The sequence below is a fragment of the Coccinella septempunctata genome, chromosome 9 (assembly GCF_907165205.1).
Source record: "Coccinella septempunctata chromosome 9, icCocSept1.1, whole genome shotgun sequence".
NCBI lineage: Eukaryota > Metazoa > Arthropoda > Insecta > Coleoptera > Coccinellidae > Coccinella > Coccinella septempunctata.
In genome coordinates, this window is record NC_058197.1 from 1156940 (window position 1) to 1229028 (window position 72089).

A 72089-nucleotide genomic window follows, 5' to 3' on the forward strand; every position below is an offset into this window, starting at 1 on the left:
TATGATTCAGTATTCTTTAGAACCCATAAAAAAATTAAAAACTGTCAACTCGTCTTCGCCTTCCAAATGCTGTATCTTGGAAGGGAGGTCGATTTCGAAAAAAATTTATAGGCACTACCCCTGCTTATTTTTATCAAGGAATCATCTCCCTAAGTTAATTTGTCTAAAGTTTTTGATCCGGAATTTCCGTAAACCATCAGGTTCAGGTGTTTAACACTGCAGTACTCGCGCGGGGTACTACAATACCCCAGGCTCCACGTATTGCTTATGTATCTATCGGACGCGCGAGTACTGGAGTGTTAACAGTTGTGTAGTCCTCCGATAGCTGATTTGACTCCTTCAATTGTGATCATATCATGCTGCATCGGTTCACATATAAGAGCTTCCAATTTTTATCTTTTATCCGTCTCATATCATAGAACTGATGTATCATTGAAATTGAACTGTTTTGTTTGTGTTTTTGGTTTCCTTCGGTGGTGACTTTCCATTTTCTCCATCAGACGGTGTGAGTGACCCTTAGAAATTTTCTTCCGGCTTTGCAAATGAATTTTTGTCTCTTATTCAGCTATAATTGCTCTTGTATCTCCACAGGCGTCCCGCATACAGAGTTAACTCCTGCTTCAGAGTGTCGAGGCAGCTGTAGCATTATTCGTCTCTCGTTCTGTATGTGTTCTGTTTCACAACCTTCCTTCCGTGACTTCCCTTCATGTAGTTCTTCAGTCGTCCAATGTCTCTTCTTAACCTTTCTGTTTTGTTTTGTAGACGTTTCTGCCATGGTGGCGTGTGTAATTTATGTAATCTTGGACCATCGTTGTTCGTTTTTGCCCCTATGATTTTCGCTCTTGTAAGCGCAGCACAGTAAAAAACTAGATGCATATATTCCAATGAACTTCTGTAGGTACTCAGGTGTCACGTCCTTATTCAAGATGTCTATTACAAGTGATAGTTTCTTGGATGACCTAAGTCGGGAAGGCGCTATTTGATGAAGGGGATCTGTTCCTTCCAATTAGGTAAAGTTGTAACGTGACTAGTTTTCTCAGAGGAGGCTTGATTACCCCAGCAACAAGATTCCTTATCGGTTTTCGACAATATATTAAACTACATGTACAACAATTTTACAGAATTTCCAATCTCTGAAATTACATCCTATAACTACTTGTCTAAACTAAACAAGTCCAGCTGGTCCGGCTGAGCGGCGGCCGTTTGCGGGTCACTTTAACGAGTCATAATCGGGCACCTGCAACGGGCCAGCGTATACAGGGTGGGCCATCCATAACTTTCCACCCCGAATTTTGAGCTCTGGGATAGAATAACGAAAAAACGCTCAGACAGGTAAAATTTTGTTTTAAGGGGGACAAAGAAGGGTGTTCAAATGAGTTTGAGCTGCAACCCCTAACAGTCCTCATTTTTGAATAGAAAAAAGGGGTCGAGCAGCACCTTGTTGGAAAGGCAATTCGATTTCCTGCATGAGTGGATTTTTCTTCATCGCTTTATTATTATACAGAGTGACTCAGTATTCCATCAATAACTTTCACACGCCAAATTTGGATCTTTGCTAGGACGGGTCAAAAAATGAATTCGATATCACTACCTCTCTAGCCTCTACCACTTAGAGCCCCCTTTCAACAAAATTTGACCTGTCTGAGCGTTTTTTCGTTATTCCATCCCAAAGCTCAAAATTCGGGGTGGAAAGTTATGGATAGCCCAGCCTGTATGTGTCGCACCGGCCGTTGGTCGGCCCCGATGTATTCAACGGTCCGGCAAGCTTCGATGTACCGATGAATTGCCGGTAATCGGCCGATTAGCTTTAGTAGCGTTGTGCCAAAATAAAATGTCTATTCTTGTTATAGTCATTTGAAAAAAAATCGTATTCCGAAAATAAAGATATTTATTACGACCCAACTTACATAAAAAAATCTAACTTTAAAAAATCTACATATAAAAATTTTTTCAATATACACAAATTTCATAACTCAACATCCCAGATTTATCTATATGTATAAAATAAATAGTTATTATCATTAAATTATTGTTTTTTCCGGTTGGCTCTTCCCCTTTCACGGTCCGGCGCATTTCTTAGCCAATTCTTTATGTGTAGTTCTGCTTCCTTTCTGGAACATTCCTTCAGCAGAGGGTTTTTCCTCACGGTAGCCGAAAAAATGGCCAAGATAGGAGCAGCCTTGGTTTCATAGGTGACGGTGGTGAGGTGGTACGTCGCTATCTCATCTTCTGAGTTTCGTCAGAGAATGCATTGGAGATCCCAATCGTCTGTATGCACCTTGATCTGTCTATACATCTTCGTGATGTCTGTGGAAAACACAAATTTAAAGCGACGTACCCAGAACAATACATCAATAACATCTAACTGAAGTTTCGCTCCTGTGTCCATGATGTCGTTCAGTGAGAGGCCTGTTGAGGAGGGACTGGAACCATTGAACACTACTTGCAATTTGGTGAAGGAGCTGTCTGGTTTGAGAATTCCATGATGCGACAAATAGTATCTGGGATGCGAGATGTCTGAGGGAGCCTTCTTCATGTGCTTGAGTTGTTCGTATTCAGTGACGAAGTCTGTGTAGAGCTGGCAATATTCTTGGTTTCCCTCGAACTTGCGAAATTGTCCTTGGAGGCATAGAAAGGCACGTTGTCTGGAAGATCCCAAAAGATTAGAAGATTATTTTAATGGGAGTCTTACCATGTATCGTCCAGAAGGAAGTCGAGAGTGAGTGTTCTTGAAGTGGTCTTCACATTCCTGCTCGTCAGCAGTGAGGTGACTTACGGAGGTGGTCTTGACTTCTTCTTGTTCCCAGAACTTTTCGAGAAGGCTTTGAAGGTCAGATTCTTGAGTGGCATGGTATGGAGGAGACACACTTGAGCAGACTTCTTGATGAGGGCATATTGGACCTAGGACCAACCATCCAAAGATCGAGAGCTGAGCTGTTGGAGTTGACCCATCTGGCCCTTGTCGGAGTTGAGGAAGAATGATGGAACCATAGACATCAGCACCCAATGTATATGATGTCGATTGGCCTTGAGGTGTAGAACTCTGGATCAGCGAGCTTCAAATTGTCGAGGTGTGGCAAACGTGGTCGTGTGCAACAATTGAAAGATGGTAGATTAGTAAATGGAGATGACAAGATATGAGCATTTATATTCACGGTTTTGTGATTGTGGAGAGATTTCAGTGTGATCAATACTGATCCTCTTGATCTTGAGACGGCTCCACCAATTCCAACGATGGTGACTTTGGATTGGCTTCGAGGAAGGCTGAGGTGTCTTGAGAAGTCTTCAGAGATGAACGAGAGTTCCGATCCAGAATCGTTGAGAAGTCTTGCTTGGTGCGAGGTGACTGGGGTGAGAACGTGGGCTAGAGCGGTCGAGAGAAAGGTGAGTTGTCTAGGAGGAGTTTTGACGACTGCCCGAACTTTTCAGGCCTTTTTTGAGGTGACTGACTTAGCTTCACTGGGCTTAGAAGTGGGCCTAGATGAAGAGGCTTGAGGCGTTTTGGCTGACCATGGTGATGTGGTCATAGAGTGAGGAGTGATGCCGGCTCGAGCATAACCGGCATGTTTGATTAGACCTACATGAGCGGACATTGTGACGGCCTAGACAATTGTAGCACAGCTGTCTTCGGTGAACCACTTTTTTTTTTTCCGATGGGTGACGACTATGGTAGCGAGGACATGTGGCAATGAAGTGTTCATCATCACAGTCGTCACAATGATAGGAGGGCAAACCATTGGAGCGAACTGGTCGCTGAGGAGACTTTGCGGCGCTTTTCGCCACAACACGAGGAGGCACAACACTTGAGACTGGCTTTGAGCAGACTTTCGACGAGGAGGCTTTGGATGAGGTGACAGTAGAGGCGGCAGCGTGCGAATACGACGTTTTAGGTCTTGAGGCGGGCGTTTTTGAGGAGTCTTCAGGTTCCTCCAACCACTCCAAAGAGCGGGTATGGACCTGGAGGAAGTCCATGAGTTTCATGAGAAGTGGCGATTCGGTGGAGGATCCCAATTGGGACTCCCACTTTTCGCGAGTTGAGCGGTCGAGATGTTTGGTAATCACATAGACCAGCAGAAAGTCACATGAGTCTAGTGACTGTCCGAGAGCGGTCAAACCTTGCAGAGGTTCTACAAGGTTGGTGAGGATTGTCTTGTTGTAAAGACGAGGATTTTTTTGAGGAGAGCATTGAGGCGTTGAGAAGATCTTGTCGCAAAGAGCTGCCAGGAGAAGACGTTTGTTCTCATATTGAGAGAGGAGGCTGTCCCAAGCTATGGGAAACGAGGCGCCAGTGAGGGCTAAGCCAGAGATGAGCTTAAGAGGCGTGGACTGAAGAGATGATCGTAGATAATGGAGGCGTTCGACATCTGATATTGAGGAGTTCTGGATTACGAGGGACTGGAAGAGGTCCTTGAATCCTGACTAAGAGTAGTCGCCTGAGAAGACCGGAAGAGGAATATCTGGGAGGCGTGGCTGAACGGACGTCGACGAAGCAGTCGGTTGAGATGACGGTTGAGGGGCTCGAGTGCTTCCTTGAGATGACGGATGCGAGATGACGATGAGGCGTACAGAAACTCTTCTTCCACGAACATGTCGTTCGAGAAGTAGGGATGCTCGAGTTGGGATTCAGGCCACGCATTCTCAAAGTGTGTGTGGGTTTTAAAGAAACCTTTGTGTTGCTCGTCGAGGCGTTCTTGGAGGCTGTCGAGTTTCGAGGTGGTCCATTCACTGGGCTCGTCAACGAGTCCAGCCGAGATGTTCTTCATAATTTTGAGGCCTGTTGAGTTGAGTAGACATCTTTATCATCAGGCCCGGCGTTACGAGGCGTGACCTTGAGCGGGTCCTTGGTCCCTCCTTTGGGAGGTCGATTAAGGAGGCCTCATCTTGAGGAAGCATGAGGTGGTCAGACGTCGATTCTTTCCGCTGATCAGAGGCGGTCGATTCTTTAAGGGGTTCTGTGAGCTGGTCTTTGCAAAGAAAATATGTTCGGGTGTTCCAGGAGTCTGAGCATATCCACTTCATGGATGGCTTGCTGATCAAACAGTGTCCTTTTCACAGCCACGGCTGTTTCTCACGTAATATTACGTTGGTAATTGTCCATTACTCAAGGTTGAATGCTTGTTAATTCAGGTTCGTTGATCTATTACACGCAGTATTATATTGCAGTCAGTCATCCAACATAATTTGTTATTTGTAGTGTTCTTATTTCAATCAAAGAGATCGGGAACATGACTGTATATATACCTACACTCAGGATTATTAGTAGTAAATAATATCAACAACAATCAAGTTGCGACGAGGATTATAGACTTAACTGTGTTTCTGAGGATAGTGGAAATTCTTGAATGGACTATATAAAAAATAGTTTGTTTAGGATGAAAAATTTACTTCATTTGGTTTCTCGGCTTTGTCCACAATGCTGCAACTTCGATTTGGCTTGCGTACTTGCTAATTTCTGACGACTTCATATGAGTAAGCAAACGGCTCCGTACCCCGAACGGTTTCCGTCCTCTCAATTCGGGCACCTCCTCCACAGCCGTGCGCCAGAAACTTCTGTTGGTTACGCTACCCACGTTGGCGACGGCATGCTGGACGATGGCGCAGTCCTGGTAGGAGGAATACTGCCATCTCTTCGGCTCCCGCAATTGTTCGTCGGGAGTCGGAGAGGTATGCGAAAGGGCAGGGGATGGTGGGCCCATGCACGAAAGTCTGGTAATGACCAACCTTGGCAGGGAGGTCTACTCCGCAGTCCCGTCGATGTACTCGTCTCCGCTAAGTGCGTCGGCGTCGGTGCGGTGTCTTGTCCTCTTTGTCGGTTGTCGCTGTCGTCGCTGTGGTCGTTGTCAACGTCATCGCCCACGTCTTCGTCTTGGTCGTCATCGTCAGCGTTATCCTGCTCGTCGACGGTCGTTGAGCAGTATTCGTCCGTTAACTTAACCCGGTACCACCCGCACATACCCCTTAGGGATTTACTGACGGGTTACGCGGGAAAGTAATTTACGTTCTCGTATATGTATCGTACCAGTTGGTCCCTTTTGTAGTGTTTGTTGGCAGTCATCAGGAGGGCGAACCCGTTATGGGTTGGCGTCTCTATGGCTGCAACTACTTGTCTGGGGTCTAGCGTCCCGATGATTCGCCATCGGCGTCCGTATTCCCGTCTGCGTCTTCCGTCAAGGTGTCGTACGTGCGTCGATCCAAAGTCTTTGGTGTGCAGTCGCGTCCATGAAGTCAGGTTTGGTCCGTATTTTCTGAAGGACAAGTGGGCTATTGCCTTCATCAGCACAATGTGCGGTCTCGTTATTACGTCGTACCTGCCCGCGGCCGTCAAGTACGTCTGTATGTGTTGGCGGAACCATGGTACGGGTATGTTTGTGTGGTAGAGTTTTTTGGTTTGGAAAGTGAAGGTTCTAGTAAGAACGTGGTCTGGGTCGTAGTCCATCACTGCGTATCTCAGTAAGCCTCGTTGCTGTTCACCTTCCATTTCGTCATCGTCGTCGACGTCAATGAGGCTACTGGAACACACCAGTGATTTAAGTCTGTTGTAGTCTTGTCGTCCCGTCGTTGAAGTATTTCAGTTTTACCTCGGCGTCGTACATTCGACGGGTGGCATCGCGGGTAGGATCCTCCTTCCAGGACTGTCTCGCATCTATCACCTCTCGGAGATAGGCGACGGCCGTTGAATTGAACAGAGGCCTTCGGCTTGTTCCTCGCGCCGCTGTACGGTCTCGTTATTACGTCGCACCTGTCCGCGGCCGTCAAGTACGTCTGTGGGCCTGTTCCGATATTGTTGATTTTACTGGCCGGCAATCTAATAACAATAGAACTCGAACGACTGGGCCAATAGGCATCGTCTCTGAAATACTGACAGTACTGTTCAGGAATATCGGAACAGACGGTGTATGTGTTCGCGGAACCATGGTACCGGTATGTTCGTGTGGTAGAGTTTCATGGTTTGGAAGGTGAAGGTTCTAGTCAGTACGTGATCTGGGTCATAGTCCATCACTGCGTATCTCAGTAAGCCTCGTTGCTGTTCACCTTCCATGTCGTCGTCGTCGTCGTCAATGAGGCTACTGGAACACACAAGTGATTTAAGTCGGTTGTAGTCTAGTAGTCTTGTCGTCCCGTCGTTGAAGTATTTCAGTTTTAGCTCGGCGTCGTACATTCGACGGGTGGCATCGCGGGTAGGATCCTCCTTCCAGGACTGTCTCGCATCTATCACCTCTCGGAGATAGGCGACGGCCGTTGAATTGACGTGTTGTTTCCAGTCGCCATCGAAGGTAGCCAAACAACAGAGGCCTTCGGCTTGTTGCTCGCGCCGCTGTACGGTGAAGGTACAGAATTAGAATAAGAGAAAGGTACGGAGACGTTTGCTCCAAAGCTGATTTAGCCTCTTCGAAGGCGAAATTAGCTACAAACTCAATTCGAAATTGCAGATTGTTCTTGATGTGCTTTAATCTGTGGCGGTGGGAAAATTCGAAATTGTTCATAAACTCCGTCTTTCTCATTACGTAGAGCACGCTCTGCCGATGGCATTCTGCGAGGCCCACAACGATCTGGCGGACCACCCGGAAGAAGGATGAGGGGTTCCTCCTCGGACCCTTGCGGGCGAGGAAGGTCCCCAAATCCTCCTCACACAACGGCCAGACTAGGTACAGGCGCGGGGGCTCCACCCACGTCTCGATTAGCGGTACAATGTTACGGTGTCAAAGAGGCCCATGACTTCTACTTCCCTGGCGGCTACCGGATCCAGGTGGACGCACTGTGCATCATGGTCAGAAAAATCTATTCTCACAATTTTGGGTGCAGAACTTCCCAGTGCCAGATTTCTCACAAAGATGTTATCTAATCAATTATTACCTCTGGTCGGTTCATATATTGTTTGCTCTAATCCATAAGATTGAAAAACCTCTAACAGTAGCTCGGTATTCCTATCCAGTACGTCATTCCCACACATACTAAAACACACATTAAAATCACCTGCAATAGCAAGATCATCATGGACGTTAATCATATTCAGAGCATTTTCAACTATACTCAGAAAGTTCCTGAAATCACCATCTGGTGAGCGATAGATTGACAACAGGGTTAATTTCTGGAATCTCATAGCAGATATTTCACAATCTACTTCCACCGACAAACCCACAATATCGTCCAGAACCTTATAATCATGATGTTTGCACAAGGTCATTGAACCTCCTCGTAATTTATTGGTTCTAGAGAAATTGGACGCAACATGCCAACCACTTGAAGCGTATGAGTTAGCCACCTCCCTCGAGAGCCAGTGCTCTGTCACACAAATGGCATCGAACATCTTATTTTCCATCAGAAATAAGTCCCATTCGTTCACCTTATGAGGAACCATTCCCTGAATATTTAAATGTAAAATTCGTAAAGTGCCTTCACCTTCGTCAGTTTCATTTTTCATCATGAATGGTCCTTTTGTACCACTTTCTTGCGGAAAAACATCGTCACATATGCATCCTTCGGCCAGATATCGCATGATTCCGCTTTCTCCAGATTTTCCTCGTTAATAGTGACTTTATAGGAGCGATAGAACTCAGGATGTTTGGACTTCAACACCGTGCATACGGCTTCCTTAAAATTCTGCCTCACCATGTTCGTGAAATCAGATGGTGTTGTCTGTGCATTGATCCTAGAAATGAAGTGATACAGTCTTAGGTATAGCTTTTATATTGTTATCTATAGCCTTTCCCATAATTTGTTATTGTTTTTCTTCCTCGGTTTGATAGATAATTCATTCGTATATGATAGTGGATATATGTTGTTGACATTCGATGACGTCTGATTGACATACGAACTTCTATCAGTTGTTGACATTGATATATTAGAACTACCAGACTTCTTAATCACTGGATTCTTGCTCGCTTTACCAACTGAAGAGACAGAAACATCACTACTTAGCTTGTTCGTTGTAGATTTTGCAATTCCAACCTTCGATGACATTTTATGTTCTTCATCTACAGAATCTGTGTTTTCTGATGTCGGCAACGAAGATTTCTGCATCGGTTGAGAACAGTCAGTGGAAATTCCCACAGATGGCTTCGGAGACAGTGTGCTGTTCCCAATTTTCTCTAACAAGCAGATGTAATTCTTCAAAATTTTAATTTTATCTTCCAGCTCACCAATCAGCCTGTCTTTACCTCCAATAATCTTGTGCAGGTACTCCAACTCCACATTGTTGGGAAACTGAATTCTCGAAACAGACTTCATTTAGTTTACCAATACGAGTCCGCAACCTTTCAAGTTCCAACTCAGCCTGGCACGTTTTTGAGGTTATGTCGTCACAGCAAATCAATCTTCCCTCCTGGTCTACAAAAAATCCAAAAAACCCTCAGAATACAACTGAAATGATATGTACAATTGCATTTGAAGTACGTTATGTAAGTTTTCACTTCCTTTGCGCATTTTTTACAACAAACATTCGCACCGTTATTAACCCAGATATGCCTGAATTATTTTTTTTCAAAATCAGATTACTTTTTCAATGGAAACTTGTTTCAAATATATCAGTCTGATGATTTAGTTCTACAACTTTTGTCAAAAATAGCAAAATATAGATTAGATAGGGTGTCCTTTTAAGAGGACAATAGGAAAATAGAATATAAATATGATCACATATTGCACAATTTTTATTCAAACCAAAATAAAATAAATTTCGAGAAAAATGCTATGAAATATTTCACATTAAATGAATATTTAATCATTGCTTGTGATATGATATAAAACAATCAATATGAAGTGCTACATCACATTTGACACATTTTGTTTTTACTTTTTTATGGCACACTCGACATCGTGTCTGCTTCTCTTGGGAACTCACGAGATGATCGATCCTATCAAATCGTGAATCGACGTTCTCAAGACTGGAAGGCCTACCCCGTTTTCTGGATTCCGTGTTTGATTCCAGAAGAGCTAGTACAATCCTTCTGCGAAAAGTCAGTTGGTCCAATTTACCATTTTGCAACCTGTGTAGTTGCCATGCATTTTGTACTATGATGTCCAAACAGTAGCAAATAATAGTGAAATACCACTTTTTGCCGCGGATGTTGGTTCTGTATAAACTAATGTTTTGGTCACATCGATCCACACCACCCATGTATTGATTATAATTTTTGATAATTTGTGGCTGTGTCACTGCAACTTTCTTGTTGTGTATTTTGCTGAATCGTGAAATCATTTGCACAGGATGGGTAGAATCGCAATTCGATGCAATACAAATCACATTATTGTCATTCCATTTCGTCACAATTATTTTATTGTCCGAGGACATATATTCAAAATATCCCCGTTCTTTTTTTTTCATGGCTTTCTTCTCTGTGAGTGGACATCCACATAATCGGTTCTCACGTATTGTACCTGTACAACGGAGATTTTTCATGGATAGTGCTTCTAGGAGTGGAATTGTAATGAAAAAATTATCGCAGAATATATGATAGGGATGAGGACCCAGCTTGCGCAAAACATCTGAATATTCTAAAACGACAGAAGGTCCTAGGCCAAACTCTTTATAATGTGATTTTATGACTGATTTTGCTCCCTGATATGGCTCAATCCAATTCACATATCCTTTACTGGAACAACCTAACCACATTTTGAACCCAAATCTGATGGGTTTATTGAGAATACATTGTTTACATCCATGTTTTCCAAAGTACGGAACCATAGACTCATCAACGCTATGATTTTCGGAATGCGGTGCATGTTTTAAAGAATTTTGATTCACAAGATTGAGGAGAGGTCTGATTTTCGCGAAACGATCATCTTTATCCAATAAATCATTATCACAACAGTGTAAGTTACTCATAATGAATTCAAATTTATCTCTGGATAAAGCATTTACTACCAGGTTGTTATGAGAATCTTTTGAATTTTCCCAATACATTCTACGTCTGGGTAGAGGAATATATCCACTCAAGAGAAGAATTCCGAAAAATGATTTCATTTCACTCTGAGAAACGCTGCCAATTCTATTCCTTTTGGCCGAGTAAATGTTAGTGTACCCAACAAACATGTCAACCAATTCTTTATCAAAAAAGTATTCAAATAATTCAAGTGGTGTTGAATTGTTTACTGCTGAAGTCATTTCCGCCCATTCAACAGTTTCAGTTGTAAGATCCACGTTTTGCCATTCTCGATTTTTCTGATATTTCTTGGAACTAATTTGTAAAAATTTCAATGGAATGTTATCTTCCTCATCATCCGAATCTGAATTTATAGCTTTCAATTTCGCTTCAGCCAAAAGCTGACTACCTGGAAGGTTGTCAATTGAAACTAGATTCTCTTCGCCAGAATCTTCATCGGTGAGGTCGTTATTGCAATTCAGAGGGGGAAGTATGTTAATTTGACATTCCTGCGGAATTTCTCCATCGTCAATATCTTCGAGAGCCGATAGAACATCATGAAGTGTTACGCCACTGGAAATCCAAGAAATCGAAATTCAGTATCAATATTCCTATCGTCCTTTCAAAAGGACAGTCATGTTCAAACATGAATTTCTGAATTCTTATAGGTGATAATGTTTGCAAGTTAGTTTGTTCACACTCTTCGAAGCTTTGTTGATGCAAATTAACATGGATCTTATGAATATTATCATGAAATATAAAATAAAACTCACCTTGCCAATTTTAGGCCTTGGGCATACGGCATATCAATGTGAGACATTACAAAAACACTCTGTTATTTGTAAACAAAACAAGTTAAGTGACTGCAACGTCTTGATAACATTAAAGAATACTATAGTCAGGATTCCTACAGTGGCGACATCTATGGACTACTTCTTAGTATTTCATAACCATCTGATATACAGTGAACTATCAAATGTCCTTCTAAAAGGACAATAGGCATATCTGAGTAAATACGTGTCGGCGCCATGTTCACGTGATAGACGAATGAGGTTGCATTGGACTAGAGAAATGAATCTTTGTCTCATGAATGCATACTACATGTCCACTGAGGGAGAGACAAAGATGAGAAAATACGCCGAAAACATGACAGCCAGATGTCTGGAAGCCCACTTTCTTCAGACACTTTTTTAAAAGTTATCGTTTGTTTCCTGCAATTTGTTCACACTAGAATAATTTTCAGATATATCGGGACGTTCAATCACAACAGAATGTTTTCCAAAAACGACGCAAGAAGCACCAAATCAAAGTTTATTATCAAAAATCATCGAAAAAATCTTGACACAAATCGATGTCTTCCTCCTCATCTCGGGTATCGTCTGTTATGCTTGCAAACAAGTCCTCGCATGTGGTCTCACAGTTTGGTTTTGATTTCTTCTCCTCAGGCTCGTCAAAACTCCTATGACCCACAAACCATTGTCGTTTTTCAGCTAATGACTCATTGTCTCCAAATCTATTCCTTCTCTCGCTAGACTGTCGGAACATTGTTTGTACTGAGCTATAGGTGAAACTTGAGTCTTTTATAGCTGTATATCTTATGCCACTAATAAAAATCGAGAATTTCTCTCCATCTCTTATGTGCTTTGAGCTGTCCTCAAGTTTTCTTAGGCTCACTATAGGGTGTAGGTTTGGTCTTCTGATGTGATTCTGTATCCAGAGAGTAATCCATTATAGGTAGAGCCCAGGTCAATTCTTATTGCTGTGTAGAGATGTTTTGTATTATTGATCTGATTTCGGCAATCAACCTGATTACCTGAATACCAATCATTGTTATTGATTTCAAACACCTTGCATTAATAGTTATTATTACAACAATTGCTGTAATCGCAAACTTACTCAATTGATATAAGTTGTTATTGTTGTTATGAATAGGGGAATTCAATTAAGGAAAGCTGAAGATTAAACATCTCATCATTTCCACCGGTTTCCCATTACAGCTGTTTGGCCAATCTCTCTTCCAAATAGGCTGTATTTTCCTTTTTCTTTGTCAAATTGGAATATCCCTGTCTCTGAGCTCAAATCTATGGTGTATCCTTGAGCTGTGGTAAACTTTGACACTTCATCATACACATTAGTTGGATCTGTGTTACAAAACAAGTAGAAAAAGCAGCAGTAAGACTTTTCCCACCCTCCTTCAGCAACTATTCTGCTTAAGACTGTTCTACAACCTTTTGAAAAAGACCTTGCCTTGTTTTGCAAATATGGATCGAAGTACTCATTCTGGTGCTTAAAATCCCCTTTCTCTATCTTTTCTCGCACATCTTTCCATATTCTCAGCATATATGAGAATCTGCTTGTCACCATGTCCTTGAAAGTGAAGTATGGAAGCATTCTCTCATCACTGCACATTATGTCTGATTTGTAGCACTTAAGATCTTCCCTTCTTACTGACACTTCTATCTCTTGTTGTGTGCCCTCCAATATCAAGTTCAAGCTTCTGTTAATGGCCATCTTGACAGACCCAGTGGGACAGTACTCAGTGTTCTCTCTAACTATCAAGCAACCGCAAGCTTTCTCTTCAGTGTTTCTCCAATCAAAAGATTGAAAATCTTCTTTTGACGCTGATATTATTTCCCACGGCTTATTTCGTATTTTCTCTCTTATTTCTCTTCTAACTTTTGAGGATTCTTTTCCGGTTGTGTTTGTGAAATCCCATTTTATGTATATAGCCACTTCTGCCAACGTAGTGATGTCTCTTATGGTGGTGTAATTTATGGCTATGCTTATCAGTGCTTTATTTGAATGAGAGAAGTTGCCCTTGACATCTCCATTTACCTTCTCCATTTTTGCATTGTAGTGACAAATAAATATGAAGTTAAGCGGTGCAAAAAGGAACAAAACTTGGGAATTGTCAACCCAGGTCTCGACCTTACAAGCACATCATTGGCCGAAGAATTGTTTGACATTTCTTAGTTCTAAATGAAACAAGTATTCCATATTCCATATATATAGTTATGAATAACAAAAAAAGCACTTATCGTTCCTAATATCAATAGAATAGGTGAAGGTATCAGTCACAAGGAACTATTTATGTATAATTTATTCAGCAGCAACGTTTCGGGAAATTTATTCCCTTCCTCAGGCTAAAAACAATTTTACCTAAATTAGTAATGGGTAGCATGAGATCTGATATATGAACTTACTACAAAATTACTCTTAACAAACAACACAATATAGAACAAACACACAGGTTCACCCTGTATTACAATCGAAAAAACAAACAATCAACACTCGAAACCGGAACATAAAAAACCGAGAAGAAAATTGCACCAGCTCACCTTGTGAATAAGAAATTACGATGTGAATCATTTGAAAATAAAAATAACAATTTTCTTTCATTTCGGGGATCCAAACAAACTCTCTGACGTATCGGTCGCAGGTTCATCCATTCGAATATAACACAGAACTGCACCAGATGGAAAATGATATGTCATGAAAATTATAATTTTATTTCTTTAATCTGATTCGAATATACGATGTTCAATGAACCTATATCAGACCGCGCATTGATTGAATTCGGGTGTCTCTTAATGAAAAGCATCTCTTTGAAGTTACGTTTGAACCAATTGTTCTCCCTGGTCAGAATTTTCGCGTCATCAAAATCAAACTGATGTCCCTCAGACATGGCATACGTTATGAATAACGTATCCAAAAGTCTATTTTTAAAAAGAACTTATTTCTTTTTAGGGTTGCCAATGATAATTAAAGGACAACTCAATAGAAAGGATATCGTTTCTATTTGTACGAAGAACAAGCAAATGAATCTATTTAACGCTAGACATCAACTAACTACTATTCAAATTATGAAAAACGGAAAGAGTCACGATCGGTGGTCACGCCTTGTGTCGTCTTCCAGGAATCCTGGGTTTCGGGTTCCGATGCGATTCCGTGCTTCTTGTGGGAAACGGTCTCGTAACACTTCCCCCCTTAGACTGGAACGTCCTCGTTATCAGTACTAAGGCCTTGAACGTTGCTCATCTCTAGGTGGATGATTTTCCTGGGACTGAACAGGAGCTCTTGAATTCTCGTTTTGTTTAACAAGATAGCAATTATTCCTAGAACCATGAGACAAAGTAATATTCCACTTAGGGCATAATGTGTCATGTGAATGACCGGATGTAGATACATGGATTCATCTCGGAGTTTCTCAGCTTCTTGAATAATGGAGGTTGGCTCTCTCAAATGTTTCAAATGGAATTCGATTTTGTGGTTGAATTTCAAGGTAATTTTTGAAATTTTTCTGCTTGTGATATTGTTAATTGGTACTGTGTTGTCAAATATAGAATTTTCAATTATGACTCTGCAGTCGGAACTGATCAAATTGGCTCCTTGAATGGATTTCTTCATTATGATTCCATGACAATCTTCTATTACTTCTTGGGTTTTCTTGAAGATGGTCAACAATTGTTTGTTTTTCAGTACGTGGGTAATCTTGAAGTTGTTTATTGACAAAGAAGTCTGGCAAAGTTGAGGCTTTGTCAGGGTACAGGCTTCTTTTGTTGGCGCTTGAAGACAGAGTACTAAGGAGTAGCTTATTGATCGGCAGGCTTCGTCGGTCCAATATTCCTCACTTTTGATCTTAATCAAATACTTCTTTGGTGGTATTATCGCAATATCTTGATGATTGGGTACTGGGTACACTTCGGAGTAATTTGCAATGAATTGCTTAAAAATAGGGAATGTTAAAGATTTATCTGTTCCTATGACAGATATCTTTGAAAATTCTAATAATTTGTAAAGATGAGCATTATTAATTGATGAAAGCTCTTGTGGTTTATAAATTTTCTCAAGATATTGTTCAATAGAATGGAGTTCTTCAACTTTGAAAAGTTCTAGGTTCGGTATTTCAAATATTGCAAAACTTATTGTTCTTTCTATCATAAGTAGATAGTTGAGTAATACTTCCGATTGAAATATGAGATTTTGTGTCCTAATCGTGAATTCTTCATTAGATTTTATTTTGTCAAATAATGACTGAGTCTTCGAAATATTTTTATTTAACAAAGCCACATCTTCTGAATATCTTTTAGACAAGTGATTGGCAAATTATGTTAATTTATCAATTCTTTCAATTTCATTATTTGCAAGTCTTTCCAAATTTTCATTTATGGTATTCAAATCATCATCGTCTAAATTTCCAGTGATAAATTTTATACCTTTTCCAATGAAATTCACCAAACCTCTCTTAACATTGTAGTTGCCACTAAATTTATTCAACATTTGTTCAACTTGATTGAGATTTGTTTGAAATTCAAGACATATTTCATGAGTGGATGTACTTAAAGTATCATGTTTATGTAATTTATAAAGACTGTTTCTTAGCTGTGAGAACCGTGCGATCCCAGTTGAGATTGTGATGATCATTTTTTAATATTATTATTATTATTGATTTCAAATCCATTTTGATGTTGTTGAACGATAGAAATAAAACTTACATTTCTTGATTACACAGGCCAACACACATTTTGGTGCCTGCGATTTTTTAACTGTTCCTGAGTAATTTTTGGATGCAGAATGTGAAAAAGTTCTCAGATTTTGTCTATCAGATCTAGTTTTTGAGATTTTTTAAGAAAATTGTGTATATAATTTACGTTATAACAGTTATAATATATAATGTTACTATTGACAGTTAAAAAAAAAAGAAACATGGATTTAAGTATTTATTGCAAAAACTTAATTTACATAATAACATTAGTCACTAATCACATAAAAATTTTCTTTTATACGATTTTCTAGAATGGAGTTCACTAGGGCAGTCTCGCTGAAGGCTCCAGCAGTAGTCCGCCATCATGTGGCTATCCCATCGTCCTTGATAACGATCTTCCATAGTTTTAATATCCTGATGGAATCTTTCCCTCTGTTCTTCACTACAATCACCTAAGTTTTCTGGAAAACGATCTAGGTGGCTGTGGAGGTAGTGAACTTTTATACTCATATGGATTGAAATTTATTCTGGGAGGATTCTGCATCTCTTCATAAACTTTTTAGGGTTTTCACTCCCAATCTCTGAAACAAAATAAATTAAAAATGAAATCAACGATTTGCTCCTGCGTAAATAGATTTTTCGTCTGATGAAGGAGTCTGATATAGACTCCGAAACGTTACAACTTAGAATTATAATTTCAACGTTATTTAATTTGAGTTCATTGTCAGGCAACAATTTTTTCTAGTTAATTTGCTCCTGACAAATTAGTGCAAGAATTTACGCAGGAGCAAATCATTGATTTCATTTTTAATTGATTTTTTTTTATACTCATGTTACAGCCGAGAATATTAAAATTTGAAAGCATAGTTTCCACTAATTCTACGTTATTCTCTGCTTTATGGTTGCCAAGAAAATTTTGCACTACTTGAACAAATGAACTCCAAGCGTTAGATTCAGTCTCGTTCATTGATGTGGTGAATTGTGGATCTTTAACAAGTTGCCTTATTTGAGGACCATCAAATATACCAGCTTTTAGTTTTTCCGTGCTAATGCCAGGAAATTCACGTGACAAATACCCAAAACAATTTCCATCTCGATTTAAAGCCTTCACAAATTGCTTCATTAGGCCTAGCTTGATATGCAAGGGCGGAAGTAAGATTTTTTCTCTTGGAACCAAACGTTCGTTGATCACGTTTTGTATTCCTTGAATCGTGACATCTCTTGAAGGGCAATTTTTGTTAACCCAGTGTTCATTTTTAGCTCTGCTGTCCCAAAGGCACAAAAAACAAGTATATTTTGTATAACTCTGCTGTCCAAGGAGGAAGTTAAGCATTTTTAAATCAACACAAATTGACCACTGATATTCTTCGTATTTAATTTTTCTCAAAACTAATGCTATTGTTTCATATTCTTCCTTCATGGTAGTAGAATGACCAATAGGAATTGAGCCATATTTGTTACCGTTATGTAAAAGAACACATTTTAAACTACGTTTTGAACTGTCAATAAAAAGGCGCCAATCATATGGAGTGTATTCAGGCAAACCCATTTTTTCTAAGAGCCCTTTTATATTGTTACAGAATACCAAGTCATTTTCATTTCATTTCAAGGGGTTGAAAAAAATTACGACACAGAGTTACGACGGCTCACCCTTAGGCGTGTTCGGCACTGCCTTGGTATCCACACTAGCAGAATGCTTCCCTAACCGTAGGGGTGAACACGGGAGCGAGGTAAAAAGACGGAAAAATGAGGAAAGGGTGCGCCACCCCAAAGTGCCTTCGGTACCCCCAGGGTATCCACACCAGCAGGGTACTTTAACGACAGTAGGGGTGGAACTGAGAGAGATGGGAAATTTCAGGAAAGGTTGAGCCACCCCAAAGTGCTTTCAGTACCCCCCGGGTATCCACACCAGCAGGGTACTTTAACGACAGTAGGGGTGGAACTCAGACTCTGGTATAGAAAGGATGAAGTTCTAATAATATATATTAAAAAAAAACGGAGTGTCGTCTTACTGTCGTCTTCTGTGAGTGAAGACAAGTGACAGAAAAAATAATAAACTACTGTTCCTTTTAAATAAAAATCCCCACAGTAAAAGAAATAAAAAAAACAAAATCGGCTAATTCTCAGTAAAAAAAAAAATTAAAAACCCCGGAAACAAATTAGGCAGTTGACTCGGCAGACTCTCAAACTCGGCAATCAATCGGACGCAAAAGTGAATTAATCGTAAGTGAAGTGAACTGCGGGGGAACATCTGATTTTATACCCACAGGAGGGGGTGCGGAAATCAGATGTGCCCCGACAGTCGAAATTCGGTGAAATATGCGTCGATGAAGACGTCTTAATTTCGACTTATCTGTGCTAGCGAACAAAAAACACGGTTACCTTCCAATTCAGGATGTTTTATATGGTGCGACATCGTTTTTAGGAAATGAAAACGGAATAAAAACGGTGCGGTATGTTTACAATTCCGAACGATGCCGGAATCCTGAATTGGAAATGAAAACTAAAATAATTATTCTAAAATGAGGGGGTAGGTTTGAAAAACCATCCTCTCAGTGGTTTTGACGATTTTTCAATGCTTTCTTGTGTATCTGATACTTTCCCTGTCATTGAATTTTTCTACGAATCAGAACTGAATCTATTTTTTTCTCTGGTGGATAGAGGTGTCATCTGCAATGTTATGAAAATGGTGTGATATACATACCTGTCTGGCTCTCCCTATAGTATATCCAAATCCAAGAGGACAGCCGTCAACATTGCAGCATGCAGTGATCACGCGTCATGAACGTGATAACGCAGAGGTGTACTAATAAATTTTATTCGGAGCGTTATATTTTAAAACTTCTTAAGTGTTCCAATTCCGTTGAAAAATATGTATGCTTATCTACGAGTCTCAGTAATGAACAATTAATCTAAAGTTTCCACTTTAATACATACTATGTATATAAATGTGTAACAATATTTTTTGCAAGAGGGACTAGTCCGTAGTGTCCTCAGAAGATGCAGAACTTTTTTCTAAGTTGACGATGACTGGTGTTATATCATTTATAATATTATCCAATTTCCACATGTCCACCTCAACTTTTTGTTTGACATGTTCCACGCACTTTCTCCATCTTTCGGAAGTAACCCGTGAGAGAGCCACTTAAAAAAGATTTTGGACGTCAGCCATTTTAAATGTGGTGTTTTTATCTGCCACAAAATTCTTGACATCGGCCCAAATCAATTCAATAGGGTTCAGTTCGCAGTAGTAGGACGGTAATCTAAGAATAGTAATATTTTGGCCCTTTGCGGTTTCATCCACGATGTATTTTTCGAAGTTTTCTTTGTTCTGCCTGACTATCTGCAACAATTGCACTTTTATGAATGGGTGAAATCAATAATTTTCTCTCTCAACCATTGTTGGATATCACTCTTTCTGAATTGTGAGTTAGGAATTTTTTCCATTTTCCTTAAATGGTAAGGAGCATTATAACTACTATAGAATTTTCCTCTAATTTAGGAAGTATACCCTCGAACCACTTTTCGAAGGACTGACCATCCATTTCTTCATGGTAGTCACCAGTTTTTTTGGATTGGAAAGTCCAGAGTCCTCCAGTTAAAAAACCAGTGCCACTGCCAATATGACATAAAATAATTCTTTGCCCTTTGCCTGGAAAAATATATTCACTTCATTTGAAAAAGAATGTTGAAATTGTTTTCCACCAAAAAGGTACTTACATCAAGTTCCACAAAACTTTGATTGCTCGATCAACGATTTGGCATTCGATTTCCCGAAGGAAATCATTGAAACTGTCATATTTCCGAATATATTGGAGGAGTAGCAGTTGAGAATCATTAAATGGGCGTGTATAGATAATTATTTGGTGCAAGAATGATATTCAGAATGCTTATGACCAACTTATCGACTGAAAACTAATTGACGTTCATCCGTCAATCGATCGTTGATTCTCTGATCAAGCTTATTTATGAAACCGAGGGTTAAACTCAAAATTCAAGACCTTACCAGACGGATTTTTTAATCCAGTAGATAGTCCAGCAAGTAACGCTTGCCGAGAAGATGTAACTGTTTCATCGGTCCACACTTTGGATTTAGTATGACCGGCATTTACCCAAGTTTCATCCAAGTAGTAAATCTTCCTGTTTTCTTCATGGAAGGCCCTAATTTTCGTGAAATAGTTTTTTCTCCAACATTTAATGTCGTCACGGTCCATTAAAAAACTGTTGCGTTGGCGACGTCCATATTTGAAATCAAGTTTTTTCAATATAATAGAGAAGGTACTCTTCTTAAAATTTGGCATTTCAATTCTTCATTAACTATTTTTAATACTTTTTCTATAGTCGGGTGTTCATTTCTAAAGAAAAACTCGTGAACTTTTCGCCGTATCACATTATTATCGAAATCTGATAAGGACTCCCATTTGGTGGTCCGATTTTGATTTATTGCCGGCTGTGATAGAACACCGGAATTTATGTATTCGGCAATAATTCTCCTAACACTTCGAGCTCCAATGCCAAGTCTCTCAGCAACTCGGAGTTCTACGTCCTTTAAACACATTGCTGCATTTTGAATAATCTCAATTTTATAAGTATTCAAAATCATTTCTCTTATATCGGCACTGAAGTGTCGTTTCAGACGTCTCTTTTTTGGAGGACTTAAGTCAACACGCGATTCCTCAGCAGTATCAGTACTTGACATTATATTAAATGCTTGAAACTTGAATAACTTGCTACAACTATAAACCAATTTACGAAAGAAAAAGCAATGAATGACCTCTGCAGTTCTGCACAACAATTCGCATACAATCAATGAATCAAACGTAATGCGGTCCTGCGGAGGGTGCTTCTTACTCCCGCCTGCACACATGGCGTTCCTAAAACTTTGACCAATAAGAGGAGTACCTCAAATAAGATCACGCGTTAGTCAGTTTGTTTACGCTGGCCTCTCGGATTTGGATAGACTATACTGTTATCGGAAAATTTCAGAATCTCTCTGACCATCTCTGCTTCAGCTTCTGCGTCCGACATTCTTCCGTTCCGTAGGAGGTCCTGCCATCATCTTTCATACACGACGGTATTTCTACTTTGAGGCGATCGCTTCGTTCTTCTCCACAAAAAATCACTAACATCCATTCGTCAGCCTTATACAACTGGTATCCGAAATCGCTCGAATATGTGGGATTCCCATCTTCCATGGCCTTCTTGAGGCGTGCTCCTCGATTTGAGGGGACCCCAAGAAATTCCAGGGCCATGGGATTAATATCTTATCCGTCATGGTAGTATTTTTGTTTGGTGTATATGCTCCTGTCTATGAAATCCAAGTAACCGATGCACTGGCTGCTCAACATTTCCCATTTCTCTTGGCAGTAGGGAGCTGCTTAATATTAGGTTAGTCACGAAACTATTGAATCACTGCCTGATTCAATATAAAAATTGACCTCTTCAAGCATTTTTCTGACGGTAACAGAGGAGTTGAATAGAGTCAGACAGAACGGATGTATCTCATTTATTATCTGTGTCTGGTACAGAATAACGGTACGGTGATTTCTGTCATTGACGGGACTCCTTGTCGCAGGTCTTGACCACATAATGGCACCTTGGGCAGACCTGGGTAAGCTTCCTGGACACTTTCCGGGAGGGTGGTTCTTCCTTCTGGGCTGGAGCGGTTCGAAGTTAATTATTTATTGGATCTGTGGGAGACGGTGCAGGACCTTTGTTCTTCGCATCGCCACATGGACAATTCCGAGAGAAGGTGCCCAGTAGACCGCAACGGCTGCAGAAGAGTATTTGGGTTCTGTTACAGGTGGCTCTGGTATGCTCCCCTTGGCCACACCTCCATCATAAACCCGGGCGGATATTGAAGTACACCTGGTGGCCCATAGTCCAAACGTTTCTGGTGGACGATGATAAGTACTCGTATTGGTTGGTTTGGTGTTCTAGTGTTTGTGCACTCTTCTTTATCCTTGCCTTAGTGGCCGGGTACTTTTTATCGACTCCTGTTTTTCCCCAGGATTCGATGGTTCCGGATGGGATCTTCCCCCTGGATAGTGTTGTCTCTGATAGTCTCACCGGCGTCGGGCGCAGGAAGGCCTTCGCTGCTCCCAACGGCAAGGAAACCGGTCTGGGTGGATCCTCGGCCATGTCTTCCTCCTCGGGGTCCACAAATCCCAATTTTTTATCTAGACGGTCTAGAATTTCTATTTCCAGGCTATCTTCGGCCATGGCTTCGAGATTCGGGGATGCGTCAGCGGTAAGTTCTTGTTGGAAAAAGGGACAGGGTGAGTGCAATGTTACCTTTTAGCATGGGATCATTATTTTTTTTTCTTTGATTACTTTAGTCCCACTGGGACTAGAGACGGACTTACCTCACGGTTCCTCGGTCCTGGCGGAGTCCGGCGGTACCCAAAGTCGTCGTACGATGCCGGACGGGAATCTGAAGCGATGGCGTACTCGGGGGCCATCTTTACCCTCTGGCAGTAGTGCCCGCACCCTCCGCTTCAGACTCCTCGTCCATTCTGAGGGATTCTGGACGGTTCTTAGTCTGGCTGCCAGGTCCGGCGGTAGGCGGGTCACCCACGGACCATCGGACTGTGGGGACGGGGTTTTCTCCAAGTCTACCACGGAGGACAGATAGACGGCCGGCCACTCTCACTGGTCAGCAGGGCGGCGGAGGGACGGCTCGTCCATCAATAGCCCTTCGACCTACCAGGCAACGGATGGCCAACTCCCTCTGGCGTTCTCCGCCTGGGGAGGAGGCCCAGTGCTCCGTAGCCTGGTCTTCGGTGCGGCAGCGCCGGCCAGTGGCCACATCCATGGCCACGTGCCCTAAGGCCCACAGGTCCACCGCGGTATTGTACGGCTCCTGGCGGAGTTGTTTCAGGCTCCAGTACATTGGAGTGCTAGCCAACCCGGTTTCCTTCAAAAATATTTCGGTTATCAGGCATCATTATGCAAATATCGGTGGAAAAATCAATTTTTGTGGCGGAGCAAAATCTGGTACTTCACACCCCCTTCTGCCGTGTGCAAATAAAACTTCGTTTTATTTTTCTTCTAATCCCCCCTGGGTTTATCGGTGTAGGATTATTTGCGGTGACAGCCTGTGAACAAAACAAAGTTGCGGGGTTATTGAACTCGGGACTATTTTCTGGTATCGTGATCTAGTTAACGGTACGTTGACGGTGGAAACATTGAAACTCCGGTTAGCGCATCCACCATTTCGGTTGGTGCAATAAAAGATATTTTACGGAACGGTATTATTTCATTGATCGGTAAATTTTGAGGGTACAATCAGTTGATCGATTTTCACCTTTTTCTTCGGGTTACTTATGGGAGACGGTTCTGGCGGTGACGGTGTTGGCGGTACGGCGGGTCTCAATCAGAGGTTCGGCAGTATGGCCTCTGTCCTGTTCCCTAGCGGTACGGCTGGTCCCTGGTCCCCTATCTCTAACGCAACATTCCCTGGAAAGGACCCCCACACGGCCGCACCTGGAACAGAACTTCATCCTTTCCCCTCGGCAGTCCTTCCTGCGGTGGCCTTCATCGCCACACCGCCAGCAACTGTGGGGACCCAACCACAGGTAGACCTGAAGTCCACAGGTCCCCACGGTCCTGGTGGCTGGCGGTTCGGTGTTGGTTTCGGCTTCCTTTCTCGCATCCCCTTCCTGCACCTCCCAGTCTGCCCACCGACTTAGGGTTGATGAGGTGCTCACTGCCGGTGAGGGAGGGCCGGACAGTGGGGTCGGATCCTGGAACCGCAACAGTCGGCCCAATGAATAACGTTTCATCCTGAAAATGTCAAACAGTAAATAACGGTTTATCAGTACCCTGTTACGTCAATCGGTTTTTTTTTTTGTTAGTAACGGTTCTTTACATTTCAGACGATCCCTCTCAAGGAGAGGACTTCATATACTTGATGTGAATGTGTCGGATAATCTTGCCACTGCCATCCTTGATGTCATACACCACAGGAGATACTACCTTTATAACGGTATACGGTCCGGAATATTTCGGAGCCAACTTGGCGGCAATTCCCTCCACTGCAGAAGACCAGGGATGTTCTCTTCGGTACACTTGGTCTCCTACTCGACATCGCCAGTCCCTTCGACGTAGATTGTAGTAGTGGCTCTGCTGGGAGAAAGCTCGTGCCAATCTAGTTCGGACAAACTCATAAGTTTCGGTAAAACGGTATTTGCATGCAAAGCAACTTGGGGTTCGGTATCTGGTTCGGTGTGCTCCTCTTCATCCCTGGCGTTTGGTGAACGCATCTCCCTACCAAAATTCAGGAATGCTGGGGTGTATCCGGTGGACTCCTGCCTTGCAGAGTTTATTGCGAATGTCAATTCATTCAGATGCTCATCCCAGGTACGCTGATCCTTTTCACAGAACTGAGCTATCATAGTTTTAATGGTACGGTTGACTCTTTCTACGGGGTTACATTGGGGAGAATACCCTGGTGCAAAGCGGTGTCGGATCCCAAGGTCTCGCAGACTTCCCTTGAACACATATTGTGATCCATTATCACTGATGATGGTTTTCGGGCATCCAAACTTCAGGATTACATCCTCATACAGAGCCTGGTACACACCCTTTGCGGTTGCTCTTCTCGGGGGCCTGGCCTCCACCCATTTCGAAAATCTGTCTTGCATCACTACTAAATGACAATTTCCCTTCCTAGAACGAGGAAGAGGTCCACAATATCGGTACTAACGGTATACCAAGGTTCTCTTACGGATGCATTTTTCCAGGGGGCTTCTGTTGCGGAACCTCCATCACGCTCTGCTTCTGAGGCCGAAAAGCAACCTGTTGTGGTTCCTGCTCCCTGGACGGTGATGAGGAACGGTCAGTGGCAGATAAAGAGGTGATCGGTTTAGGTTGAAGTATTGTGAAACCTAGATGATAGTTTTCATCGCTTTGATTTCTAAAAGTTTCATTTGTTCTTTTCATTGAATCAATATCTGGAAAACAAACACGGTCTTCAAGGTATATTCCTTCTTGACAGCACTTAGTGCATGATGAATAGCCACTGTGACTCTTCACCTTCAATAAGTATGATTTGGCTGGGGCATCAAAGAGAAAAAACTTCAACTTAAATGTAACCAACCTGTCTCCTATTTTCAAAGAATTCTTTGATACATTAATTACATCATTTACAAAATCTAGCAAAAATTCATTTGCATCATGGGGTTTCTGAAACCCATGGTATTGTAACCAGTCCGGCCCTTGCGGTCGGACCTTTCGAGAACCAGAGCGGTCGCGAAAGATTCCAGAATAACCGGGAATCTACCTGAATGTTTCCGGCGCCTATATAAGCCCAGCGGAGGAGCAGGTACAAGTACAACTACAGTAACAGTGCAAGCGACTAGTGGAAATAAATACGAGTGGAAATAAATAGTTGTGTCATAGTTAGTTTGTGAATTATAAATGTATTAAGTGTAAATAAATAATTTTAATAAGTTGGACGTTTTAATCAGCGAAGAAAACGTTTCATTGGTGTCAGGTGTGGGGTTCAACATCGCTCGAATTAAATAAATAATTTTGGATATTTGGAGTTCATGCCAGTGACCACAAGACTGCAGAACGCGATGGAGACTCAAGCGGTAATGGATTTTTTGAGAAAATTAAATGAGAAAATGGACGAGAATTCTTGTAAGTTGGAAGAAAATTCTCGAAAACTGAATGAGAAAATGGACGAGAACTCTTGTAAGTTGAATGAGAAAATGGACGAGAACTCATGTAAGTTGAATGAACAAATGGAAGAAAATTCCAAAAGATTAAATGAGAAAATTGATGAGAAGTTAAATGAGAAAATGGACCAGATTAGGGAGAATTGTAATGATGTGGTGAGTCAACTTACAGACAAATTGGATGAGAAACTGGAAACCATAAATGAAAAATTCGATAAAGTGGACGAGAGATTCGATATAGTGAGTGGAAAATTTGACGAAGTTGATGAAAAGTTTGACAAGGTTAACGGAAAGTTTGAAGAAATGGCAGGAATAATTGAACATCATTCCAAGTTCATAGATTCCTTGAAAAGAATGTCAAACAGAACAGATATTCTGGCTTCAACACCCTACAGCACAGCGAAAGCGGAAAATGACGGCGAAGGTAGTAGAATGAAGATCAAGCCTCCAACTTTTGATGGAAAAATACCCTGGTCGACATATCAGAAACAGTTTGAAGCTGCTGCGCTGGCGAACAATTGGAACGAAAACGAAAAAGCCACGGCATTAATTATAGCTCTACGAGGAGAGGCACTCAACATTTTGCAGACGATCCCGGAGAGTCAACAAGCCTGTTACGAAGTTCTTACATCGAAACTTCAGATGAGATATGGTGATGCTCATTTACAACAAGTATACCATGCACAAATAAAGAACCGAGTGCAGAAAACAGGGGAAAATCTCCAGGAGTTTGAAGCTGATGTGGCGAGATTAGTCAGGCTGGCTTATCCATCTGCTCCAGATAGCTTCCTGGAACAGCTATCAATCCAGACATTCGTGGATGGGATAAAGGATAGCGAAATACAACAAGCCCTGAGACTAGCACGCCCTAGAACCATTGATGATGCCTTAGCCCAGGCTTTAGAAATTGAGGCAGCAAAGCAAGCTTCACATAGAGGACACCTTCGTGTAAGACAAGTCCAAGACACAGACCGATCTATTCAGGACATTGTCAGAGAAGAAATCCGCAGAATATCACAAGTTAGGAAAAAGGATGCTGTGTGCTGGAACTGCAACAAAAGTGGGCATTTTAAGCGAAACTGTCCAGAATTGGAAAAAGAGTCTCAGCAGGGAAACTAAAAGGGGTCGGTGATAAGGGGCATAAATCGACCCAAGCCAAAAATGCCCCCGAAGTGATAATCCGAGGAATAATGTCTAAGGATTTATCAAGCATAGTTATCCCAGGAAAGATAAATGATAAAAGTGTGAAAATACTCGTAGACACTGGCTCGACTAAAACCATTGTGCGTCCAGAAATTGCTGAAGGATTCAAGATTCGCCCAGTTAGGATCAAACTTCGAACTGCATCTGGACAGGAAATACCGACTTATGGATCGATCGTCTCCACTATTGAATTGGGAAACACAACAGTTAGCCACGAAGTTCTGGTAGCTGGAATCACGGAAGAAGTTATTCTGGGATTGGACCTTGTTAAGAAGCTTGGATGTCAATTGGATATGAAGAGCGATGTACTTCGGCTAGGAAGTGAAGAGATTCCATTCAATGATGTGGACGACAAGATATATCGGATTCGACTGACCGAGGACATCACGTTGCCGGGCCGAACTGAAGGCATAGTGACTGGTAGATGTGAGGATGTAACGAGGAGTGGCTGCGTGAGAGTAATTGAGCCCTCTGACGATACAACCTTAGCTAAAGGACTATTACTTGGGAAGACCTTGGTAAGGGTAAGAGACAGCATTCCCATCCGATTGCTCAATGTCAACATGTTTCCAGTCACCCTTAAGAAGGATACCTTGATTGGACGTGGTGTACCTGTGTACCATATTTCGGGTGGAATAAGTTCTGCAGATGTCTCAAAATCGCAAAGGAATTCTGAAGAACTGGTGTCCCTCCTCACTTCAAAATGTCAAGAGCTCGACCGATATCAACTACTCGAAGTGAGGAAATTGGTTCAAACGTTCTCCGACGTTTTTGCTACGGATGGAAAAGCAGGGAAAACCGATGTTGTGCAGCATAAGATCAATACTGGTGATGCACAACCTATCCGACAGCATCCTAGACGTCTTCCTCTGGCAAAAAGAGAAGAAGCTGAAAGGATTATTGAAGACATGGCGAGAGAAGGTGTAATCGAACCGTCCGATAGCCCCTGGACATCGCCCGTTGTATTAGTGAAAAAGAAGGATGGAACCACTAGATTCTGCGTAGACTACAGGCAGCTCAATCAGGCCACGAAAAAGGACAGCTACCCCTTACCGAGAATTGACGATACCCTGGACACACTCTCGGGATCACGTTGGTTTTCCACCTTGGATCTGAAGAGTGGATATTGGCAGGTTGGCTTGGATCCAAAGGATAAAGAAAAAACTGCCTTCAGTATTGGAACAGGTCTGTGGCAGTTTAAAGTCATGCCTTTCGGTCTATGTAATGCTCCTGCCACATTTGAACGTCTGATGGAGACAATATTGAGAGGGCTCTCCTGGAAAACTTGTCTGGTGTATCTTGATGATGTAATAGTAGTGGGAAAATCATTCCAAGATCACCTACACAACCTATCCGAGGTTTTCCAGCGACTTCGTGATGCCAACCTAAAGCTAAGTCCTAAAAAGTGTAATCTGTTTCGAACAGAAGTGAAATATTTAGGACACGTAGTTTCACGGGGAGGTGTGAAAGTTGATCCGGATAAGATCAAGGCAGTGCAGGAATGGCCTATACCGAAAGACAAGAGTGAGTTGCGGAGTTTCTTAGGCCTTTGCACTTATTATAGAAGATTTGTATCTGGTTTTGCCAACGTTGCCAAGCCGCTGACGAAATTGACGGAAGATGGACAGGAGTACATATGGTCCGATGATTGCGCTGAAGCCTTCGAACGATTGAAAAAGGCTCTGGTCACAGCTCCAATTCTGAGTTACGCAAGGGCTGAAGGTAAATTTGTGCTCGACACCGACGCCAGTAATACAGCCGTTGGCGGCGTTCTATCGCAAGTCCAGGATGGACAGGAAAGAGTCATCGGGTACTTCAGCAAGGTGTTGTCCAAACCAGAACGGAATTATTGCGTGACCAGGAGAGAACTTTTAGCAGTCATCAAGTCCGTAGAACATTTTTACAAATATTTGTACGGAAGGAAATTCTTACTAAGAACGGACCATGCTGCTTTGAAATGGCTCCTGAGTTTCAAGAACCCGGAAGGACAAGTGGCTAGATGGATTGAGAGGCTGCAAGAGTATGACTTTGACACTGAACACAGAGCGGGGACTAGCCATCGCAATGCAGACGCGTTATCAAGAAGACCTTGTCCCGAGAATTGCAGCCATTGTTCGCGTCTGGAAGAAAAGATCGATTTAAGGCGGACCACCGTAATCGAAGACGACTGGCTACCTGAAGAAATTCAAAGAGCACAAGAGGAAGATAACGACTTGAAAGTAATCCTGAGTTGGAAGAAGAGCGGTAGACGACCTACTTGGGAAGAAGTATCCAGACTGAGCCAGAATGTAAAGTCGTATTGGGCACAATGGGAAACATTGAAGATTGATGGAGGTCTTCTGAAACGTTGTTGGGAAAATGAAGATGGAACTGAGCAGAGACTTCAGTTGATTGTGCCAAAGAGCCGTGTGACAGACATTCTGACCAGACTACATAATGGAACTTCAGGTGGACATTTCGGGATAACCAAGACGTTGGAAAAAGTCAGGCAGCGATTTTATTGGCTGAATTGTAAGAGGGACGTTAAAGATTGGTGTAGAAGATGCAAGGTTTGTGCTGCTGCTAACGGACCTTATGGTAAAGGAAAAGCACCAATGAGGCAATATAACGTCGGATCCCCCATGGAACGAGTAGCTATCGACATCGCTGGCCCCTTTCCCGAAACAGACCATGGAAACAAGTACATTTTGGTAGCGATGGACTATTTCACGAAATGGGTGGAAGCCTACGGTATTCCTAATCAAGAGGCAAGTACGGTAGCTGATAAATTGGTCAGAGAATTCTTCTGCAGATTTGGAATACCTCTGGAGCTGCATTGTGATCAAGGCCGAAATTTCGAATCGAAGTTATTCCAAGAAGTATGCAGCAAATTGGGAATTCACAAAACAAGAACTACACCTCTTCATCCACAATCAGACGGCATGGTCGAACGAATGAATCGGACCATGGGAAAACATCTAGCCAAAGTAGTTTCTGACCACCAGCGGGATTGGGATGAATATTTACATCTATTCACCATGGCATATAGATCTTCGGTTCAAGAATCTACCAAGGAAACTCCATCCAGTATAATGTTCGGCCGAGAAATAAGGCTGCCTTGCGACCTAGAGTTTGGATGTAAGCCTGGAGAAGACGTAGCTGGGGAGGACTACGTTAGTAAGTTAAGGAACAAGCTGGATTACATTCATGACAAGGTACGCAATCATATGCAGCAAGCAAGTGACCGAATGAAAATGCGCTACGACATCAAGGCTATTGAAGGTGGATTCACCACTGGAGATCTGGTGTGGCTACATAATCCACAAAGGAGGAAAGGTTTTTCACCAAAGCTGCAGAGACAGTGGGAGGGACCGTATGAAATAATCAAGAGGATAAATGATGTAGTTTACCGGATAAGGAAGCTCCCCAGAGGAAAACCAAAGGTTGTCCATTTCAACCGATTAGCCCCGTACGCGCAGGACAAAGAAGAAGTACGTCTTGTGGAAGCCCCGATGCAAGGTAGCAGCGATTACCAGAAGTTTATGGATTGTTATGGTGAGACACGCGTTGCACGGTTCGGCGTTACACAGGAAGTACATCAAGATCTCTTTACCGTGTCTGAGGAATACTCTCTCGCTCATTGCGTAGCGGAGGACCTTCGTATGAGCAAAGGAATAGCCAGAGTATTCAGAAATAAATTTGGACGTCAGGAACAACTATTGCGACAGCAGCCAAGAATCGGAAAAGTTTTGAAATTGAAGGCTGAAGGTCGGTTCATTTATTACCTAGTCACCAAGCGACATTCCCATCAGAAGCCAACCTATCAGAATCTATGGACGGCACTGCATAGCTTGAAAGAAGACCTTCAACGCTTTGGGGTTAGGAAATTAGCTGTTCCCAAGCTCGGTTGTGGATTGGACCAGCTAAATTGGCGAGTTGTGCGAAGCATGCTGGAGGTGGTATTTCAGGGGACTGGTATACGGATCCTGGTGTGCAGTTTCAACCCAAAGCAGGCCAGGGAGTCTGGAAAAACTGTGGAGTGCTACTTCCATCAGAATGGCTACTGTAGGAATGGTGATGACTGCAAGTTTCGCCACGGTCCTCGGAGAAATTCACTAAATCTGTTCTGGGACAGAACAGGCTTAAGGAGGGGACAGTGTAACCAGTCCGGCCCTTGCGGTCGGACCTTTCGAGAACCAGAGCGGTCGCGAAAGATTCCAGAATAACCGGGAATCTACCTGAATGTTTCCGGCGCCTATATAAGCCCAGCGGAGGAGCAGGTACAAGTACAACTACAGTAACAGTGCAAGCGACTAGTGGAAATAAATACGAGTGGAAATAAATAGTTGTGTCATAGTTAGTTTGTGAATTATAAATGTATTAAGTGTAAATAAATAATTTTAATAAGTTGGACGTTTTAATCAGCGAAGAAAACGTTTCAGTATAAACCAATCAAAACAACATTTTGAACTGTTATGTTCAAATTCAAGATCACCCCTAAAATAGGATACACTTGACTACCAGAACTCTTACTCAATGGGAGTCCATCAATATTTACAGCAATTTCAAGATTTTCAGGAGGTATCAGTTTATGCATCCTGAAAAAATCACTCAGTACCTTTTCAATGCCCAGATGACAGTATGTACCAGGGCTCACAACTCTAGTTTTTACTTCACGAACTGTTGATAAGAAAGATCGAGCACTTTTTGGAATACCATCTAAGCCTGGTTGTTTCCTGAGAATAGTCAGTAGCTCCTCAACCGCTTTATGAGTTATTTGATTTTTCACTGCCCACAGCTTAATTTCTTCTTGAAAACTCAGGCTATCACTTTGACTTGGTCCTGGGAGAGAAGCATTTTCCAATACGTTACTTGGTATTGATATCCATTCAGAAGCAATGCTACTACGTTCTGATGTAGGCAAAGCCTCAATTGTTTCATTAGAATAACTATCTAATGTTTTTTCAGCGTTCTGGTCATACACTGACAAATCAGTTATATTGTGCTCTTCAGTAACATTGTTTCGGGAAATCAACAATGTTTGGTGGGTCAACCTTTTCACTTTTCTAATAAAACTTTTTTTCATTGTTGCAAAGCAAAATACGAACTTCAGATGAACAGGTATACTCCTGTAAAGACCTAGGTGAATTCACTTCTATAGAAATCAGACGAATTCACTTCTATTTAACTCAGACGAATTCACATCTTTTTAAATAAGACGAATCTTACTCACCAGAAATGTTTGCTCTTGATTAAAATCGTTGGCAGCTTAAGATTGCAAAAACTAAGAAACGAAAACGTGCTCTAACGTTCACAACTTACTCAAGTTACGCAGACGCAGAGCAAATCGAACTAAAAGAGAAAGTTTTAAAGTTTAACAGGTTAGGTTAGATTATCATAGAAAATTATGAATCATAAAGTGATGCATACCTTTTCTTTTTTTTCATAATTATTGTGGTATATTATAAAAATTTATGTATATATATATAGTTATACCAATTTAATTAGAAAATTTTACTTCTTATTTCATTATTATTAACAATAGTTAATAGACTCAGGCCCGTATTCATAGTTCGCCCTTGAGGGTGAGTGAGAGTTGAGGTCACCTTTACGGCCAGTATTCATAAGGGCGATACAAACTCTCATTCACCCTCAAGGGCGAACTTTGAATACGAGGCTTAACACTTAGAGGGGTTTTCTTTTCACTTTACACTAAATGATACATATATTCCCGTATGACTACAATATCCTAGACAATCTGCAATAGCTTGTCGATTGAGAGGTAGGTTCGCAACACAGATGGTTGCGGGTTCGATTCCCGCTCATGGCCATAGTGAGGTATGCTGCTATACGTCCGGAAGTTGATAAAATAATATTGCAAATTAAATTATCAATATTTTGGTTGCCAAAGCTTTAAAACTCTTTTTTTATCTGAATAGAATAAATAAATGATTCCTATCCGTTTTCATAAAATATGAACGAGGAACTTTCCAAGTTGATCCTTTAAAAAACTGATATGCTATAAATATGCCATGAAAAATATTCATGGAATATATTTTCATGAATATTCGTCAGATATTCTCTTCGAATATTCTCGGAATATTCAAATTCTTACATTTCAGCTTGATATGCCGTTTGAATATTCCAGTATTATTCAAGGAGAATATCTGACGAATATTCGTGAAAACATATTCGATGAATATTCTTCATGGGTATAAGATAACACAGCATATTCAAGGAATATTCCAGGGATATTGCAATATCTATTGGAAAATGGGATCTTGTAGGCATATTCCAGCAATATTGGGTGCCGTCTGGGGAGGTCGCAATCTTTCTGAAACACACCCTTTATAGTGTATATCATCCTGATTCAGAAAAAAACTACTTTCGTTTAATCAATTCACGTTTCAGCACTTGCATACATTCTCGAACATTCTTCCATTATTCTCGAAAGAATTTCAATTTGAACCTTTAAACCATAATTTCAAAGAATCTCCCTATTAGTTTTGAATCATGTGCCTACCATAAAAGATAAGCAGAGTGGTCCATACTGGGAAGTAAAAGAAGACACATTAATTGACCACACTATAGAAGTATACCAAAAAGCGTTCTGGATGATGCATAGATGAAACTGCGAATATTTTCCTTTAAAAAGTTCCTTTACTCAAAAGGATATTTTTCGGCCTGCACATTTACCATCAAAATTTCTCTAGAATAAGTCAAGTTCAATTTTGGCCATTATTTTTGTCCTTTAGGCGAAAGGTACAAAACGTTCTGGAATAGGGAGATCCTTTATTAGATCGGGGACATTTCTCAATTTCATTTTTCCATTCAGTGTAAAAGGAAAATCAGTTGAATCACAAGTGTCATTCGTGGGACGAAGCACAAGTGTCATTTATGTGCTAAGCATAAGTTCATCTGTGTGCGAAGCATAAATGTCACCTATGTGACGATCTGTTGTTCCTCGAAAATCCTGAAAAAGATGTAGTCAGTTAAATATTCGCCAAGACCGAACGGTTGCACTGAGGTCGATGAAATTTCCAGATTTATTACTAGAAGAAATCCTTTTTATGATTATGTATCATATTAAAATCTACGATGATTTTTCTGGGAGATACGCGTCTTGAAGTTTGTTCTTCAAAAAATCCTGAAAAATATTTTTTTCAAGATCGAACGCTTGAACTGAGGTCGATGAAATTTCAAGATTTATTACAAGAAGAGTTGCTCTTTATGATTATGTAGGTATCTCATTAATATCTACGACGATTTTTCGTTGGGAGTTATATCTAAATGAGGGAACTCTGATTTTTAACGGAAAAATCAAATTATATTGAAACGATTCAATTATAGAGTATTGTATGAGACAAGCCTCGTCTGATTATTTATCCATTCAAGGAATTTCTGCAGGATAATTGATTTCGTCATATCTTCAAAGATGTCCAGAATTCATGAAGGGAAATATTTTACTATGATGGTTCTAGGAATATTTTTTGATTGGTATTTTTATTGAGCGTTATCGGAGACTTTGCTTCGATTTATTCAAGGCAGGCTTAACTGTAAGCCTCAAATATTTCTCTGAATTCTATAACAGTCACCAGACTTATAAGCCTGGCGTAAATAAGTAGATGCAAACCCCTCAAATATGTATGTATTTCGTATGCAATTAAGTAATAAAAAAAAAAATTTGAAAAGAACTTCTATTATTATTCATAAAATAATTTGTACATTGACAGCACAGCCATGATTGGAACTTAAGATTAACATAAAAAAGTAGATATTTAGAAATTTGTCCATAAGTAAAAATGACAAAATTGTCGATATAAAATTATATTCATTATACAATTTTGTTTTAAAATCAGTTTATTCGAAATACGTTTAGGAACATCTTTATAGTAATCATATGAAACTAATTTAGACATTTTTTTTCAACTGTTTGCTATCAAAAGTTAGGTAATAGATTGAAATGTCCTAATTCAATTTGAAAACAAAGTGTTATTTGTAATATAAACATATATACATAAGTGCGGCCAATTTAAAAGTAACACAACCAATTAAATTAACAATTAGCTAACATACTGAGATCATATAAAATATATACATAAAAATTTTAGTTTTGTATCACATGTTGTGTTGTACCTATATACATAATTCATGATGAGATCGTTGGACAACGTTGGACAAGATCTTGCGAACTGGTCTCTTCTCAAATTGTGAGACGTCTCTGAGCGTAGTGCAGTTTTATTTTAACCATTATCAGCTCCAAGCAACTCAGAGCATCCTCATATGGACTATGTCCATTATCGGATGTCTGAATTGCTTTGTTCCGATGAACTGACATCAACTGCTTTAACGAGTTCCTGAAGGGAAAACCACGCTCGTGAGGGAAAACCAGAGACGTGTCCACAATTTTAGAATGGACCAGTTTCAACACTCGCAAATCATTGTCCAACGCGTGTCCTATCAGAATGGTGTCCTCGTCAATGAAGTCCAATAAATGACTCTGCACCTGTTGGAAAGTTTTCGACTTTGGGCCATACACATCACTTTCGGTCACTCCGGAAAATCTAGTATTGTAGTCCACAACTTCTTCCTCCGGTTGCACAAAATAATCGTACACCGTGGCACCATCAAAACCCAAAACGGTTACCCTGCAAAGTTCCAAGCCTCGCACGGTGTAGCACATTTCGCAGTCTACAGCGAAAACCTTCCGTTTCACTTTTTCGCTGCGTTTTGTGCTCACGAAACTGTAATAACGCACCCCAAAATCTCGATCAGTAGAAGAGCGGCTTTCCACTGATCATGGGGTGATTATTTTTTAGATATTAAATACACAAAAATTGAAGGCCCTCGAAGGGGAAATAAAGTGGATCCGGCCCGTCGCACGAAGGACAGGTCTTGAAGTTGAATATTATTATTTCTGGGGAGATGTTTAAATGAAACTCATGAAAAACTTTAACAATTAAATCTATTGGAAAAATAAAATTGAAAATTGGAACTTCTCTACAAATACGTGCTCGGTCGAAGACGACCAACACAACTTCAATTTCTTAAACACATGCAAATAAGCGCAAAACAATAAAACATACTTTCATAACCAAGATCTTGGGTTAAAATTCAACTTCCCAACTTAGCGCTCAATAATAAATCAATACTTTATCAATGAATTTTAGAGGAGCTTTCAAGACTCTGGACGAATAAAATTGGAACTTTCTACCTTTTCTGCGACTGCTGTTTGTCTGACGCTGCCGATGAAAACTTTTCGACACCAGACTTTACCCGCACTAATCGGCGAATTCTTTACACTCAACCGAACTTCCCGCACCTTTCCGTCGCAAACGTTTTTCGCTTTAAGATTCCCTATCCAAAAATTCCAACACAATTTTATATCTGGTCTTACTACGAATCAAGAAAATTAACGATCACTCCTCGAATGTTACTTTACTGACTTCCGATAAACTGACTTTAACTTCAAATTATTTCCGTTCTCTTTAACTACCTATTTCCCGATATTCCGTTTCTACTTGAACAAAACCAACAAAAACAAAGGACTGGACTTTTCTCTACACTGAACTTTTCCAAATATCTATGAGCCGACCGAGTCTCTGATTCTATTCCGTGATCTACCTAGACTTTTCTCTTACTTCGTGAAAACCTGATTATTCTAAGTCCCTATACTTCTTCCTTACTGACTGACTCTACAAAAGATTTATAACTTCTCTACTTATCCGTACCGACTCGAAGGGGTATATTTCGATATTTTTCAGATCACGTCCCCGGACCGACTGACTAACTTTTTCCGATGTAATTTTTCCCCGGTCTTTCTCTCCCACCCTATGGGTGGTACCAAAACGTCCCAAAATCGAAATCATTGGACGATCATTCTTGCTGAGTTGAAAAAATCAGCGTTCCCAAGCTGGGTGGTTACAAGAAAATTTCGGCTACTTCGAATTCTGAGAACTGTTTTCCTCTCAGGGTCTCCAGACTAATAAATCTTTCTTAATCTACATGACTGACCGTTTTCACCCGTTCTGAAGTCCTTATCACCGGATATTGGAATCAATTACATAGGCCGGCGATCGCCGGTTGCTCTCCGAAAACGTACATTGTATCAATATCTGCAGAAATTCTGACTGAGTGACACTAACTCTTTCAACTCTTATCGAGCTGGTTATTATTTAAATTACCGCGACTTAAATATGTCTGATCTCAAGTGCCTCGAAGTATCGTATGTCCAACTAAAAACGCCTCTGCAGCTCGACTGCAACAATGTATGAATGTTCCAGCGATACCTCGTTTCAATTATCCTAAATTAATTCGAGTTTCTTATTCCGATTTATTACAATACTCCCCCCTTTTAAAAAGTTTTGGCATTGGATGCCACAACTTTTCCTAAATCATCACATATTCGTCCAAAGTCCATCATCTTACTCTTTCCTAAAACTAACATTCACAAACTTAAGTTTCATAAACGAATCTATCTCACAATTCATAGTTCCTTACTCATTATTTAGACTACCATTATTCTTAAACGACTAAGGTGGTATGTTCTTCGCACAAAATATAAGCAAATTTCAAAACTCTTCCGGTACCTCTTAGCTGTGTTAACAAAATTAAAAGAGCCGAGGTACCCCCAAAAATAAAATAAACAAAACATAAAACACTGCGCTACAATTATTTAATCAAGCAGTCTGTTCACCCCATCTAGCATTTTCCCAAAACACCCCACAATCTCCAGCATGGAGTCTTTTCACTTTACGGAATTGCTATTTCACTTTCGCGCACACTTTCCGCTTAGTCCCCTGGTTGCTACGCTTCCTGCCATCCTCTCGTGTCGTTGTTCCCTAAGCCTAACCCTTCGCTTCTGGAATAACCTTTATACTACGTTTACGAACATCATCTTATTATTGTTCCGATGTTCCGCCTAATCGCGAAATGATTCTCGGGATACTCGAGTTTACACCGCACATGTCACGGGTTCACGACCTACGGTACCGCCCGACCCTGTTCCTTCGGTCCAGTGTGGCGCGGTCGCGGTTAAAGTGGGGTATAGCGCGGATGATCTCATCTCCTCCGTGACCTCCTCATCTTCCTTTACTCCTCCATTTCGCCTCAGATTGTTTTGTTTGGTCATGTGTCGATTTACCATCCACATAGTAAGAGTGTTCCATAAGCTAGCCACTAGCGTCAGTCCACATCCAAATACTTCATATAGGTGTAGTCCATTCAATATAACTCCTATACCATATTTTATCATCCGGAAAATAGCGTAAAATCCCATAAGTCCACTCATAAAAAGTCCAATATCCGTAAACCATCCCCATACTTGACGAATCGTATTGTGTGCTAGTTCCTTCATTTCCTCCGGATTGAATATGTTTATTGCGGAAAATCCTTGGTCATTTGTTTCCAAACCCGCCACTCGTCTGGCTATAATATTCTCTACAGCTTTCCTTTCTGTACCAAAATTAAGAATTCTCTGGGCATTACTGATTTCTTCCTAGGTATATATACCAAGAGCACCAATAGGTTGGATGGGGAAAAAGTTAAGTTTCGAATTGGTGTCTGGGGATAATTCTATTGGGGCCTTTTTTATAGTCGGGTAGGGGCTTAATCCCATCCATTGGTCGTCTATTTTGTAAAGGGGGGGCATAAGGCCATTACAATCCACTTCTTCAGCATATGTCTGTATGATCCTAGTGACGGGCGCCATGAATTTTGATTGATTGTTGACCAAAATAGGCAATTCGTTGTAGCACTTCTCAGCTCGCCTCACCATTACTGTGCGAGGGACGCACCGCATAATATACAGGACTTCACCTAACACTCTTCCTACGTATCCTCCATGTTCTTTCACTAGTTGACTCAACGTGTTCGGTACCAAAGGGGCCATAAGTAATCGATTTCTCAGTATTTCTCGTTGTAACAGACACCGCCTGTAGACTGTGTCCGTGTATAATTGGTTCAATTTTCTAGTGTACGCCTGTTCCACGTATAAAAATTTACTATTCACGTATGCCATCAAATCAGCGTTGTGAGGTAGGATATTCATTTTGGGTCGAAGTCGATCTCTTTGGGCCTCTCTCCAAACCAAAATTCTAGGATGTTCCGTTTGCCAAATCTCTATCTGACATATTACCACCTTTTTGATTAATGTTACAGCGAATACTTTAGTACTATCTTCTATGACCAGAATCTGTTCGCTGGTGATCCGATTGGAAACTAAATCAGCTTGACCATGGTAGAGCAAGCTTAGCGCCTCTTCGCAAGTAGACAATGGTTCATTTTCCCAGGTTACTTCACCTAAGGTAGTGTCAAAACAGTACCCCTTCAGATATGGGCATGTAACGCCCCCCAAAAGACTTATTTCGTTCTCATCTATTTTCACCCTAGCTTCATAATCAGAGACCCTTATCTTCACTGACGCAGTTATAACGACATCCTGCCATGTTTGTCCATTTTCTTGATATGTGGTTCCTTTACAAGTCCCGTCGGTCTTCACCATGCCCCCTATTGTGATAGACGCCGATGTAGTCCCATTCATGTTTATTTCCCCTATCTCTTGATGATACAGCTTCAGCGTTCTATACCGATGTACGGCCCGACATTCTTCCGCACCTAGTCTATATATATAGTTCGATACACCCCCAGCCACGATCGAACTATGGCTATGCATTCCGCAATGCGTAATTACCCGCGTTATTTCGACACAGCAAGTCCACACGTGACGTAATTTTACCTCGTCCTTCTGTAACACTTGTACCTTGACCTGTTCATTTTTATATGCCGACTCCACCGTTGGACACTCCGCCACGTCCCGAATTGACACCACCGTTATTTCCGTATTTTTGTCCGTACAGTCATACGCTATCAACGCCCGAGCCACTTGACTTTTCACGCACACTACCCAAAAAAAGGCTATTCCATAAGCTAGGATCAGCTTCATCGTCGCTCAGTTGATTACCCCTGGATTGTGGTTCCTGTATAAAATTACATTAGTTTCCATACTATATCACATTTTCATATCAACAAATTAGTGAACATAAAATAACTAGAAGAACATGCCACCCCAACTTACGCCCTGTGTTCGCCCGTCGTATCGGCGACCACCGGCTTTTCTTTCTTACCCATTTTCTCGCTCAAGCAAAAAAAAACATTTTTGATACATATTTTTTTTTCCACAAACCCATGTCATTACCCTACTATATTTCCGAGCCTATCGACATTAAACTTCATTTTTCTCGTCTCAACCCTAAATCGGTATTCCCCCGTTACTACTTACCGTTATATCTCTATAATTTATCATGTTGACCTTATATATGTCATGCAGCTAACTACTTATCATTTCTTTACACTACTCTACTCTACTCTACCCAAAATACATCTTCCTCCCCTCTTTCCTTCGGACTCATTCTACCATACTAATCACGTTTTCTAACTAATTCTCTCTCTCTCTCCGGGAGTTCCTCACTTCCTAGCATATAGCAACTACTCCCCCTACGTCTACATCATTATCTTCTGCCCCCTCTTACCATCCACAATAGAGGTCTCTCTTCTACCAATTCGCACTTGCCCCGATTATTCGGAACGAAAAATAAAAACTAACAAATATCAACCTAGAAGGCAGAGAATGGAGAGACACCAAAAACACGCACAGTTACGTACGATGGAACAAGGATTCCGTCGTTCGATCAGACAGTACGAGCAGAAGATCATGATGAACGTCGTTCTATGCCTCAAACTCATGCGAAAAGACAACTGCTACGATTTACTTCTCGCCAGCAGCGAGAAGGGTAACAGGACAACAAGACTTACAGGATAGATGACGTCGATAATGAGGAACCCCCCCTTTGGAGAGGTAGCGAAAGAAAAAGGAGAGAAACCGTAAAAAAAATTGAGATGCCAAGCCATAGACCCCTAAGAAACGGACTCTATGGCTTACGACTCGGACCGTGGGGACGTCACTCCCCAGTGGTATCTAAACCACTCCGTGCGGGCGTATTCAAAACATTAACTTTCATCTTAGTCATAAGACAACCGGTTGGGAGGGCGTCTGACTCTAGTGGACCTCCGTAAAACCGGCGCTGGTTCCTCATTTTCAACCTCTTCATCCGTCCCCCCTATTTCCTCCTCCTCAAAAATCATTTCTTCCTCGTCCGAATCCGGCCCCACCACCCTATTCCAACATGGAAGCATTAGGGGGCGAGCCCTTTCTGTTTCCTCTACCTCCTCCACGAGTTCCGTCTCGTCGGAGTCGCTATAAATTTCTCCCTGTTTCTTTAATGTCCGTTCTCTTACCCCCTCCGATACCCTATTAATATAGGGTTTTAACCTATTTACATGAACAATTTGTTCATCTCTTCCCTTACATTTCCGTACTTTACAAGTAACGGGGCCTATTTTTTCGGTTATTCTATATGGACCGATCCAACTCTTTACTAGTTTTTGTGATAACCCCCTCTTTGAACTCATATCCCTCACATATACCATGTCTCCTACTTCGAACTGCGGATCCGACGTTCGTTCGTTGAATTTATTCACTCTTGTCGTCTTAGCTTCTTCCGTATTTTCAAATACCTCCGTATAAACTCTTCTTAACCTTTCCTTTAATTCCGAAGCGTAATTTTCGTCATAATCATACCTGACCCTGTCCGATTTTATAAAACTATCAATCGGCAGTACTTGTTCTCTCCCATGAAGGAGGAAAAATGGACTATAACCCGTGGTGGAATGAACATTTCCCCGATATGCCATTAAAACGAATGGAATCCAACTATCCCAATCCCTTTGATCCCTGCTTATGTAATGTGATAACATATCCTTTAATACCCTATGCATCCTCTCGATTTGTCCATTAGAAGTGGGTGCGTAACTCGAAGTTTGAATTTTTCTTATCCCTAAAATGCCGCATACTTCCTTAAATAAACTTGACATAAAATTTGTCCCCCTATCAGTTAATAATTTCTGAGGGGCGCCATGTCGAACGATGACATTTTCCACAAAAGCTCGAGCTATTGTATCCGCCTTCTGATCCGGTACTGGTATTGCCTCTACATACTTCGTAAAATAATCCTGGAAGGTAAGAATATAACGGTTTCCATTGAAAGATGTTACTAATGGCCCTACAATATCCATCGATGTCAATTCCCAGGGTTCAGTCGTTGAAGTGAACCGTTGCAGTGGCGCTTTCTTCTGGTGAGGCGACGTCTTCCTTCTATTACAAGCATCGCAGCTCGTACAATACTTGATAACGTTCCTCCGCATTTTTGGCCAGTAAAACCTTCGTTTTAAACTGGCGAGAGTCTTCTGTTGGCCAGGATGTCCTGCCATTAGCGAATCGTGAAAATCATGTAGTACCTTTGGTACATACACCCGAGGCACCACTAATTTATCATTTCCGTCTTCACAAAAATATAGTACTCCATCCCTAGATAAATAATAGGGTTCCGTAGATTCCCCACCAGCCTGTATCGTCTCAATAATTGTCTTGCAGTAGGGATCGTTCTTCTGCGCGCCTTTTAAACTTTCTCTATCCCATTCCGGTTCCATTCCGTCTAAACCCTGTTCGTTAATTTCCACTAAAGATACCAGTGCCGAATCCAATTCGTAAATTACAGTTTTAATGTCCAAGTCATGGAATATGAATTTAATCATTTCTAGAACCCTTTCCCAGTCTAACTTATCTAGCCCACACCCTATCCTGGGCATGGCTAATACACTATCCCGATTTTTCTCGCAACATGCTCTCAAACTCCTCAAAGCATTCCACATACCCCTATACACCGGTTTATCAAAATAATTAACTTTCGTTACCAGATAATAGATATTCCTTTCTGGCAAATTTAGTTCCGCCGTTTCCCCCACCATTTTTCCTTGCTGACGTAATTTGTCCACTGATCCATATATATTTTTGAATTGCAATGCTATCCCTGCTCCCATAGCCAAATCCTCTGACACACAATGGGCTAGAGCCCATGACTCCGGTGCTGTAAAAATATTTCCCTTTTTCGAACATAATGTAGGCATTTCCGGTACTTGATGAACCTTCCTATATTCCTGAAACTCCTCGAACTCCATATCAATAAAGTGATCTTCCCTATTGTATTTCCTACTCAGTGCGTCGGCATTCCCGTGAAGCCTCCCTTTTCGATGTATTATGGTGAAATCATAATCGGCTAGGGACATGGCCCATCTAGCCAGTCTAGATCCTGGATCCTTCAGACTAAGCAACCATTTCAACGGGCGGTGATCCGTCACGACAGTAAATTTCTTTCCATAAAGATAGCACCTAAACGTTTTTACTCCGAAAACAACCCCCAACAATTCCTTTTCTGTTGTCGAATAATTTAACTCGGCTTTCTTAAAACTCCTACTCGCATATGCTATAGGTCGCTCATAACCTTCTCGCACTTGGCTCAATACAGCCCCGACCCCTAGTCCTGACGCGTCCGTAGCCACAATAAAAGGTTGGCTAAAATCCGGATAAACTAAAACCTTATCTGAAGTCAAAATCGACTTCAACTTCCTTATTGACTCCAGTACTTCCGCAGTTATTTCAAATTTCACCTCTTTCTTTGTTAAATTTGTTAACGGGGTTGCTAAGTCAGCTGCATTAGGGATGAACCTTCTATACCAGTTAACTATTCCCAGGAAAGAACGAACTCCTCTTACATTTTTGGGTATAGGAAAATTTTGTATCGCCTCGATTTTCTCCGGATCCGGAAGCACCCCCTCTTGTGTAATTATATGCCCCAAATATTTAACTTCCTTCATCATAAATTTGCACTTTTTTGGTTTGAGTTTAACATTGGCTTCACGAAGTCGATCGAAAACACCCCTTAACTTTTCAATATGATCCTCTTCCCCATCCGAATTAAAAATAATTATGTCGTCCAAATATACCATGCAAGATTGTCCGGTCAATCCTGCTAATGTCAAATTCATAAAACGTTGAAATGTCGAGGGCGCGTTCTTCAATCCGAAAGGCATCTTTAGATATTCGAAATGTCCCTGAAAGGTACTGAACCCAGTCAGGGGAATATCCTTCTCCTCCATATCAATCTGGTGATATGCTTCCGCCACATCAATCACCGAAAACAGTGTCTTATTTCCTGCACTGTATCCCTGAATTAAGTCCGAAATGTTAGGTAAGGGGTAATATTCTGTTTTCGTCACGTTGTTGAGTCCCCGGTAATCAATACACATTCGTATTTTATCTTCCCCATTAGGCAGCCGTTTGGTAATAAGTACCACCGGTGCAGACCAGGGACTAAAAGAAGGCCGAATCACCCCCGCCTCCAATAATCTATCAATTTCCTTTCTTAGTACTTCCCGCTGATGATAAGGAATTCTATACGGTGCTTTACAAACAGGTTGCGCTCCAGGTTCCAATGTAATGGAATGTTTCACCTTCGTTGTACTAGTCATTTTTTCATCTTCCTCTAAAAATAAATCCTTATATTCCTGTATCAACTTTTTCAATTTTTCCCGAATATTTCCCTCTAAATGATCTACACTAAAACCAATTTCGTTCCAATCTCCACGTTCCAGATCAATTCTTCCGATTTCGTAATTTTCCTGACCCCTATCTACGACTTCGCCGGAGACCGCTTTAGCGACCTTTTGTCTTTTCACCAGTCTTACTTCACTGCGCGATACATTGACAACCCGAATCCATATTTTCTGCGCGTTCTCCATCAAACAATTTGCCACGAGAATATTTTCGTTTCCCAATGGTATGGGCTCACATACCATAACTGCCCCTTCAATATTTCCCACTAACTTAGCCCTTACTAACGCTTCCGAACGGGCAGGTATTGTTACTCCATTCTCGATTAATACATCCGTTTCCCAGTTCCGCTCCTGACCTACGTCGATCATCTGTTCTACCTTATCAATTGATTCTGTCGCCTGGCATTCCTCCGTCGCGACCGTCCTTGGCACGCGTTCGCTATTCCTTGACCCCTTCTCCCGTAGGTATCCAATGTTATTCCCAGCCATTTCCGTATTTCTCGCTCCGTTACTAACATTCCTAATATTTTTATTTGGAAGTATTTTTTCCAAGTCCTGTTCCGGTCTCCTCCTAACTTTTTCATTACGAATTCCTACATTCTCTTGATTTCCTTCCGCAATTCCTACCACGGAACCAGCTGGCAAGGCCCAACCACCTGTTCCTGTACTGACTGTCCTATCAGTTCCGTCAACGATTCCCTTGTTATTCTGTTCATTTTCCGTTTTACCCTTAGCTCCCACTTGGACACTAGCATCCTTAAATAATTTCACCTTTGGCTTTATACCTTCGAAATTTTCCGTCTGCGTACCGGACTCCTTAAACTGTGCCCTAATTTCCACATTGTCCTTCGGTTCCCTTAACCGTTCTCCATTTATGTCACTTTTGACATTATCTTCTACGTACGACTTATCCTCCAGTACAGTTTTCCCTGCGTTCCTCTCAAATCCAGTTTTCCTACGAACAACTTCCCTGAAGTTTCCGTTGACTTGAATCGTTCCGGTAAATCCCTTACTATCTTCATCTTCCGCACATAATTCGCTTTCTATATCCCTTTTATTCAAAAATTCGAAACTCCTACCCCACATCATGACGGACGGCTCCCCTTCATAACTAATAAGTGCCTCATTTGCACTGAGAAAATCTCTCCCTAAAATAACTTGGACGTTCCCTAACATAGAGTCATCACACAAGATAGCCGTCCAAGTTGTACCTAACCTTCCTCCTACAGGTCCCACCAAAATATTGGCCGTACCCCAGGTACGTAAACTATGACCTGTTACACTCGTCAACCGATAGTCGACCTCCTCTCTATTTATTCCATCTTCTGGAATTATACTCCTATTTACAAGAGTCACCGCGGCTCCTGTATCTACCAAACAACGCCTCGTCCTTCCATTTATGTTTAATTTAATCATGTGAGGTGCATCAAATAACCCTCCGGAATTCACTTCCGGGATCACCATTACCGAACGATTCTTACTTTCCCCCTTATATACATGCCCCCCTGGCATCCCCGAATAAACCTGCCCTTTTAAAAATTTCCGGCCACTATCCCGGCAGTTGGATTTTGGCCCTCCCCGTTTAAATCTTCTTGTCTCCTCGACTGAGACCCCCTCGAAAATGGAGGCGATCGTTTAGGAATAGCTCCCGTACTTCGCCCCCCTTCCTGATCAGCATTTCTTCCTATCTCCTTGCTTTCACGTTGACCCCAGGCCATATTTGCTTCACCCCCTCCCCCAGGGGGTGTAGTTCTCCGTATTCTATTTTTCGAAAAATTCTCTCGTCCCTGACGATTTTGTCTTGGGCAATCCCTAGCCCAATGACCCTTTTGTCCGCAACTATAACAACCTCCCTGCGTCCTTTGCCCTGATCTGTTATTATTCCTACACTCTCTCGCAAAATGACCAGGTCTACCACAAGAATAACATTGCGCTGTATTCTTCTTTGTCTCTGCAAATTTTCTAATATTCCTCCTTTCATCCTTCGAGTCGTGCCCCTTTTTCCCGCAATTTTGACATCCCTCCGTTGCATCTACCGCCGATACCCTCATATTTGATGTCCTTCCTTGTATCATCCTTGTTGCGGTCTCTTGTAATTTGACCAGTCCTTCCGCTTTTTCTAAATCTAAATTTTCCTCTCTTATTAAAGTTACCCCCATATCTTTCATCAAGTCTTTGCGCAACCCGGTTTTAAACTGATTTAATATCAACTCTTTATTTTTCTTTTTGATTCCCGCTTGTTCGTCTAGCGATGCTCCGCCCAAATCTTCCCGGAGTAATTCCGCGCCTAAAATCCGCAGCCTAGTACAAAATGATGAAACATCTTCATCATGTCGCTGGAAACAACGACTTAAATTCCACGGACTCTCCCTTGGCAATTTTGATGGGGTAAATTTTAAAATTAGCCGCTGTTTCAATTCCGAGTATTTCAATTTATCATACGCCTCATCAGACTTAAAATATTCGTGCGCCGCGCCTATCAGTTTTAATTTCAATAGAGTGAGGGTTTCTTCCTCACTCCATCCGTCCAATTTCGATCTCAACTCTAATTTGTCGAAGTACCGCTTCGCGTCTTTTCCCGAAAAACTATCAAGGGTTGTCGCAATCATCCCCAACGAATACATAAACGGAAATCTCATAACATCTTTCTCAGCCACCGCAGGGGTGGTAGCACTAGCACTAGCCGCCGGCAACATTTTTCAAAACCTTATGAATAACCTCAATAACAATTTAATCCGAAAACTATCTTTAAACTCCGCAAATTAAACGAGGAAATCAAAACAATTATATCAGATTCACGATATTTCAAAGTATGAATCAAGTATTCCTATTCAAAAAAAAAATCCCAAAATACGCTGCGCACACACGATAGAATTAATCAACCTATAAACGCCAAATACTCTCCCTAGTAAAAATTATATCAATCTTATATGGAAACGCCCTAAAAGACAAGTTATATCACCAAAAAAAAATATTATCCTGAACGCAACTGTGATCCCAAATAATTAACGCCCTGAAAAAAAATTATATCACCGAAAAAATATTATCCTGAACGCAACTATGATCCCAAAAATAATTAACGCCCTGAAAAAAAAAATTATAACACCAAAAAAAATATTATCCTGAACGCAACTATAATCCCAAAAATAATTAACGCCCTGAAAAAAAATTATATCTCAACAGCAAAAATAAAATTCATTAAACAATGTCCTGGAAAAAAAACCTGCAACCCTATCTTGTCCTAACTTTCCGAATTATTCTGTGAATAACACCGATCAAAATTTTACATCCAACTGACTTAAAATTCCGAAATATTCTGACGTTTATTTGATCAAAACACTCAACTTAAAATTACCAAAATTCCAAAATTTTCACTTAATTGAAGCAATTAAATTCAAATGACCGAAATTCAAAATTATTTTAGCCTCCAAATTGAAAAAACAAAAAAAAATAATTCAAATAATTTCCTTAAATCCGTGTTCAAATTCTAATAAAACAGCATTAAAATACGTCTCAATTTTTCTTATCTGCTTCTTCTAAATTGACTTTAATTTCGCAAAAATACTTGAATGAAATTAACTAATTCTCAAACCCACTTTTTATAACAAAATTACCGATCATTCGACTAGTCACCGATAAACACAAAATGAATTATTAAACACGCCAAAGAAATTATAACTTGATTGACGACTTTTCTTCTAAAATTTTTCGTTAAACTACAAGTCTAAATTCAACAAATCCGCGCACACAACTTTGCGTTCAAAATCCTACGTAATTGATACTCAACAAAAAAATTTCAAAAATTATTCACTTCAAAACCATCAAATTCCTGCAAAATCAAAAATTTCAAAACACACAGTAATATTCACTTCAAAAAAAAATAATTGACCTGAAAACAATAAAAGAAAAAAAAATCTTTCACCATCAGCCAAGAATGCACCCTCAAAACAATAAAATTGTCGCGAAAACTTAAACTCAAATCTTCAATACTGATCAACTACTTTATCGATTTTTTCTTAACGTTTCCATCAATCGATTAATTAAATCTTCCACAAATTATTGAACACCAACGTTCTTCACGAATAAAATTTTTTCCAACTATCCCCCGATTAGAACTTGATAACTTATCCGATTTTAAAATAAAATTCTGATCCACTACAACGAAGAGTAACTAGCGAACTTTTATCCAACTTTACTCAACTTTCTCTAATATCACGGCAGCTAGACTTGAACGAAAACAAAAATTTCTGTTCCCGACTCTACTTATCACTTTTAACAAAATAACTTGATTATCCTCTTGAATTAAACAAAAATCGACGCAACTGAACTTATTCTTGGCAATAGAAATACCTCAGAGTTCCTTCATCCGAAAGTCCTCAAATTCATTGATATAATCGAAACTTAATCCATCAATCAACCCTTAATCAACCACAAACTACTTAAACACAATTCTCTCAATACTTTTACAATGGCTCCGATTGAATTATTGGATTTTATCTCGACTCACTCCAGAACAACTAAAACTTTAAAAATCAAACTTCTCAAATAAAACAATTTAGTATTCTACCCCCGAAAAATCAACTTAAATCCCACCTAGCTGTCACCAGTGTAATAACGCACCCCAAAATCTTTCATCAGTAGAAGAGCGGCTTTTCACTGATCATGGGGTGATTATTTTTTAGATATTAAATACACAAAAATTGAAGGCCCTCGAAGGGGAAATAAAGTGGATCCGGCCCGTCGCACGAAGGACAGGTCTTGAAGTTGAATATTATTATTTCTGGGGAGATGTTTAAATGAAACTCATGAAAAACTTTAACAATTAAATCTATTGGAAAAATAAAATTGAAAATTGGAACTTCTCTACAAATACGTGCTCGGTCGAAGACGACCAACACAACTTCAATTTCTTAAACACATGCAAATAAGCGCAAAACAATAAAACATACTTTCATAACCAAGATCTTGGGTTAAAATTCAACTTCCCAACTTAGCGCTCAATGATAAATCAATACTTTATCAATGAATTTTAGAGGAGCTTTCAAGACTCTGGACGAATAAAATTGGAACTTTCTACCTTTTCTGCGACTGCTGTTTGTCTGACGCTGCCGATGAAAACTTTTCGACACCAGACTTTACCCGCACTAATCGGCGAATTCTTTACACTCAACCGAACTTCCCGCACCTTTCCGTCGCAAACGTTTTTCGCTTTAAGATTCCCTATCCAAAAATTCCAACACAATTTTATATCTGGTCTTACTACGAATCAAGAAAATTAACGATCACTCCTCGAATGTTACTTTACTGACTTCCGATAAACTGACTTTAACTTCAAATTATTTCCGTTCTCTTTAACTACCTATTTCCCGATATTCCGTTTCTACTTGAACAAAACCAACAAAAACAAAGGACTGGACTTTTCTCTACACTGAACTTTTCCAAATATCTATGAGCCGACCGAGTCTCTGATTCTATTCCGTGATCTACCTAGACTTTTCTCTTACTTCGTGAAAACCTGATTATTCTAAGTCCCTATACTTCTTCCTTACTGACTGACTCTACAAAAGATTTATAACTTCTCTACTTATCCGTACCGACTCGAAGGGGTATATTTCGATATTTATCACGTCCCCGGACCGACTGACTAACTTTTTCCGATGTAATTTTTCCCCGGTCTTTCTCTCCCACCCTATGGGTGGTACCAAAACGTCCCAAAATCGAAATCATTGGACGATCATTCTTGCTGAGTTGAAAAAATCAGCGTTCCCAAGCTGGGTGGTTACAAGAAAATTTCGGCTACTTCGAATTCTGAGAACTGTTTTCCTCTCAGGGTCTCCAGACTAATAAATCTTTCTTAATCTACATGACTGACCGTTTTCACCCGTTCTGAAGTCCTTATCACCGGATATTGGAATCAATTACATAGGCCGGCGATCGCCGGTTGCTCTCCGAAAACGTACATTGTATCAATATCTGCAGAAATTCTGACTGAGTGACACTAACTCTTTCAACTCTTATCGAGCTGGTTATTATTTAAATTACCGCGACTTAAATATGTCTGATCTCAAGTGCCTCGAAGTATCGTATGTCCAACTAAAAACGCCTCTGCAGCTCGGCTGCAACAATGTATGAATGTTCCAGCGATACCTCGTTTCAATTATCCTAAATTAATTCGAGTTTCTTATTCCGATTTATTACAAAACCTTGCAGGGGCTCGTTGATCCCGGCCACTGTACCATTCCATACGTGGTGTTTTGATTAAGTGCAACCTTTGGATCCCGGAGTATTTTCGCAACATGTATGGCGGCAGTACGATATTTTCCCCCAGTGGTAGAAGCACTGCTGTTTCGTCAAGTAACCGTGTTCGTTGACGAAGAACTGATCGTTACACCTAACGCAGGTCCTCTCAACTGCTGTCGGTGAATTCCGATCAAAATCCTCCTCAATACCAGCCAATCTCTTCGGGATCCTGAAAGGTTTTCCGAAACAATGTTTTTACAGGCGGACTTGGTTCCACCTGTGGAAAACAATTGGAAAAGAGATCCTCCGGAGCTACGGTGTACTGGATGAGGAGGTTGTACAGTTTTTCTTCGGTCAATCCGAACACTGGCGAAACAGCGGCTTCCACCCTATGGGGGTTATTCCTTTCTTTGGCACCTGTTCTATTTTCGCTACAATCTTGTGATGGTGTTTCGTCCCTTGCCGAACGAATCGGTTTGTAAACCTTGGGGAACGGCTTCCTACATTTATTCTTATTAGGCCTCTGCTGGGGACACCTCGGTGAGCCAATTTCGGATTGTTTTTCTGGAAAATAAAAGTTGATTGATGAATACGCCAATGACGCTGAATCTCAGTGTTAAAAATGGTCAGGGATCTAGTGGATTTTGAAGATTAGATAGCGAAAAGAAAAAAAAGACTTTATGATGTACCTATGCACTTTCAGCGGTGGGTAAAGAGTCTGCAGGTATTCAAAGATGTCAGATTAAGATACTGTCATTTGAGCCACCTCATTTTGAGAAGAAAAGACTGTATATTATGAAAGGTATTTCAACATTGAACCCTGAAACTTTCAAGACTTGAGACCAATTCAAAAAGTCTCGAAACTAGTAATTACAAGCATGAAACTTGTGAACTGAAGAACTTTCCCTCCTTGTTCTAATTATACATAACATCATTATTTTTGTAATTGCAGAGTGGTCGACTTACCGTAAAAACTTGAATGCCGACGTTGACTGTCGTTGTGGTGCCTCCTGATCCTCTTCTCATCCTTGTCACTTTCTTCGGGCAATAAAGGTTTTCTTTGCTGCTTGTTCGCCGAAGCCATATGAATGTTGGCACAGGCACTTGGCTGGCCGTAATAAGTTGTCCCGTTCACCTCATAATGGCTTTGAGGCACATTATTGTAACGAGGACTGGCAACTTGATGAGAAACATTCTGATGTGACGGTTGGAGGACCGGTGGCTGTAAAAACTGGGGTGTGTGCCAAGCTGGTGGCTGTACCAAATTCTGGAAAAAAAATTCAAGATTAGTATGGGACACAGAATAAAATTAACTTTTATTTAATTGATGCAACAATCCGGATGATTGTTGTTGGAAGACCGAATTTTCAAAACGCTGAATTGAATTGAATCATCTCAATTTACTGAAAAAGTAATGAATTTTTCATGGTGTGGTTTACTGGGCTGTTTCAATTATTTTGGAAGAAGTTGGAAAATTATTCTAACAGTAGATTCTTGAGGTCGAAAGAAACAATTTTTTCTTTTACCATTTTTTACGAATCGACTCGGTTTGAAAGATACAGACTGTTGCCATGAAAAAAATTTCTTGTTCAAATAGGCTTTTGCGTCGCTTGGCTATCGTACTATAAAATATCAAGGAATCGAGTTTCTTGAACGAACATCGACATTTCGACGAAAATGAAAGAAGCAAAACACGGAGAAGTTCTCGTACAATGAACATTTCTTTATCACAACTTTACACAGACTGAGTATCTGTTCGGCCCTGTTGGGAATTTTGGCACTTAGTCAAATTGGCAATAAAAAAATTGTCAAAATCAACGTATACAACTTTTATTTGTCGACTCGTAAAAAAAAAGGGAACACAAGTGGCACTATTACAAAATTCTTACAGTGACTCGAAATCAGTGAGATTTACAGGGCAAAACAGACGGAATAACACGGGATCCGATCTCAAACGTTATACGGGGGTTAACGGACTTGTTCGCCAGCCAGAACCTGAGACGTGCACTTGGCGGATAGATATCGGACTTCAGCCAGGTTAGGGGATGAAAGACAGCACAGACCTACGACAGCTCACCCCTAGGTGCGTTCTTCGCCCCCTGAGTATCCACGCCAGCGGGGTTCTTCGATAACAACTGAGTTGAGCTTCGAAACAACGGGGGAGGAAAGAGGGTTAGCCACTCCAAAGTGCCTCCGCACCCCCTGAGTATCCACGCCAGTGGGGTGCTTTAGCAGTAGGGGTGGAACTTAACCCTGTTGTAATGCTGTTTAGCAGTGTGTGTTAAAATGGTAGACAAAAGGAGAAAGTAACAGATACGCACAGCTTCAAGTCTCGACAAGTACTGCTTTATTTCCAGAGAACGACAGAACAATACATAGCATGCGCCGACAGAGAGCGCTGTTGCCAGCAACCGCCAAATTCAAATGTATTGATGTACTTTACAACACCCCCACTACATCAATACAGACATATTCATATCTTTAATACATCTATTATGTTTATCAACAGCTAAACTTTTAGTAAATATGTCAGCTGTCATCTCATCAGTAGATAAATACAATAACTTGATTTGATTATTTGATACCGCATCTCTGACAAAATGATGACGTATATCTATATGCTTGGTGCGCTTATGGTAGACTGGATTATTTGCCAATGCCTGAGCTCCCAAATTATCATTAAACAAATTCACACATTTCATCTGACCAGTAATTTCAAAATTTAAATTCTGTAAATAAATTGCTTCTTTGGTCGCTTCAGCCATCGCCACATACTCAGCCTCTGTACTAGAAAGTGCTACACTTCTTTGCTTCCTGCTTTCCCAGGATATAGGACCATTCGACATTTTGAATACAAAACCTGTATAAGATTTTCGATCTTGTTTATCATTACCCCAGTCTGCATCAACGAAACCCTGTAAACCTTCTTCTGACTTCGTGAACATTAAACAAAAATCTTTAGTCAACTTCAAATATCTAAGAATACGCTTAGCACATTTCCAATGCTCCAAAGTGTGATTACTGTTGAACTGACTCAGAAAACTAACAGAATAGGCTATGTCTGGTCTCGTCAATACAGCCAGATACATCAATGAACCAATTAATTCCTGATATGGCACATCTTTACAACATTCCTTGTTAGGATCAAATTCCAACTTAGTCTCTAAAGGAGTTTTCACTGGTTTACAATCAATCATTTCAAACTTTTCCAAGATCTTCAGAATATAACTTCTTTGATCAATAGTTATGGAGTTCATTTCAAAATTTCTAGATATGTTCATACCCAAACATTGTCTAGCCTCTCCTAAATTCTTTAATGAAAAATTTTTACTTAAACTTTCAATCAAAATAATTTCTTCTGAATTATCATTCGTGAAAACAAAGAAGTCATCAACATACAATGCGATAACCGTTAATTTATCTTGATTAGATTTCATATAAATACATTGTTCAACAATTGAACGTTTGTAGCCAATATCAGTTAAAACTTTGTTAACCTTCAGGTTCCAGGCACGAGATGCTTGTTTCAAGCCATAAATTGCTTTATTTAATTTACATAACTTATTATTTGAAACCTGAAAACCTTCTGGTTATTTCATGAAGATTAACTCCTTCAATTCGCCATTTAAAAAAGCAGTCATCACATCCAAGTGAACAATTTTTAAATGCAATTGCACAGACAATGCAATTAGGAATCTAAAACTAGAATGTCTCACAACCGATGAATACGTTTCATCATAGTCGATACCTCGTTTTTGTACGAACCCGCGAGCCACAAGCCTTGCTCTGTACCGAACTGAACCATCACTGTTAAGCTTTTTCTTAAACACCCACTTTGAGTCCACAACACTGGCACCTTCTGGAACTTCTGCAATTTCCCAGGCGTTGTTGCGAACGAACGAATCATATTCTTCCTTCATCGCTGCCTTCCACTGCTCCTTGTCCCATCTTGATAAAGCCTCCTCAACAGTGACTGGATCCTCACTAAATTTGACATCTTCTTGATCTCCCTCTGAAGCACACATATAGACTATGTGATCTTCAAATGTCTTGACCTTTGGCACTCTCTTGGATCTTCTTACCTCTTGAGTTGAAATCATGTTTGTTTAGTCCAAAAACTTTGACAGAAGAAGTGCTAAAAGCATCAAGTAATTTTTCAAAATCGGAAACATCTTTACCAAAAGAGACAAGACGATCTGCTTCTCTTTTTATGTAGCCTCCAACGCCATCAGGCGCACCTTTACCATGGCCACTTTCACTGTAGTGCCATCTCACAGTGTTTGTATGCAGTTTTTTAGAAAGATAAGCACCCATCAAAAAAAACATTTTCCGGTTTCGATACTGTGTTGTGGGCCCGTCACTTAAGAAATGCGTAGTATTTAAAGTAGGTACAACTTTTTTAATTTCTGTTATCACTAGATCTAAGTGAACACATATGGCAATGGGATCGTGTCTTAGATCATCTGACATTGTACAAAAAGATAATGGCACCACAGCTGATTCACTAGTAGGTCTATAATAAACCACTACCGTATGCAAAGATATTTGATGCTTAGAGCCCCCAAAGTGTACTGATTGTACTTCTTCAGCATATTTGCATAAAAAATTTTCCGAGAAGTCAATATGGAAAAGCACCTCAGTATCGGACAATGATTTCTTTATTTGATCTATACTTTTGTACTGATGGGAGATATTCCTTATATGCAACAAAAACTTGGGTATTGCTAAATTTAATTGCTCACAAAGCTCTCTTTTTCTGCAATGTACCTGTTCTTTAATAGTTTTGGAACAAGTTTTTCCTTGTCCCTTTATTACAACTACTTCTCTTTTAGTCAGCCACTTTTGGTAACTGGTGAAATCTTCTCCATCGTATTATAAAAAGAATATCTTCTTTTCTTTACAATTTTGGCATTTTCTCTCCAAACATTTTTCACTATCGCGATTACAACACAACGATTTTACTACTTCTTGTGGAGAATTTTCATTGATCATTTTTAGATATTTCAGTTTTTGCACCATAAGACTCATATTGGCATGTGTGATACACATACAAGTTTGTCTGTTGTTCACAGTTGGCTGCAATATCCAAAATGGTCGAAATTTGCAAAAGGTAGCATAAGAAATTTTCGAGGTAGGATGGTTCTGCTTGAATTTTGCATACAAATTTTTAAGTGAGTCATTTAAATAACGTTTTTGTTTTTTAATCCTTCCTCTTGTGATAGTATCTCTTTTTCCAGGACACAGGCGACTATGCTCATCTTTAGGCAAAAAATCTTTAACAAGTCTTTTAGTAAGCACAATTTTTTCCAAATAACCTTTGTTTTTCTTGAGTTTTCCATATAAAATTTTGTTTGAGGCAATCTTAGAAAGGTATTTGGTATAACCGTCTCGTCTTAGTAAATTTCCAGATATATATTCTATGAACTTTCTCTTTTCCTTCTTGCCCTTGATTTGCTTAAAGTTATTTTTTACTTGGGAAAAAAGGGCGTCACCAAATCCAAGTCTCTTTTTAATGTTTTCCGTAGCCGAAATCGAGTTTAAAATTAATTTCACTTCCCGCTTTTCTGGGCTTTCTTCTCTAAAATTATTATTCTCTTTTTTTAATCTGTAATACCGCTTTTTGTATTTTCTTGCGCGCATTTCAGATTTTTTTAGTAAAGCTTGTAACTGGTTTATTTTTGCATTTAACTCATTTCGGTTCTTTCTTTTAATTTTTTCTCCTATTACAAATTGTCTGCTCACTCTTTGTCTATTAGGAACTAAAATTTCAGGAGAAACTTCTCTTGGTAAATCATTTTGAATCAAGTTTTCTTCGTCGAATCTTCTATCTGGACTGTTAGGCGGAGTATGTTCATCCAAAAATCTTTCCAATCGTTGGTTTTCTTTCTTTTTTTTATATCTCTGGTTAAATTTCACACGCCATTCTTTTCTGATACGCCTTTGCTCACGAGGAGTCATATCTTTGACTGATTTTATTTTACCCGCTGCTTTGCGAGCATTATATCTTTCCCTCTCCTTTTTCTTAGACTCTTCATATTTTGCTGGATCCGACCTTATTCTTTCTCGTAGTTTACGCATCGCATCTTTGCTTTTTTCTCGTTTTTTTTTTAACTCTTCCTCAGATACGCTTTTCCGATTCTTTTTCTGATTTTTTGCCATATTCAATTCTGAAAATAACACTTTATGTGAGTGAAAACAACTTAAATACAAAATATATCCCCTCCGTTAACAAATTCTCCACTCCGTTACCACGGAATTTAACGGAGCGGAGAGTAACGGGGGAGAGAAATTTTGAATTTACCGCCATTTTCACCTTGATAAAATGGCTTCTGTAAACAACTGAGCCGGCTTTAGAAACAAACCGTTTTGAGAGTGTAGGAAAGCTATTATTCAATTTTATATCAAATAAATTACCTAATCTACTGACGCTAACGGTAAAGAGAGTTTATGCTTGACATATTAGATATTACTTACCTATATTGTCAATTTTTTTCTGCTTTTCTTGCTTTAAAAAAACCAACACACCTTTTCCTTGCGAACAACAACACAGACTGACTAATGAAAGAGTTGCAACAAGCGCCCGTATGTATCAGCTGATTTTACGCGCGAATTTATAGGGACCAACGGAGGAGAGGAAAATGACTGGGGACAATATATTATTCGTATTTTTTTGGTGTTGATATAAAAATTACAACTAAAATGCAGTATAGTGTTAAGAATTAAAAACTATTCAACGACAGCAGGTACAAATTTTACTCTGCTTAGCTTTATTCTGGTTTAAAATAATAAATACAACAACGACATCAGCGAAGAGACACGTAACGGAGGGGAGATTTGACATCTTCATAATAATTTATTTATGGTAAAATGAAATTTTGCAGCTTTATCACATAATATAAATGAAAATATTGGACCTTTTCTTCACTAACAGCAAATTTCAGTTAAATATACATATTTTTTAACGAAAATAAATTGAAGAGACAACAGAAGTCTCCTTTTGGTGAGAATGACCCATTTGCGCCTGGCCTAACGGAGTGGAGAAACTGGAGTGCGAAGGACGAACCGACGAACTCGAAAGTTTTTCTTTGGAACACCTGCCATGCAAGTTTGCCGCGTTGGCGTACACAGCTGCTGCTATTTAGAGCGTAACTAACGCATGCGAATTTTGGAACTTCGAATATTGCTGTAAAGTCATCAATTCTACTGAAACATGTACACCCTGCAGTGTTGCATTTGTTATATTTATTTATGGATTATAATCATATATCTATTATACCAATATTGATAACACGCGTTCTAGACTACGTCAAAAAGTGAAGCCAAATTGTTGGGAGGAATCCACTTGTACGCATGCGCGAATTAGAAGTTCGAAAATGACAATCAAGATATTGGTTAGTTTGTTTTCATATGATGAAATGATTGAATGAATTCAAATGATGATTTATTTTAAATTCTTGTACAAATTTTGAGAAGAATTTTCCATACCAGTTTCAATATTGCCTGTACGTGTAAACATCATAATTATCTCACCTCCTGAATTTCCCCACTTGTAAATCTACTCAATACTCAATAAAAAATATTTTTGGGTCCACATTTAATGTAAAATGTAGTTATATTATATTTAAATGCACAGAGTGCTCATTGAAAGAGCCATGCTTCAATAGAAGCAATACAATAATCCATTTGGCAATAAGAATATTTAGAAGATGAGAAACTGGTAGATATTAGTAACTACAGTTGAGCTTTATAGATATAGATGTCGATTTAGATGTTTCACTATTTGAGTGCTGATAAATTGAACTAGAATTATTACCTCAACTCCCAATTGAATTCCAAGGCAATAACAGACTTATCTAGATACAATGCAGATAATATACGATAGTGAACAACCTAGAAAAATGTATTCACAGTCCTACAATTTTGTTGATTCAACATCACTTTTGTTAATCACTGCGATCCGCAGTATTTCTGTATCTAATATATAAAATTCTCATGTCATAGTTTTCGTTACCATACTCCTCCGAAACGGCTTGACCGATTTTGATGAAATTTTTTGTGCTTATCCGGTATCTATGAGAATCGGCCAACATCTATTTTTCATTCACCTAAATGTTAGGGGTAGTCCACCCCTAATTTTTTTTTTGTATTTTTTAGACAAAATTTTTAATTTCTATTTTTTTATGATACAACATACAAAAATACATACAATCCTCAATTTTCACCCTTCTACGATCAACCCTTATTTTTTAATAGCCATTTTAGTAATTTAATCATTAGGAAATTATTTATATGGCAAAACAACGTTTGCCGGGTCAGCTATCTATGAGAATCGGCCAACATCTATTCTTCATCCCCCTAAATGTTAGGGGTAGTCCACCCCTAAATTTTTTTTTTATTTTTTAGACAAAATTTTTAATTTCTATTTTTTTATGATACAACATGGAAATTATTTATATGGCAAAACAACGTTTGCCGGGTCAGCTAGTAAAACACATAATATTTCACTTTTGTTATGTATTCGAGTGTCTAGTGTTGCAATATGATGAAGTTTCAAGAATTTTGATTTCTAATTATTATAAATGAAACGATAAAATACAGTACTACGTAATGCAAACCCGAGTTTGAAGGTCGAAAATATTCGAATGGTTGTGAAGTAAAATCATTTCATTCTTGTCAGTTCATCAGGTGTCCCATTATCCATATAGAATATGATAGATATATGATTATAATACACCTGGAATTTTTTCGCCGTTGGTGAAATATTGATGTACACAGAAAATTTATGATATAAAGAATACTGTCTTTTACCGGAGGAAAATCCTCAAGCAATGAACGATAGTTCGTGAGTGGTTCACTAGTTGGACTGTATATGTATATGAGAAAGACGACTCTATTTGAGTCTTTTAATGAGGTACTTGCACCAGACTTACTTTTCTGATGCTTTCTTTCCCGACGAGGTGACTGTGGTGGACTGCTGAAGGGGCCCCTTTGAAGATGACAGCTGCTGGCCACGTTGAAGGGATGCTCCGAAGAGTCCAAATCTAACACTAAGCACTTAATGTAAATACCAACTGATGGTTGTTAAAGTACGAGAAAATTCGTCTATAATTTTATGGTGACTGAGACACTGAGTTTGATTTATCTTCCGAATGAGAACGATTAATAATGCGACGGCGGCAATTACTAAATTCGCTCTTTGGCATCCAAAATCATACTGTTTATGGAAATGTCTTTTTAGTCTATTTTTTATAATAAATGTTCCGTGAATATGCGGTTTCACGTAAAGAACGGTGCAAGTACGTGGGTCGTTCGAGAATTAATTGAACCACTTACGTGAATACCGAACAAATACAATTTCGTTGAAACAATTATTCCATTTAGAAATTTATTTGATCTTCTTTTTAACAAAATGAACAATTTATTGATACCAAAATTATTTTATAATATCAATCAAATAAGTTGTTGTATTCAATTGAAATATTTTCAGCAGAAATCAATACAAACAAATAATTTTTTTTGAATTAACTAGTCGTATGTGTGAGTATACGGAATATTTCTTACGTTTAAATGAATTTGCTCAAATAAATTCTTCATGTGAACCAAAAAAATCATGCTGATTGACTGTAAGAACGCTCATTCACCTCGAAGAGATCTTATTTAATGAAATAAAAACATAAATTGAATTCAAAGAAAACCTGTGAAACAAATAATTCAGTTTTTGGAACCATGTCTATTTTCTCAGTGTAGTTTAACCACTTAGAACAAATTGCTGACAAAAAAGTGTATAAAATTCAAAATCAAAAACCTACTGACGTCCAGTTAGTTAGTCTTGTAGCCATTGGCATATGGCATATTCTTATTTTGTATCACATTTGTCATAAATTTTCTAAGGTGGCACAGCAATCACTGTGGAAATTTATCTCAAACAAAATTTACACTTTGAAGGAAGTTTTTGGCGGCATGCAGATAAGAATTGAATTCTGAAAAAAGTACCTCCCAGAGCAGAACTCGAACCTACGACCCCCTGATTGCAGAGTCTTGCTCTGGGAGGTACTTTTTTTAAAATTCAATTCATGTCTGCATGCCTTCAAAAACTTCCTTTATATTTGATTTTCAGACACTAAAAACTATCATCAAAATTCACACTGGTCGCTAGATGATCCTCTTTCTTCTATACATAACAGACCAAACCCATTAACTCTTCAATATTTTCAATCTTCTTTCTGTGTTCAGCTTAAGGAGTATCAGAACATCATTATCTTGAAACCATTCGCACTCACTTGGAATATGCGAATAGAAAATACCGTATTGAGAATTTTCGGAACAATTGATTTCCATCAAAAAGGCCCAAGCAGCTGGTATAATAGTTCAAAAACAACTGCGAGAAAACTTTCAGAATCAGGAAAAAATGTGAATTCTAAGAATGGCAGCGTTAACCGACCAATCGACCAGTGCATGATTCAAGCGACAAATTGTCAACTATTCAACTAGATCGATGGACTCTTTTCCCATAATTCCAAAACTTCGCAACGGAAAGACGATACTGCTTCGAAATGAAATAATTACTTCGAATTCCAACATTATGTAAAAGTAAATATTCAAGTGTTATTTTGATCATCACTCAATTCGAGAGACGATAGATTTATCAATTGTTTCATCAGGAGATAGGCGTGCAAAATTTGGGAACTGCGGATGTTTACGAAAATCTGTCGAAAACACAAAAATGTTGATGAACAACAAAAATCAATGAGCGAAATTTTTTTGAGCTTCGTTATCAACTCGTTCAGTTAGAACCAGGTACTCAAATATCAGTTTAATGGGGAGACTCTCAGAGGCCTAAACCAGGCGATTTTCAATAAAATTATAGTTTGACTTATTCTCTCGAGGGACTCCCCATTAAACTTCATATTTGAATACAGTGAATCAGTGGAAATCGTCTAAAAAGAGAAATTGTGTTGCCCTTGAAACCTGAGAACTTTATTAGAGTAAATGAAATTGCTGAACATGTTGATATAAATGCTAGAACTGTTTGGAATATTTTGAAGAGCTACACTTACCATTGCTCCAAAGTGAAAACTAATCTTGAATTTTTTCCGGAGACAACGTAAGACTGATGGAACTTCCTGAAACGACGATGTAAGGCTAGGAACAAAATATGTAGTTTTTTTCTGAAAAATGCCTTACTAAAGAATCATCGTTTTCCCTCGATAGATAACGCAATCATCAGCAGTCTCATATTGGTCTCGGAAAAACAATTCTAAGCATCCCTGTTTTTACTCGATATACACAATAGATCAATATATCGACAGGGATTTATAGAAATCGATGGAAACCTGACCGCTGACAAATATCTGAGGCTCTTGCAAAATCAAATTATTCCGATAGTTTGGCAATTTCCAATTAATTGTGATGACTTTAGGTTTCAACAGGATGGTTGACCAAGCCATAATGTGAGTGAAGTGGCACAATTCCTCCCAAAAAAAGATTAGCTGATTCATATTCCATGTGTTTTTTGGATATTAAATGCTAATGGACACGAAGATGACCAAGCTACAAATGAATTGGTTGCGAAGATAATCCAAATGTATGCCAATATTATACCCAATCTACTCAAAGATGAAAGATTGGCTATTTTTAGGCAGAGGTTGCACTATTTGAACACTGGTCAAGGCGATAAGTTGTTTCTATTTTCTTATATTCATAGAAATTAATTTATTTTCGACCTAGTTATGACGAAAAGGATGAAAAGTAATTATAATTAGATCGGAAATTATTGGCTTCAATGTTTTTCTGTAAGCTTTATGTTTCTTCCTAATGGATATTCATTAATATTCATTCTGGTTAATTGGATAAAAGTATATTAGTTAGGCCAAAAATAACCTTCTTGAACATGCCCACAATTTTTAACTTATGGTGAATTTCAACATAGAGCATACAGAATAACTATTTATGCCGCTAATGAATTCCGCACGTGCAATGGAAGAAGCAATGTCCTAGATTTCCTTTACTAGTAAGTGCGCTGTCCGCACCACAACCTTCAAATTGGGGCAAGTTGGTCTAGTGGAATACTAATATAATTGCATCATTATATAGTATACGTATTGCACTGATCGATAGGTCTATTAGCGCTCCCTTTCCAATACATTGTATATCGTATTATTCCAAGATTATTTTCCATACCTGTATGTATAGGGAAATGGTTATGTGACCACAATCTAGTAATTAATTTGAAACGAATGTTTGTTTGTATTTCCACAGTGACAAATCGAAGTTGTTTGCACAACCTTTTATTTAACCGTTTGTCTGCATACTGCACATTATATCTCTCATTCCATGAGAGAACAACTATTTTCATGTATGTGAATAATTTTCGCAAACAGCCTCGCATTTCCACAAGGGCTGTGTGCCGAGGGTTTTTATCCATTTGAGATCGGTTGGGATCAAACCTTTAGCTTGAACGGCTTCTCTGAATATTACGTAAGTCACTTGATTTCGTTTGAATGATTTGGCACCAGGTACATCTAACCGTAATGAAATTTCTCGAAATATTTTCGACTTATTGTATACATCTTAGGTATTACCCTCGGTCACTCACATTTTTCACCAATCGTTGTGATCGAAGAAATAATGAAGCGTTGTGTAACCTTTGGCTATTGACGTGCGTTGAGTAGTACACAAATAAGGACCTGAGGTCAACATGACCGGACTATCGAAATCATTTTAAGGGTGACGTTGACATTGGAATAACAACAATTACACAGTACCAAACATAAGTGTGTCTTTTTCACTGCCTCAAACTGGAATTCACTTTTAAAAATTTTTGAAAATATGGTCCGTTGAACGATATTTTTCAAATTCGCTTATTACATAAGGCGCTCTTGTGTTTTTTAGGTAGTTTGTTATGGAAAAAATAGTGCAAAACAGTCGTGATCAATATTAAGACTAACGCAAAAAAAAAAACATTTACAAAATAAAAACCAATTTTAATTAGAAACTGCAGTAACGTAACATTGTGAAAATTTCACGTAATATTTCAATTAGTGGACACATTCTTTGCAAATATTAGCCCTACAACTATCGCACATCGGAATATTACAGTTATTACAGGAGTTTTCCGTTTTTTTATTATTTTGTCTTGAACAGAAGCCACGTCTTCTTATTTGATTAACATTGGGTTCTGCATTCTCATAAATGGTTTTTGAAGTATTCTACTTATATCATCAGTCTCATAAGTATATGTATATTTTAGCATAATGTTACAAAGAAATTCGGCGAATTTTTGCCCCTATGATTTTCGCTCTTGTAAGCGCAGCACAGTAAAAAACTAGATGCATATATTCCAATGAACTTCCGTTCTGTAGGTACTCAGGTGTCACGTCCTTATTCAAGATGTCTATTACAAGTGATAGTTTCTTGGATGACCTAAGTCGGGGAGGCGCTATTTGATGAAGGGGATCTGTTCCTTCCAATTAGGTAAAGTTCTAACGTGACTAGTTTTCTCAGAGAAGGCTTGATTACCCCAGCAACAAGATTCCTTATCGGTTTTTGACAATATATTAAACTACATGTACAACAATTTTACAGAATTTCCAATCTCTGAAATTACATCCTATAACTACTTGTCTAAAGTAAACAAGTCCAGTGATGCTTTCGACTCGAGAAAAGATGTTTCCAGTGAAGTACTGTGTGCTCAGATAATCAAATGATTCCTTCCTGGTGAGGTTCTTCCCAACAGGCAAAAATGGTCCGGCTGAGCGGCGGCCGTTTGCGGGTCACTTTAACGACTCATAATCGGGCACCTGCAACGGGCCAGCGTATACAGGGTGGGCCATCCATAACTTTCCACCCCGTATTTTGAGCTTTGGGATGGAATAACTAAAAAACGCTCAGACAGGTGAAATTTTATTTTAAGGGGGACAAAGAAGGGTGTTCAAATGAGTTTGAGCTGAAACCTCTAACAGCTCTCATTTTTGAACAGGGAAAAGGGGTCGAGCAGCACCTTGTTGGAATTGGATTTTTCTTCTTCGCTTTATCATTATACAGAGTGACTCAGTATTCCATCAATAACTTTCACACGCCGAATTTGGATCTTTGCTCGGACGGGTCAAAAAATGAATTCGATATCACTACCCCTCTAGCCTCTACCACTCAGAGCCCCCTTTCAACAGAATTTGACCTGTCTGAGCGTTTTTTCGTTATTCCATCCCAAAACTCAAAATTCGGGGTGGAAATTTATGGATGACCAAGCCTGTATGTGTCGCACCGGCCGTTGGTCGGCCCGATGTATTCCACGGTCCGGCAAGCTTCGATGTACCGATGAATTGCCGGTATTCGGCCGATTAGCTTAAGTAGCGTTGTGCCAAAATAAAATGTCTGTTCTTGTTATAGTTATTTGAGAAAAAAATCGTATTCCGAAAATAAAAATATTTATTACGACCCAACTTACATAAAGAAAATCTACCTTTAAAGAATCTACATATGAAAATTTTCTCAATATACACAAATTTCATAACTCAACATCCCAGATTTATCTATATGTATAAAATAAATTGTTATTATCATTAAATTATTGTTTTTTTCGGTTGGCTCTTCCCCTTTCACGGTTCGGCGCATTTCTTAGCCAATTATTTATGTGTAGTTCTGCTTCCTTTCTGGAACATTCCTTCAGCAGAGGGTTTTTCCTCACGGCAGCCGAAAAAACAAATGAATTATTATATGAAACAATAAGCAGTAAAGGCGATGAAACTATTTCAAGGACTCAAATATTTTTTTTCTAAATCATATCGAAATAAATAAGAGTGTTCAATGCACGCAATGAAACATTAATTTTTAATGCAAGGAAAAAACGATAATATTAAGGTTTGTTCGAAGAGTGGTTCACAACGGTTGTGAACTGTACAGAGCAAGCGCAAATGGATTTTCGTCACCCTAAAATGGAATTGCGCTTGCTACGAACTAGTCTATAATGAACCATTTCTGAGATGCATAGAATTTTTAACGTAATAATTTATGAGACGAACTGAATAGAACTGGCATTTTGCTTATTTGAATTTTGAGAATAGGAATGTTCAATTATGTCATTCTCTCTAATTAAACTGAAAACTGATTATTTATGAACAGTACAAACAGAGTAAAGCCCGGTACTTTCACGTGCGAATAACTAAATTTAGTCGATAGACAAGTCTTATTCTTAGGATAAGTAAAAATGCAGTCTTTTCAGTTTCAGATAGTGTTATTCATCGAATAAATCTGTCATTGAAACTAAATAATAAGAGTTTATTTGTCATAGATCGATTGTCGGTACGTCATTATTGGTTGAAATTTTTAGATTCTTGATATATGGTTATTCTACGCGTGATTTTCACGAAATATTTGCTTTCTAGTTGGAATTATGACAATTTCTACAATGCGGTGTCTTATTTTACATTAATCAGTGAAGAGTAGTATACCGTGTTTTCATAGAATTGTTATTCGTCAAATAATTTCATCTGAAAGCACCGAAATAAGGTATCCTTCAGATAGGAAATTATTTGACAGATACTTATTGACATTGAATAAAATTTATTCGAAGGTGAAAGTACCGGGCCTAAGAGTGATAACTGACCTGAAGATGAGTTGATATATATTTGCTTACCTGATATGAGTTTGGAAGTAGTTTCTAATTTAGAAAAATTATATTTTTCAAATATCCCCGTCCAATTAACTTTGAGGGTCAGAGTGTTGGAGATCATTTTTCCTAAAATCCTCCTGATATTTTCCTCTATATGGCTTCCTCCGAGCACTTGAAACTGTGAAGTCTGGATAAAGAAAATATGTTAGTAAATGGAAAAAGTATAGTAATTATCATGCAAACAAGTTCCAATCCCTTTGATATAATTGATGTTCTCATGAAATGAAATTTATATGAAAAAATATTATGCAATATCTTTTTACACAGAAGCAATTATCAAAAGTGTCACCCTGAATATGAAATTACCATTCAAGTGCAAATATTAATTTTTCATTCCAATAAACATACCATTTCTTTAAATTTTTCTGTATCAGAAAGGCTTTCATTGTTTTCCTCCAGACTTGGAACTGACTCGAGGATAGAGAATTCTGTGAGAATGGAACTTCCATCATCATCCCGTTTCTTCAAATCATCTGTCAATTATTGCCCGATTATTGGATACAGATACGAACGGCCGTCAGTGGTAAACCGTCACAGACATACTGCCGACTGTTCCGACTATTCGCTGGGCTGTTCAACTTAAGAATGTACCACATACCGAGAATGGAGTTTTTACTCTCGCCAATTTCAAATTGAGAAATTTTCACTTAGACAACGGATGATTATCCATAAATAATCCAAGATGAGATTCGACAGGTGTTTGTTCCTTCAGGAATGAAACTTGAAACCAGGGCGCGGAAAAATCATGATATTTTTCATAAATATCATAATATCGGATACTTTGATTTATATCCAGAAAAGTGATATTTATGAGATATTCCCAAAAAAAATCACGAAATGAAAACCAAGAAGAATAACAGTTCAACAATGGGAAGTTTGATAGGTTTGAAGGTCTCGAACAAGAAAACCACTTGTGTACTAAGCCGACGTTTCGTTTAATATATAAACTTCTTCAGGGCAGGTACTGTGCAGTTTTCATTGTCAAAAGTTACATATTCAGACAAAAACACTGCATTGAAATCGAGAACACATTTCCTAGGTAAGAGACAGGCATCAACTGATGCATCAGTTTCCAGGGATCTTCATATCCTCAGCAAACAAATTAAGAAGATGTGCTGAACAAGGATATTCTATCATATCAGTTCTTTCAAGGGCAAGTTCTTTTCGCATTTTTTTCACATTTTCCGTATTATATGAAACGTTATTACGAAACTCCTCACCTTAACTTCGAATTTTTCTTCCACTCGGTTTATAGCCTCAATTGCGATTTGCCGTTTTCTTCTATGTCATCAGGAGGGCGAACCCGTAATGGGTTGGCGTCTCTATGGCTGCAACTACTTGTCTGGGGTCTAGCGTCCCGATGATTCGCCATCGGCGTCCGTATTCCCGTCTGCGTCATCAGTAAAGTTGTCGTACGTGCGTCGATCGAAAGTCTTTGGTGTGCAGTCGCGTCCATGAAGTCAGGTTCGGTCCGTATTTTCTGAAGGACAAGTGGGCTATTGCCTTCATCAGCACAATGTGCGGTCTCGTTATTACGTCGTACCTGTCCGCGGCCGTCAAGTACGTCTGTATGTGTTGGCGGAACCATGGTACGCGTATGTTTGGGTGGTGGAGTTTCATGGTTTGGAAAGTGAAGGTTCTTGTAAGTACGTGGTGTGGGTCGTAGTCCATCACTGCGTATCTCAGTAAGCCTCGTTGCTGTTCACCTTCCATGTCGTCGGCGTCAATGAGGCTACTGGAACACACCAGTGATTTAAGTCTGTTGTAGTCTAGTAGTCTTGTCGTCCCGTCGTTGGAGTATTTCAGTTTTAGCTCGGCGTCGTACATTCGACGGGCGGCATCGCGGGTAGGATCCTTCTTCCAGTACTGTCACGCATCTATCACCTCTCGGAGATAGGCGACGGCCGTTGAATTGACGTGTTGTTTCCAGTCGCCATCGAAGGTAGTAAAACAACAGAGGCCTTCGGCTTGTTGCTCGCGCCGCTGTACGGTGAAGGTGTCCCGAATTAGAGAAAGGTACGGAGACGTTTGTTCTAAAGCTGATATGGCCTCTTCGAAGCCGTTGAAATGAGCTACGGACTCAATTCGAAGTTGCAAATTGTTCTTGATGTGCTCTTATCTGTGGCGGTGGGAAGTTTCGAAGTTGTTCATGAACTCCGTCTTTCTCATTACGTAGAGCACGCTCTGCCGATGGCATTCTGTCTGGCGGACCACCCGGAAGAAGGACGAGGGGCTCCTCCTCGGACCCTCGCGAGCGAGGAAGGTCCCCAAATCCTCCTCACACAACGGCAAGATATGTACAATTGCATTTGAAGCACGTTATGTAAGTTTTCACTTCCTTTGCGCATTTTTTACAACAAACATCCGCACCGTTATTAGTACGTGTAGGCGCCATGTTCACGTGATAGACGAATGAGGTTGCATTGGACTAGAGAAATGAATCTTTGTCTCATGAATGCATACTACATGTCCACTGAGGGAGAGACAAAGATGAGAAAATACGCCGAAAACATGACAGCCAGATGTCTGGAAGCCTACTTTCTCCAGACACTTTTTTGAAAGTTATCGTTTGTTTCTTGCAATTTGTTTACACTAGAATAATTGTCAGATATATCGGGACGTTCAATCACAACAGAATGTTTTCCAAAAACGACGCAAGAAGCACCAAATCAAAGTTTATTATCAAAAATCATCGAAAAAATCTTGACACAAATCGATGTCTTCCTCCTCATCTCTGGTATCGTCTGTTATGCTTGCAAACAAGTCCTCGCATGTGGTCTCACAGTCTGGTTTTGATTTCTTCTCCTCACGCTCGTCAAAACTCCTATGACCCACAAACCATTGTCGTTTTTCAGCTAATGACTCATTGTCTCCAAATCTATTCCTTTTCTCGCTAGACTGTCGGAACATTGTTTGTACTGAGCTATAGGTGAAACTTGAGTCTTTTATCTGTATATCTTATGCCACTAATAAAAATCGAGAATTTCTATCCATCTCTTATGTGCTTTGAGCTGTCCTCGAGTTTTCTTAGGCTCACTATAGGGTGTAGATTTTGGTCTTCTGATGTGATTCTGTATCCAGAGAGTAATCCATTATAGGTAGAGCCTAGGTCAATTCTTGTTGCTGGTTGGCCAATCTCTTTTTCAAATAGGCTGTATTTTCCTTTTTCTTTGTCAAATTGGAATATCCCTGTCTCTGAGCTCAAATCTATGGTGTAACCTTGAGCTGTGGTAAACTCTGACACTTCATCATCCACATTAGTTGGATCTTTGTTACAAAACAAGTAGAAAAAGCAGCAGTAAGACTTTTCCCACCCTCCTTCAGCAACTATTCTGCTTAAGACTGTTCTACAACCTTTTGAAAAAGACCTTGCCTTGTTTTCCAAATATGGATCAAAGTACTCATTCTGGTGCTTAAAATCCCCTTTCTCTATCTTTTCTCGCACATCTTTCCATATTCTCAGCATATATGAGAATCTGCTTGTCACCATGTCCTTGAAAGTGAAGTATGGAAGCATTTTCTCATCACTGCACATTATGTCTGATTTGTAGCACTTAAGATCTTTCCTTCTTACTGACACTTCTATCTCTTCTTGTGTGCCCTCCAATATCAAGTTCAAGCTTCTGTTAATGGCCATCTTGATAGACCCAGTGTGACAGTACTCAGTGTTCTCTCCAACTATCAAGCAACCGCAAGCTTTCTCTTCAGTGTTTCTCCAATCAAAAGATTGAAAATCTTCTTTTGACGCTGATATTATTTCCCACGGCTTATTTCGTATTTTCTCTCTTATTTCTCTTCTAACTTTTGGGGAGTCTTTTCCGGTTGTATTTGTGAAATCCCATTTTATGTATATAGCCACTACTGCCAACGTTGTGATTATGTCTCTTATGGTGTCTCTTATGGCTATGCTTATCAGTGCTTTATTTGAATGAGAGAAGTTGCCCTTGACATCTCCATATTTGAAATTTACCGTCTCCATTTTTGCATTGTAGTTGAATCCCAAATTTAATGATACTTCCTTGAAAACTAAAAAGAGGAAAAATTCAGAATTGACAAATAAATATGAAGTTAAGCGGTGCAAAAAGGAACAAAACTTGGGAATTGCCAACCCAGGTCTCGACCTCACAAGCACATCATTGGCAGAAGAATTGTTTGACATTTCTTAGTTCTAAATGAAACAAGTATTCCATATTCCATATATATAGTTATGAATAACAAAAAAGCACTTATCGTTCCTAATATCAATAGAACAGGTGAAGGTATCAGTCACAAGGAACTATTTATGTATAATTTATTCAGCAGCAACGTTTCGGGAAATTTATTCCCTTCCTCAGGCTAAAAACAATTTTACCTAAATTAGTAATGGGTAGCATGAGATCTGATATATGAACTAACTACAAAATTACTCTTAACAAACAACACAATATAGAACAAACACACAGGTTCACCCTGTATGACAATCGAAAAAACAAACAATCAACATTCGAAACCGGAACATAAAAAACCGAGAAGAAAATTGCACCAGCTCACCTTGTGAATAAGAAATTACGATGTGAATCATTTGAAAAAATTCAAATTCGTGGAGAAAATGAAAATAACAATTTTCTTTTATTTCGGGGATCCAAACAAACTCTCTGATGTATCGGTCGCAGGTTCATCCATTCGAATGTAGCACAGAACTGCACCAGATGGAAAATGATATGTCATGAAAATTATAATTTTATTTCTTTTATCTGATTCGAATATACGATGTTCAATGAACCTATATCAGACCGCGCATTGATTGAATTCGGGTGTCTCTTAATGAAAAGCATCTCTTTGAAGTTACGTTTGAACCAATTGTTCTCCCTGGTCAGAATTTTCGCGTCATCAAAATCAAACTGATGTCCCTCAGACATGGCATACGTTATGAATAACGTATCCAAAAGTCTATTTTTAAAAAGAACTTTCTTTTTAGGGTTGCCAATGATAATTAAAGGACAACTCAATAGAAAGGATATCGTTCCTATTTGTACGAAGCAAATGAATCTATTTAACGCTAGACATCAACTAACTACTATTCAAATTATGAAAAACGGAAAGAGTCACAATCTGTGGTCACGCCTTGTGTCGTCTTCCAGGAATCCTGGGTTTCGGGTTCCGATGCGATTCCGTGCTTCTTGTGGGAAACGGTCTCGTAACAATATTTTAATATAGTATAACAAATACTGAATGTGAGCAACTGATAACTGATGAGAATTGCAAGTCCACTCGATGTTATAATATAAAAGAAAACGAAATAAATAACAGTAAGGGAGAGATCCAAATAATATTGAGGAACGACTACGATAATATGTCATTGGATATTTTTAACCCCAATGTACGTTGTGATGATAGAATGGAAAAAAGAGTATTTTCAATAATAATATGACGCATTTTTTGGATAGCAATGGGGGATCGAGAAAGTTGAAAAAGCAGTAATT

General features: G+C 39.6%; 4 protein-coding genes across 4 annotated transcripts; all 4 read right to left on the reverse strand.

The window, feature by feature from the left end:
- Positions 1–9456: 9456 nt before the first annotated feature.
- LOC123320428 (piggyBac transposable element-derived protein 3-like) lies at positions 9457–11780 on the reverse strand. The gene is made up of 2 exons (XM_044907748.1): positions 11633–11780; positions 9457–11432 (listed from the first exon to the last, which is right to left on the reverse strand). Exons 1-2 carry the CDS (start codon positions 11677–11679, stop codon positions 9719–9721), a joined length of 1761 nt encoding a protein of 586 aa, XP_044763683.1. The 5' UTR covers positions 11680–11780; the 3' UTR covers positions 9457–9718.
- Positions 11781–21332: 9552 nt separating this feature from the next.
- Positions 21333–22822, reverse strand: LOC123320429. Its single transcript, XM_044907749.1, has 2 exons — positions 22710–22822; positions 21333–22601 (listed from the first exon to the last, which is right to left on the reverse strand). Exon 2 carries the CDS (start codon positions 22564–22566, stop codon positions 22183–22185), a length of 384 nt encoding a protein of 127 aa, XP_044763684.1. The 5' UTR covers positions 22567–22601; positions 22710–22822; the 3' UTR covers positions 21333–22182.
- An 8825-nt stretch (positions 22823–31647) lies between these two features.
- On the reverse strand, positions 31648–33522 carry LOC123320606. Its single transcript, XM_044907962.1, has 2 exons — positions 32640–33522; positions 31648–32561 (listed from the first exon to the last, which is right to left on the reverse strand). The coding sequence occupies exon 2, from the start codon at positions 32293–32295 to the stop codon at positions 31648–31650; it is 648 nt and encodes a 215-aa protein (XP_044763897.1). The 5' UTR covers positions 32296–32561; positions 32640–33522.
- A 1890-nt stretch (positions 33523–35412) lies between these two features.
- LOC123320607 (putative exonuclease GOR) lies at positions 35413–35892 on the reverse strand. Its single transcript, XM_044907963.1, has one exon. The coding sequence runs from the start codon at positions 35890–35892 to the stop codon at positions 35413–35415; it is 480 nt and encodes a 159-aa protein (XP_044763898.1).
- Between the last annotated feature and the right edge of the window lie 36197 nt (positions 35893–72089).

Bases quoted from the DNA above. Each gene is read 5' to 3' on its own strand.
- LOC123320428 (XM_044907748.1), bottom strand. From the start codon at position 11,679: ATGTCTCACATTGATATGCCGTATGCCCAAGGCCTAAAATTGGCAAG. The intron at 11,433-11,632 runs GTGAGTTTTATT...TTGGATTTCCAG, and splicing joins CAAGGCCTAAAATTGGCAAG to TGGCGTAACACTTCATGATG.
- LOC123320429 (XM_044907749.1), bottom strand. From the start codon at position 22,566: ATGGCCGAAGATAGCCTGGAAATAGAAATTCTAGACCGTCTAGATAAA.
- LOC123320606 (XM_044907962.1), bottom strand. From the start codon at position 32,295: ATGAAAAAAAGTTTTATTAGAAAAGTGAAAAGGTTGACCCACCAAACA.
- LOC123320607 (XM_044907963.1), bottom strand. From the start codon at position 35,892: ATGTGCTACACCGTGCGAGGCTTGGAACTTTGCAGGGTAACCGTTTTG.